This window comes from Brassica napus, chromosome A9 (genome assembly GCF_020379485.1).
Source record: "Brassica napus cultivar Da-Ae chromosome A9, Da-Ae, whole genome shotgun sequence".
NCBI classification, from domain to species: domain Eukaryota; kingdom Viridiplantae; phylum Streptophyta; class Magnoliopsida; order Brassicales; family Brassicaceae; genus Brassica; species Brassica napus.
The window spans coordinates 28478685-28549835 of record NC_063442.1 but is presented as its reverse complement, the minus strand read 5'-3'; the positions used below and the strand labels follow the sequence as shown (position 1 = coordinate 28549835).

The following is a 71151-nucleotide window of genomic DNA, read 5'->3' as shown; positions in this document are numbered from 1 at the left end:
TACAAAAAGAAGTTGTAATGCTTCTCAAATAATATATAGGGGATATGCAACATATTTTATTGGTAAGTTATAGTAATAAGCATTAATTTTGTTTATATATGGTAATATATACGTATTATAAGACCAAAACGTGGAAGCTAATTTTTAAATTGTTTTTCATAGTTTATGTTGTTTCAATAGTTTGTTAATATTTGTTTCAATAGTTTGTTAATATAGGTGTATTTTAAAGTTGATTTAATTACATTTAAATCAAATTTATTTAAGGAAAACACATTAATCTAACTAAAAAGAACAATCATTAAAATAGAAAATTCAATTTAATTCTTAGTGGCACGAAAGTATAAATAACTTTAAAAGCTAAGGAGTATTTTTAATAGATACTTCTCTTTTAATAATATAGATTGCAGAGCATTCCACATAGGTGAGGAGCCTATTAGCACACAAGAAAATGAAAAATAAGAAAGATCTCAGAACCATCTTCAATCGATGGACGGTGGAAAAAAAGTCGATATAAGTTAGCACCAGATACCATCACCAAACAACGATCGATGTGATACTGGTCTAGTAACAAATAATTTTAAAATTTTAAATAATTTGAGTTAAAGATATCTTAGTATATTTTATCATGTAATCAAGTGGATACAGTTCCATTATTATGATCCATTTAAATATTTAGAAAGAAATCTATTTGTAAATTACAATTCTATTTAGAAATTAGTCTAGACTCTTTTATTAGTTCGGGGTATAACAAGTTAACACCAAGGCATCACCTTAGTGCACTATTGTTGTAATGGTATACTAGATTTTGACCCGCGTTTAAAAGTGCAGGTTATTTTTTGGTTGATAAAAATATTTGATATGAATTAGTATTTTTGTCTTTTGTTCATTATTATGTTACAAAGTCATATTATATCAAAAATAATTTTTTTTAATTTGGTTATTTAATGTAATTATATTTTCAATTGCTTTTATTAACTATTTTTTTTTTAAAAAATTATGGTGTGATCAAATTCAGCATGCCTATTATTTTAAAATTAGATAAGAAAATTTTTTTATATCAAGTTCGGACCTGCGGTCAAACCGGTAAACAATGACTTGTACATAAGCTGGTTGGGATTTAATGAAAACTCTTTAATTTAAAGCATGTGAACTTCAAAAACTCGCAATCAAGTGTGACCCGCGCTTATAAACAAAAAAAACTTGTTAATTTAAGCTGGTAAACCAATTTTTGAATTGCATATAGTGAAACTAACAATAAACTCAATAATAGTCTTATTTAAATACTATCATCAATTTTCATTAAACATAACTAGAGTCGGTATCCGCGCTTCGCGCGGATTATATGTTTAATAAAAGTCCAGTTCAATTAAAATTGGGAGTTTTGAAGTTTCTGAAAGGGTAAGTTATATTTTGTTTATTTTATAATGCGAAGACGTTGGAAGCGGTGATCATTTTTTTTAAAAAAACAACAGTAAGTTTGAATAATAAATTGTTTTAAGGAATTCAATATTCGTAAGAGAAAATAGTATTTGAGTGTGCCTATTTAATTGACGTAGGAAGCGGTAATGTAAATTTTTTAAAAGTTGGCTGGTGTCGTTTGCTATGAGGCTTAGGATAGCAGTTTATTCCTCTTTTGGAAGCGTTGTATGATACTAATATCGTTGTCAAAGTAGAAGCACGATCCATGTGTGGTTGTGAGTGATAGTTGTCCTGAAAAAGTCAAATATTTGTAAGCATTTATTTTGACATAAACTTTATGTTTAGTTTATTACCTTCATGTAACCGTGGAATGATACTTGTGATGATTACAATTTGGTTTTTCCTGGTATATATGTGATTTAACTCCCTGAAATTAGACGCCTCCTTGTCCCATAAAGTTAGACGTACCAATTTCAATCTACAAATAATTATTGTATTATATTTTGTTTAGTTGTAAACCAATTGTTATTTAATAAAAAGTTAGTACCTGTCTAAACGCAATCCAATGATGATTTTTGAATCTGTGTAGTGGTTATATAAATCACTTCCTTGGATGAGGCATATGCGGCCAACAACATCTGTAGGAATAATTTGGTTTTAGGGACAAAAATGTAGTATTTATTTGTATGTGAGAGAGTTATTGGTTTTTTTTTTACTTGGGAGGAAGTTGGTTGCATTTGCTAAGCTGATCAACTGGTGGTAGTGTTGGGGCCGGAATATGTATGAAGGGATCGGTGGAATGTTTTCTTGAATCAGTGTAGTAATTGTTGTCTCATTGATATTGATTATGTATGGTTGAACGGTAAGCATGTACTGTTGGTTATTGAGAAGAAGATTAAAATATCTAATGTGATAAATTTTCCCTTCCTCGAAGCGTTGGTAGATTGTGTCAGACGTAGAAATAGACACCCTCCCTTCCATTATTTGTTCATGTTTAGTGGTTAAAGGCCATCATTTGAAATGTAGTTGGAATAATTAAAAGTAAGTATTTTTAAGACAAACCTGGATGTCAAGACAAATAAAAGTTATTCCTAGAAAAGCATTTTTATTTTTGTGATTTGTGATGAGCCACATCCTAATGATCCTAACGATTATTGGATGCGGTCCGAGGGTGTCGCCCCAATTGTTTTGATCTTCTGCTGCATGTTATGCACAGATAAGAATGAGAATTATTTTGTATTGCCCATTTTTTATTAATTTCATATTTCTTTTGAAGTGAACATAGTTATGGTTTGTTTGTTTTTTTTTAAATTATTGACATGGTTATTTAAAAATTAAAGTAGGCCGGCCCATAATTATTTGAATGAGGTCGAAGCATGAGTAATTGGAACTGGTAGTTGTAAATTTGTTGGGTGGGTTTGATAGTAGAATTTAGGTTTTTTTTAGAAATTTATAGTGACTGTGTGTAAAATGAGGGGGTTGTGTTATCTTGGGCGGACAATTTTAAGATGAAAGGAAACTTAGCCGGTTCACACATTGTTAAAGAAAACAGCAGAAATAATAAATTGTCTAAAAAAAAATAGAAAATTCAAAAGAAAATAGTTTGACAGTTGAAATAAGTAATTGTCCGAAAGAAATAGTTTTACCAAGACGGCGATTTGGGTTAATGGGCTGGGCTGCGAGATTTTTCTTTACTTGGCCCACCGGCAAATCGTAGACAAACCGAGATTTTTGTAAGCGACAACGAAGCCCAAATCTTTTATTGCAATTTTAATTTGAAGTCCAATCCGCTAGTGACATGGCAGTTTGATAGGTGGAGATTATTTTGCCCATGTGGCACCTCTAGAAAAGCTAGGATTTAGCTCCTTTTATATAGTAGGATTGGTTTTACATGATATTAATTTGTAGCTGGTAAAACAAATTATGGACAACCGTTCGTTAGTAACCGTTATCGTAAGAAGTTGATGAACACAAATTTATTGATGAAATATTTGTATGCATGTATGATAATAGTGTAGTTTGAAGGCATTTAATTTTGACCTCCAATTTTTTTTTAAAAAAATCGTATGGTGTAATAGATATCAAAATATATGTAAAGATAATAAATGATGAAATGCATTTATATAAGAACTAATCGTCGGAGAGCTTAGCAAATAATAAAATATATGTAAAGATAATAAATGATGAAATGTATATATATAGGAACTAATCGTTGGAAGGCTTAGCAAATAATAAGAGAACCTAATAACAAATTTTATATATATATATACATATATATAAATTATATAATGAATAGGTCCAACAAATTTTTGTAAGTAGATTTTTTTTAATACTTCTTCTCTTTTAATAATATTAATTGACGTTATTTATTCTTAAAACTCACCTAATCAATTTCTTCACTAGAACTACTATTTGGTGGTATCATTTATTTATGTAAAGTCACGCCACCAGTTTAACCTCTTAAAGGTTCTTTACGACCAGAAAAGCCTTTCCAGTTGCATCGTTCCACCAAATCCTAATATGGAAATGTCCATCATCTACCTAAAACGTTTTTTTAAATAAGAGTGTTGGGGACTGACAAATGCATGTCCGCTAATAATTATACAAAAAAATATTGAGCAAAATAATATAATTTTTTTTAAAAGAGTTCAACTAAAAGTATGCTGAAATGTTGATAGTAAATCCAAAATGTGTTCTTAACTAAAATATGGTAAAATATAGGGTGAATCTTGGGATAAATAATGTTTAATAAGGATGAAGGAAGGGTGAAATTTAAAAATCTCATGGATTTTAATTCAGCAATGTTTGGAAAACAATTTTGGCGTTTGATTGAAAAGTCAAACACATTGTCCTCGGAAATGTTCAAAGGTAGATATTTCAGGCATGGCCGTCTCAAACTCTATAAAAACCCTGTTCAGAAAAAAAAAGACTCTTTACAATAATCTAAAATAATTTACGTTCTTCTGATAAAATATTGTTATAATATATAATAAATACACTAATCTGATTTGAGTGAAACATCTTTGGTTTTATATTTAAAAACTTATAAAATACCTTTTTGAGACTATGAATTTTCTGGTTTCTTTTTTTTTTCAATTTTTTGTATCCACAATCAAGAGTCACATCTATAAAAAAAATTAATAAAGCAATAGAATCTGAATAGTGCTTAGACAAAAACCTGTAGATTTTTGATTTGATTAAATAAGAAGTTGGACTCTTCATTTTTTTTCTCGACATAAGCTTAGACTAGTTTTTATTCTTTATGTTTACTATTTTGTAAGAGAGGCTGAAAAATTATATATTTCTCTCTTTATTATTATCATTAATTAATAGTAGTTTCTTAAACATAATCAAATTATAATATTAACTTTCTAAATTTACATTGAATAATAAAACAAACACCAACAACTATTTTTTACTTTCCAAAATATATAATTGATATAAATTTTAATTACTTCCTGACAATTGCATTTTTGTTGGTTATGTAAACAAAATCAAAATTTTAATTTATATTTATTGGTTAATATATACTAAAATTAAATTTAAATATAGTTATCTGATTTTTTTTTATAAATATATAATTTTGAATTTATAACTACTACTAAAACAAAAAAAAATTATGGACCCTCTAAAATTTTGAACCCTGTTCGACCGCTCCACTTGAACTTGCTAAAAGACGGTCCTGATTTCAGGAATGCATCATTTATGAAGCCGATCAAATCATACTCACCATCATATGGCTGGCGTAGTATCGTATTTGGTAGATTTATGTTTAGCAAATAATTATTCAAAAAGATGGGAGCAGAATCATCTATCTCAGTATGTAATGATTCTTGGCTCCCAACCACTCGCCCGAAACCAGCAAATAAAAATCAACACAACTCTCTCATCAACACAACAGCACGAACATGGAATACTCACATAATTTGGGCTTTAGCAGATCCTCATGATGCAAAGAACATTGAGAGTATACCTTTGGACCGATCGTAGTTAGCAGAGGGTGATGGTTGGCACTATACTAATGCCACCAGTGTTTGGTCCAACGGTTAATGATCTAGAGGCCCAATATTGGAAAGTTTGATATCCACAAAAAATAAAGCATTTTTTTTCTGGCAACTCGTATCAGACGGTTTATGTTGATGACAAAAAAAATATGGCAAATCTTCAAAAAAGGTATTATGACAACTACATTCTTACTTTATAGATGTAAAAATATAGATAAATATTTGAATAAATACAATGAAAAAAAAAATTTCAAAAAACATTATTCAATATTCAAACCTTTTTCAAAAAATGTTTTTTTCTTTCTGAAATTTTGAAATCCAATAATTCTTTTCTGAAAATATTTTTGAAAATGATTAATATAAATTTTCAATCTTAATTTTAAATTCTTAAACTCCACCCCAAAACCACACCCCTCAAATATAAAATCTAAGATCAAATTAGTTAATTTATATGGATATTAATATTTTTACCTCTTTAATGAAATATATTTTAGTCATGTTGATCTTTAAGAGCTATTTTGTGATTTTTTTAATTTAATACTATCCTATGGTATTTATATATAAAATATACTCAGTTTTGTGTTTATAAAATAAATTCTAGTTTTCAACAACACTAAACTATGTGTACATAATTCCTTAGTAAGATAAACACCAACTAATTTTGCAAATATTTTCTCTCAAAAAAAGAAGAAGCAAATATCCGTGAGAATATAGAAAGTTTTATTTTCCTCAAAATGAAACTGCGTTTGGATTATATTAAAAACAATATATCAGATGTAATATTAAAGCAAAAAAGAATCGTCGAAAATTCCGACACACACTGAAAATCTCAGCACCCACGCTCAAAACACCAAAAACATCATCATCTCATGTTCTCGAAAACAAAGTGTGAAACAAATAAAAAGGCCGAGTTTTCAGTTAGTGGGCTTTGTAAGCTTCTCCAATAGGCCCAAAGTTGAAAGTCTCGAAGCCGAGAACCGCGGGTGATGCGTTTCAGAGAGACAAATCTCACGCCGGAACTCGTTTACTTCACCGCCGTTCGCTCTTCTTCCTCTCTCTTCACCGCAACGCCTTCCGCCTGGTAAACGATAGCTTCTTCCAATTTTCCCTCTATATCAATTGCGCTTTCGCACTAATCCCCGTCGTCGTCATCTTTCTGCCTTTATTCCGTTTTGGTATAGATCTTAAAAAGTAGAGAGATTCATAAAGCTCTAAACTTTCTTACCGTAGAATTTAATCGAAACCTTATTGTGCAGCTGTTGAATTTGCAGAATTAGTGATTTGAAATTCGAATTTCTCTGTCATTTAATTAAATTCTTCTTCCTTTTAATTGTATTTTGTTTCAATTTAAAGTAGGGATTTTGTGGGGATGTCTTCAGCGCAAGATCCATTCTACATTGTTAAAGAAGAGATCCAAGATTCTGTAAGTCTTGTGTGTTTGGTTTTGGGCAGAGGTTTGTCAGGACAGTGCCTAAATGTTGGATGCTTTTGTTGTTAGATTGATAAGTTGCAGTCAGCATTCCACAAATGGGAGCGTATCTCTCCAGGCATGGGGGATCAAGTGCATGCCACCAAAGAGCTTCTTGCTAACTGTGGAAGCATCGAGTGGCAGGTAGCTACACCCCTGTTTACTCTTCTATTGATACTTATAAATTTTATAGGATGTATAGATTTGGTTTATAAATTTAGCTCCTGTAGAATATGCTTTCTGTTGGTCAATATGGGATGATAGATCCTTGTTTTTCTGCTAATGTAATGTCAAAACTCAGTTATCCATTAGAATAAGTAAGTGAACCATTCAAAGTAGATTCCTTTTCATGGCTATTGAAGCTGTCCTTACTGATAGGAAGGTAGATGAGCTGGAAAAAGCGATTACCGTTGCAGCAAAAGATCCTGCCTTGTATGGCATTGATGAGGCTGAGCTTGAACGACGCAGGAGATGGACTAGTAATGCTAGGACACAGGTATGAATAAATACTGCTTTTTTTTTTACAGCTTTAGAGAGTGGCATAAGCTTGGCTGTTAGTTGACTTGTGCAAGAAAATTACAATACTTTTTTTTTTATATAAATAGGTGCGGAATGTGAAGACTGGTGTTCTAGCTGGTAAGGGTAATGCTGGAGTTGGTAATGCAAGTGAAGTGCGCCTAGAACTTATGAGAATGCCAAACTCGAGTGAAGCAAATAGATACGATCAGTATGGAGGGAGAGACGATGATGGTTTTGTACAATCAGAATCAGATAGGCAGATGCTGTTGATAAAGTAAAGCTCTTTACATTATTTTGCAATCTCTTTTTTTCTTTTTGCTTTATGAGGTTACAATGCTTTGTTGAAACAGAGCTGTGCCGTAACTTGACATTAACTCTTTCTCCACTTCAGGCAACAAGACGAGGAATTGGATGAGCTGAGTAAAAGTGTAGAGAGAATTGGAGGGGTGGGACTTACTATACATGATGAACTTGTTGCACAGGTTAGTAAGATAGATATAGCAATTTCAGTATCTGCAGAGATGAGAAACATCAAGTTTTGTTTTGTTTTGGGTGGGTTTTGCAGGAGAGAATAATAGATGAATTGGGTACAGAGATGGACAGTACAAAGAACAGGCTCGACTTTGTTCAGGTAAAGACACTCTAATGGTCTTTCTTTGCTGTAGTATTAACGTAAAGTGTGGTAAAGAAAAAAGGAAAGTTGAAAGGATGAAAATGGTTTTCTTTGTGAACAGAAAAAAGTGGGAATGGTAATGAAGAAAGCAGGAGCGAAAGGGCAGATGATGATGATATGTTTCTTGCTCGTCTTGTTCATCATCCTATTCGTTCTTGTCTTCTTGACCTAAAAAAGAGCCGGATTCTTACTTAGAGACTATCTCTTGATGTTACTCGGTTATGTTTTGTGGTGAAACAGAAAGGAACATGTATATTACATAGAAAGTTGTCTGGTTTGTCATTGTATCCTATCCACGCCAACTCTGGTAAATCTTTGAGATTTAATTCAATTTTTTTTGTGGCTGTGTCGTCTCACTAACACAAGTCTCAAATCTAAAGAGCACATTTTCCTTGCAAATCCAAACTCAGAAAACATTTTTAAAAGGAAACTACTTGATTTGTTATTGTTATTGTTTTTGTTCACCATTGCTGTTTAAACCCTAGTCAAGTTAAATACAAGATGAGCTGAACTTTCATTCACATAAACAAACATTAAACATATTCATTCCATTTCTTTTCGTATGATGTTTTAGAGTATATTGTATGTTTCAATTTGTATGGAGTTTTGAAACTATTTATGTTACACTATTAAAATAATTAATTAAAATATTAAAAGCAAATTAGTAAATGTTTGTTGTTTTCAAAACTTAAATAATCTCTTATATACTAAAGCACAAGTCAATCAACCAATAATATTTTGCCACATAATTTAAAAAAAAAATTTAGCAAAATCAAATAAAATCAAAAAGCAAAAGACCAAACCTCATGCATTACGTTTGATTTTAAATATTTACCAAAAGTAAATATTTTCTTAGTCCACTTCTCCATCGGTTGTTTTTTCAACAACCCACAATCACCATAAAGAGCACTTTAAAAATAACTAACCTCTATTCAACTATTTATATTTGTCTGAGATAATTCTATGAATATTTAATATCTTTTTCTTTATAAAAAAATACATTCTCTCTTTCCTAATCCAAAAACCTGATAAAAGCATGCAGTGCTTCTTTTCCGATATAATGGTTAACTATACTATGGCCAACCTGACTATGGCTATTATTTATCAAACCTCTTCAAGGCATCAACAGTCTAAAGGTTATAGTTCTTTTCAAAATTTTATAATCTGAGATGAGGCAAAATCGATATATCTAAATTTTTCTGTCTCTTAATATACTGTTCAAATATCTCTATTTATCTTTTTGTAGTCTTTGCATAATTGAAGAAATAGTATCCAGGAGCTAAAAAAATAATGATTTGACTGATGCAATTCTTAAAAACGTGAAAAGAGCAACAAAACTCACACGCTGAAAAACTATCATAAAAAAAAGAAATTATATGTATAAGTATTCTAGTTTACTTAACCTTTTTAGTGAAGTTTTAAGTACCGTATTTTTGCATGGTTTATTTCTAATTGATATTTATTTATTTATTGGCACTAATAAAATAAAAGTTATGAAGATACCACATATATAATATCATTATTTTTTGTGAATTCTGTTAAAAGGCTACTTGAATAACAAATGCATATTTCTTTGTTTATTTGCCAAATCAACATGTTTTTAAAATATGTATAAATAGGGAAACTAGAGTCAGATTCCTTTTTTATAAATAGAAAATAAAATATCTTAATAAACAAATCGTAATTGATATTTTACACCAGTGTTCTATAATGAAATTGGAACATTTATCATTTTTTATCCGTACGCAGCAGTACGGGAAGTATACTAGTTTACAATAAAGTTAAAACATCATTTAGTTATCTAAATTTTACTACCTCTTTTATTTGCATCCAATTTATATCTTCTAAAACCATATCCAATGCAATCAGAAAAAAATCACATTCAATGTATTTGCTATTTTTTTTTTGAATAGAAAAACTCTATAATAGACATGAAATAGATTTCAATGTAATTCTGTATAACAGTTCTCTCCAAATATGTAGTAAATATAGAAAAATGTTATTATAAATTGAGGAAAATAGGAATACGTATTTTAGATGAAGAAATAGAGATGAATTATAATAATTTTGCCTTTAAATGTTATTATACCAGCAAATATAGAAGTGAGTCGGAGATGTTTCAAAACTTGTTTTTGTTACCTCTCAACGATTTATCATCAAACCATTTTTTAATAAATGAATCCAAAAGAAAAAAATAAAAGAAGAACAAATCACAAACAAAGAAAGTAACTCAAGAAATGTGAAAAAAAATCTATGGAACACATTCAGTTCAAAAATTGGATTTCAACAAGTTACCTATGAAAGAAAAGGTGTTTTATCCCAATAAAGAAGTTGATGAAATTATATTGGTTATTCTGAAAATAAATTTTCCTAAAACTTTTTAGCTTTGATATTTATTTTTCTATCTCTGTAAGTTTCCAATTTAAGTTTTATGGTCACCTTTACTAAGGCTCCGAATTGTAACATCCGTCCCGCACCGCACCGCAGTTAACAGTAACAAAAATCTCTACATATACCATATATCTATACGTTTTTATAACTGTTAAAACCGCACCGCAATCAAACCGCTTGTCCCGCATCGCTCAATCCGCTGTTACCATTCGGAGCCTAAGTGTAAAGAAGATGACAATAAATATGTATTAAAATATTAAATTTAAACAAATATATTTTCTGTTTCTCTTTTGTTGCTTTCTATAATATTTTCCATTAATTTGGTCTGTTTTTCTTTTGCTTTGTTTCTACTTTGTCTCTGCTTTGTTGGTATATTTTAATATATACTATCCCTCGGAATACATGTTTAGTCAACGAAATTATGTAGTAATGTCATAGGTTGTCACAAGTTATTGAATATCTAAGTAAACAAAATTTAAAGTTATAAATAACATGACCAGATATATATTACCACAAACTAAATTATACAAAATATAAACAAATCTACCTAACAGACAACAATAGAAAAACATAACAATACAAAGTTCAAAATCAACCCACTAATCTGACAAGCCTAATACCTTCAACACATTTTGGACAATTACAAGATCACAATTAATTTGTATGGGAAAAAATCATCTTTTTCAAAACAAATTTCCCATATGTGGTAACTTGTATTTGTTTGATCCTCCAACTTACAAAATATTTTGCATGCATGATTGAACAGTTATCAAAATATTGTTTACTTTATTGTGGAATATTAATCAAAAGATCTTTTTACCGCAATAACAAGATTTTCAATCTTTTTGGGCATTCCTTATGTTGTAGTGTCAGAATGACATTGAAAAACCAAAAATCTAATATATTTAGATCTAGTGAGTTTGGTGGTTAGCACATCAATTGAATTTTAAAACCATTTTTCTGTAGCTTCCTAAAATTTTTTATCCCCACATTCAATATATGTTTCTTGCATTATCTTGTTGGATAAAAATGGGTTTTCTTCGATATTCCATTGGTCACTTTTCATGAATAGCTGGAATAATCTTGTGAATTAGAAATATTTTTTTTGTTGACAAAAAAATTAATGTTTTTATATATTGTCTCTTGGTAAATATTGCTGCTTTGAATTCTAAAGTTTCAGCATCTCTATTTTTACTCCTCTTCTTAGATGGTTACATAGTAACAAATGGAAATATTCTAAAATTTCTAGAAAATATCTTTCTTTTCCTTCTTTAAAGCTTGAATGAGAAATATCAGCTAAAAACATAACTTTTTCAATATAGTTCCTTCATTGACATGTACACAATATCTCTTCTTCACTCGGAAGTAGATAATATTTCTCTGGCTTCTTTGTCATATAAAACTATTTTTCATCGATATGCACAATATTGTATATATCAATAATGTTTGGATCATAAGATAAATCATTCTTATCCAGTATACATATACAAAATTGTAGTCTACCTCACATATTGTCATACTTTAAATAAAGCTTTAAGCTATTGATATGTCATCGAATAAACTCTTCTTTCTTATGCCTGAATAACATTGTAAGACTCACATTCATACCCATGTTACCTTACACAAACGAACAACTTTGTGGTCGTTGTCCATGGCTATGAATGTTAATCTTACAACATTATTAAGGCATAAGAAAGAAGGGTTTATTCGACGACATATCAATAACATCAAGCCTCATCTAAAGGAAGACAATATGTGAGCTAGACTACAATTTTGTATATTTATGCTGGATAAGAATATTTTGTCTTATGATCCAAACATTGTTGATATATACAATATTGTGCATATCGATGAAAAATGGTTTTATATGACAAAGAAGCCAGAGAAATATTATCTACTTCCGAGTGAAGAAGAGACATCATGTATATGTCAAATCAAGAACTATATTGGAAAGATTATGTTTCTAGCTGCTATAGCTCGTTCAAAATTTTGATAAAGAAGGAAAATCAATATTTTATGGAAAACAAGAATCTTTTCGTTTGTTACTAAGCAACCATCTAAAAGGACACATAAAATAGAGATGTTTGAATTTTAGAACTCAAAGCAGCAACATCTATCAAGAGAGAATACATAAAAAATGTCTAGTTGACAAGGTTATTCCAGCAATTCATGAAAAGTGTCCAATGAAATATCAAAGGAAACCCATTTTATCCAACAAGCTAATGCAAGAACACATATTGAATGTAGGGATGAAGATTTCCAAAAATCAACATCAAAAATAGTTTTAATATTCAGTTGACTTACCAATCACCAAATTCATAAGATCGTCTTGGATTTTTCAATGTCATTCAGTCACTGCAATATAAGGAATGCCCAAAAATGATTGAAGACGTTGTTCATGCGGTAGAAAGGTCTTTTGATCAATAATCCACAAAAAGGTAAACAATATTTTTCTGACTCTTCAATCATGCATGCAAGAAATTTTAAAAGTTAGAAGATTAAACAAATACAAAATACCATGTGAAAACCTGTTTTGGAAAATGATGATCTTCTTCCTGTACAAATTAATTGTGATCTTGTATTAGTCCAGAAATTGTTGAGGGCATTAGACTCGTCAGATTAGTGGGGTTGATTTTAAATTTTGTATTGTTATGGTTTTCTATTGTTGCATGTTATGTGGATTTGTTTATGGTAATATATTTCTTGTCATGTGATTTATAACTAAATTTTGTTTACTTAGATATTCAATAGCATGTGACTACCTACGACGTTACTACATAGTTTTGTTGACTAAACGTATATTCCAATGGATAGTAACAGATGAAGGATATTAAAGCAGAACAACAAAGGTGAGACAAAGTAGAAACAAAGCAAAGAAAAACAGAACAAATTAATGAAAAATAAAGTAGAAACATAGCAAGAAAGAGAATTTGGATTTAACTTTTTAGTTCATTTATTATCTTCTTCTCCTTACACTTAGTAATAGTGGCCATAAAAAAATTAAGAAAGAAACTTATAGAGATTGAAGGATAAATATCAAAGTTAAATAGCTATATGAAAATTTATTTTCAGGGTAGCCAATATAATTTCATCTACTTCTTTACTGGTCTGATACTCTTCTTTTTCCACATGTAATTTGTTTCATTCTAATTTCTAAACTGAATGTGTTTCATAGATTCTTTTCACATATCTTGAGTTACTTTTTTCTTTTTTAACTCAACTTCGTACTTTTCATTTACCAAGTCATGATACAAGAAACTTGACGACAAGAGACTTAAACCCCCAAAAAGTAATCTAAACCCTATCAACTTGATTGGAAAAAAACTAAACCAACCAAAAACAGAATGAAACACAAAAAATAACCAATCAACACCAAAAAAAATGAGAATAAACCCAATACACATCTTCACTTTCTAACCCATCTCATGTCCCATCGAACAATCCAACACCCAGATCACGTTCCGAGTCCTGAACAAAATATGGTCTCTCTCCTAGCCTCACCTTCCACATTTCGTTTCACCCCGGTTTTCTACACAAACAATACAAAAATTTAATAAAAAACAAAGATCTTACAAAACACAAACAAATTAACCAAACCAATCTTAATCTCCAAAGAAACATCTGAGTAATAAACAACAAATAAAGCTCGAGACAATAGTTTAACTCCATAACACTTTGCAAACAAAACCCACAAGAATAACACTCCACTTCTTAGACACATAAACAGACCACTAATACAAAAACATCTAAAAGTGCGTGTCACTTCAATCAAAAATAACCAAACTTAACTTACACCATTGCCCAGTTCATTCTTCACTTTCTTTCTTTCTAACCAACATTTTACATTTTTTCAATTTCCACTTCTCAAAAAAAAATATCATTGACAATCTCAAAAAAACCATAGAAGACAAAATAATAATAAAAAGACAAAACATTTCTAAATGACAAAAACTTTTTAATTTTTGTAACCATGTAAATTTTAACAACTATAGAAACTTTACAAATTTCAACTCAAAATAAAATAATCAATAAATTTAATAATAACTAATAAATTTAAAACACATTATAAATTAAAATATTTACATAAAATTCATTTTTTCCAAAAGCTTAAAAGAAAAATTACAAACAAAATAAAACTTTACAAGTAAGAAAGAAATCACAATACTTTGATACATCCAATACAATAACACCTTTTCTATTCAAAAACAAACAAAAATTATTAAAAACCCTTCACATTTAAAATCCATTCTCTAAGATCAATCACTCTCATTAACCTACATATAACACAATAATATAACATTCATTCTATAAAATGTCAATTTGACATTTTAAATATATAACTTAAACATTTATATAATTTAAATTTAGAAACAACAATAATAATACAATTAAGAAATTAAATAATAACAAATTAAATAAGTATTATTAAATTAATTAAAGTAAATATAATTAAGAATAATATATAAATATATATATAAATATTATTAAATAAACAATAATATCGATAAGATAATATTAATATACAGTATACAGAAACAAACACAAAAAATAAGTATATACACATTAATAATAATAAAAAATCAAAATTAAACATAAATAAAAATAAATAAAGATAAAACAAATAGTAAATAATATAAATAATACATATAAGAAATGAAATAGAAATATTACATTAAACATCTTTCGTAATATTACCACTTAATATTAAAGCAAAACAATTGAATATATAAATATAAAATATAAGAAAACCTAAATACTAAATAAATATACAATATAAGAAATAGAAAACTATATTAAAAATCTATCTGAAAAATGTATAGTTTTTTCCGGGTTTTTGCTAAGAAAATATGTGTAAATATACAATATATGTGTTTTGCTATATGTTATTTTTTGCCATTATTTTCTATTTCTAAAAGAAAATGGTTAAGCACCATTATCACTTAGGCTAAGCACACGAACAAAATAAAATTCAAACATCGCTAGAAATCTTATAGAAAATTCATCAATACAATAAATTTAACTTACTTTATATTGAGAAAATAAAGAAATAGCTGAATACAACAAAGACTTCTAAGGGACTGGACTAAACACGTACCACTTAAACCAAACACCGATGATAATTCCAGATAATAACAACCCAAAGAAACCAACACAACCAAAAAACTCAAAACCAAATTACCAAAGCAAATCACATCCGGTTTCTATTCTTTCTTATACGAGGCGTTTTAGATTCTTTCAATTCACATTCTTGTAGATCGACCATCAACAGATGGTCATCACTATCATCATTCATCATGAAGAATCTGCCTAATAACAAACTAATCTAGTAACAAGGGTGAAAAAAAAAAGTTGTGATTTTGAGGTTTGGTATGCAGTATTTCATTGGTGCTTGCCATACTGTCTTTGGTCCTAATCCTTTGTCTTTTAATTTCTTTTGAGTTCTTTTGTAAATGACCTTGAGGCAGTATTGGAAACAATCCCCTTGGGCGTCTTGTTTTACGAGTTTCAATCCCATTGTTTGTCTTGTTTTCTATCCTCTCCATCTTTTCTCTATTTATCTCCTTGTGCTCATATTCTCTGTCTATCTTGCAACTTTGTAAGTCAAACTCCGCCCGTGCCAAAAAAAAAAAGTGATAAGTGCACTTCTGCGACGTACTTTCTCGTTTGTTGTTTACAGTAAAGGCGATCTGAGGTTAATGAACAAAAAAAAAAAAAAATTTTAAAAAAAAAAACATAGGCAAATAAAACAAAATTCCACTAGAGAGGTACAGTACACACTATTTTATTTATCTGATACAATAAGAATAGAAAAAAATAACATACAGTTTTATTTAGCGTACATCTAAAGAAAAGAAAATAAATATAAAATTTCGAAATTTAACATTGAACTTTTATTAAAAAAAAATAAAAATGTCTTTTTTTTTTAAATGACGATCAAAAAGGGAAAAACAAGATTCAAAAACGCAAATCAACACATGTTACTGATATTAGCTACAATTCCTATTAAGCAAAGTGTACATGTTGTTTAATATGAAAACAAGATGTCTGCCACTATATTAAATCTTTTCTTTTTCTAGGCGAACATCCTTCTAAACGCCTTGCCTATTCCCTTACCGTCAAATGCAAAAAAGAAGATCTATCGAGCAACGAGTTAGAATGTATAGGGGGAGCTAAGGGTGGGGATTACTCTTACACAATGAGTAGCTATCAACGAAACTTTTGAATGTAGATAAGAAAGCAAATGCTTAGAACATCATGGAGAACCTACAAACATAATCAAACACGACAAATGCTAACGTAATACCAAAGAACATCACCAAAACCTAACATCAATGGATTCATATTTAACATACATTACTCTTTTGTTAACGCTAATGACATGTGATGTTTAAATATGCTAGAAGCAAATGTTTAGCCTTAATCTAAAAGAAAATAATGTATGTTCATGGATGGATATTTATTAGCTAGAGTGTGATAATTCAATAAACATGGTTTGCAAAACAGAAAGTTACGCTTCGTTTTGAAAAGAAAATCAGGACCCCATGATTAAGCATGAGCTAGTGGAACCACTCTTTTCTTTCTTTTGTATCTGAGGTGGACATTTTAGGCATGTGTTATAGATATCTTATTATGGTGAATAATTAAAGAAAATAGAAGCTAAGAGGAATTAAACAACAACTTTCTCCACTGCATTAGTTTGGTACGGGTCTAAGTTAAAGTGAAGGGGTGGATCGATCCATTCAAAACCGATGAGCTATGATGTAAGGAGCAAAACATTTTTCATATCTATAAAAACTTTTAAGGAAAAATATTAGAAATGTGGCTACCGAACAAGCAAACGGGAGTCGTTAAAAGAACGAAAACAATTTGATTGTGACTAAAATGTAAACGTATAAGGTTAAGACGAAGATCAACGTGTACAGGACAAGGAGAAAAACAAGCAAATACATAAAGAATAAAGAAGATAGAATATGACCACTGATTAAATCGAAAGTAAATGGTGTGACGAAATGAAATGAGCATCACAAAATAGGAATATGGAAGAGAACATATATAGTGGAAACAAAGCTACTTATTCCTTCCTTGCCACTATCTCCATTCGTTACACCTCTTTTCGCTTTTACATCTAATTTTGTTATCACTTACCCCAAAAATGAAGAGAATAAAAATTAAAAAATTCAGTATTCACGACACTTGTCCAATTTGTGATTTTACGATTCTTTTATCAAGATCCCTTTGATTTTTCTTATTTCTTTCCCAAAGAGTCGTTGCAAATTTACTTTTCTGTTTGACCTTTTCAAAATTACCAAATATTTTAATTTTGCAAAATGTGATATTTTATATAAAGAATTACATAATACATGCTCTTGAAAAATACAACATTGTATTTAGTCACAATCAAATTTTATTCATTTATTTAAATTAGATTCTAATAAATCTAACCTCAAGAATGAAAAACCACATCACAACAGTAAGACAAGTAGACAACCTACAAAAGAAAAAAACTTTACATATGTGTATTACCACTACACGCCACAACACCGACCATAACCTTCTCCTAAAGTTTAATGGGATAAAACAAACCTACTAGAAACAAGAAATTTTACATTTTAAATAAAAAAACTAGAAACAAAGTAAAAATGCTCTTAACATTTAACTTTTTCTTAAAAAAGTGCGAAAACTATCAAGAATTACCACCCAGACATAGTAGATACTAGTTGGTTTAAACGCAGCTCCTTATTCAAATCCGGTAAATAGAATGTTTTACGCCCATAAATGATATCAACAAAAACTACTCCAAACCATAAAAAAACCTAGAGCCAATCAGCCAAATGCCCAAACTTCTCCTAGTTAACCATAAGAAAAAAGAAAAAAAAAACTATCATGAGCATAAAAAATAAGAAACATCTAGTTTAGAATATGTAATTCAGAAGTTAACGACAATCCACTTGATGCTCTAACATACTTGCTTCTTTTATTTAATAACCGTTAAAATTCTTCATTTATGCATCCAATCTTTTACATGTCTAAACTCAGTTTTTGAAAAGTTAGGAGTTACCAACATTTAAGTTATTTATCATATTCGTAACACGATATATTTAGACATGTATACCGATTAGTTTTGATTACAACATATGTGTCATCATAAATTACTTTGAGATAATTACAAAAATCGTCTTTGTTAACTTTCTTAGATTTTCAAAAAATGAAAAGAATTAGTTGCTTCAGAAGTAGAAAAAGTAACTAGAGTCCATAAACTACATACTTAAAAATTGTATATTCCGAAAATGATGGTTAAAAATCAAATAAACTTTTATACCCATAAAAAACATTTAATGGAAGAATAAAGAGTCCTGTTCTCCAAGTGTACACAATACATGGTGGTCGTCTCTTTTGCTCATAAAAGGAAAAAGAAAAGTGGAGAAGAAGAGAACCAAGCAACGTTTCTTCCTTCTCCGATTCCTTTGTGGGTTTTCTCCTCCGATTGAGAATTGAGATCTTTCTCCGACAGTAAGGTCATTTCCTTGGTTCCTTAGCTCGAAAAAGCTCTCGCCTTTTTGCTTCAACATGATTGAGTTGTGCTTGATATGTTGTTACTTTTAACTCTATGCATGATTGATTCCTTGTTCCTAAGCTGTTTCCGCTCCAGGGTTTGATCAAAAGCTACGATCTTTCCTCCGTATGTGATTGTTTTTCTCTGTGTGTGTTTTGCAGAATCTGTGTTTGTGTTTCTTATGACGGGGAAGAGATCTAAGATAACTTGCAGATCTACTTCGCACAAGCTGTTCAAGGACAAGGCCAAGAACCGCGTTGATGATTTGCAAGGGATGCTTTTGGATCTCCAGTTTGCGAGGAAAGAGAGCAGGGGTGTTGATGTCACTCTTCTTGAGGAGCAGGTGAACCAGATGCTCCGTGAGTGGAAGTCTGAGCTCAACGAGCCTTCTCCAGCTTCATCCTTGCAACAAGTAATGGAATCTACTAGTATTGATTGTTTGTTTGTAACTTGCATGCTTTTGGTCATTGTGGGTTTTGTTTTGGTTAGGAACAGGGAGGTACTCTGGGGTCTTTCTCAACAGACATTTGTCGGCTTCTGCAGCTCTGTGATGAGGAAGATGATGCAACCAGCAAGTTAGCTCCACCCAAGCCTGAGCCTACTACTGATCAGAATCTTGAAGCTGGAAAAGCTGCTGTCTTCCAAAGGGTCAGTTACTCATTTTACTGGTGCTTTAGAGCATCTCCAACCCCACTCTATTCTATTTTAGAGTAAAAAATATTCTAATGGTACTCTATTTCTCATTCTATTAAGTAAAAAATAGTTTTACTCCAAATATAGAGTAATTTGTTTTTTTTGTTCATCACTTTATTTTCTACTCTAAAATAAAGTACCATTGGAGCAAACTCAAACTCTATTATAGAGTTACTCTATTTTAGAGTAAAAAATAGAGTAAGCCATTGGAGATGGTCTTAGTTGTCCGTGCAGTCCGTTATTGTGTGTCTAATGCTGAATATTGACAGGGATACAATTTGGTCCAGGAGAAATCAGAAAATGAGTTTCCATTGGCTGACCATGGCAACAACTTCGATGGAACCGCTCATTTGGATTACAATCAGTACGATCTGCAACAAGAGTTTGAACCAAACTTCAACGGTGGTTTTAACGAGTGTCCCACTTATGGTCCTCTACACATCTCTGCTTTCATCCCAACGATCTGTCCTCCACCATCTGCCTTCTTGGGTCCAAAATGTGCTCTTTGGGATTGCCCTCGGCCTGCTCAAGGCTTCGACTGGTTCCAGGATTACTGCAGCAGCTTCCACGCTGCACTTGCTTTCAACGAAGGCCCACCAGGGATGAACCCCGTCGTGCGTCCTGGTGGCATTGGCTTGAAAGACGGTCTGCTTTTTGCAGCTCTAAGCGCCAAAGCTGGAGGGAAAGATGTCGGTATCCCCGAGTGTGAAGGAGCTGCAACTGCTAAATCTCCATGGAATGCTCCTGGTAAGCTTTGGTCTCTTTGATTTCATGAAGTTTACGTTCTTGATCTGGTTAGACTCAAACCTTGATTTTTTTTGGTGTTACTGTAGAGCTCTTTGATCTCACGGTTCTGGAGAGTGAGACACTAAGGGAGTGGCTGTTCTTCGACAAGCCGAGGAGAGCCTTTGAGAGCGGGAACAGAAAGCAAAGATCCTTACCAGATTACAACGGTCGCGGCTGGCACGAGTCGCGCAAACAGATCATGAACGAGTTCGGAGGGCTGAAGAGGTCTTACTACATGGATCCACAGCCTCTGCACCATTTCGAGTGGCATCTATACGAGTACGAGATCAACAAGTGCGACGCTTGTGCCTTGTACAGGCTCGAGCTCAAGCTCGTAGTTGATGGGAAGAAGAACTCAAAGGGAAAAGTGTCGACAGACTCGGTTGCTGATCTGCAGAAACAGATGGGAAGACTCACAGCTGAGTTCCCTCAAGAGAATGTCAACAACAAACGTTGCATCAAAGGAAGGCCAAAAGTGAACACAAAAGTGGCAGCCACTACCACAGGGAATGTTCAGAACACAGTAGTAGAGCAGGGGAATGAGTATGGAGTAGGTGAAGAGTTTAACTATCTTGTCGGAAATCTAACCGACTATTATCTTCCCTGAGAAGGAACAAACAAAACACTGTTGCTTACTATTAACCAGGCAACAGAAGAAGAAGAAGCTTCTACATCTTGTAGGGCAAGTTATGGATTTTTCTTTTCTTTTTATCTTATGACTATAATCATCTCTATATCCATGGAGATTACTATGTGTATATATAACAAGAAAGGGGATGCAGAAGAAGACTGTCATGGAGTTTGAGAGAGCTTGTTTCTTCTAACCACAAGTAAAAGTTGAGAAGGAGACTGCTTTTTTTTAAAGATTCAGTCTATGGGAGGTGACATTCCGGTTTATATGTATTTTGATGCATTTTCGAATGCAGATGACGAGTTATGTAACCGTTTTGGTTATCGTTTTATTGTGTTCTTATACAGTCTGAAACTTGAATGATAACACCGTTCTTGCTCTTAGTCTATCATATGCCTGGGCGTATTTACCCACAGATAGAGCTGGGAATTTTAATTAATGCCCGCGGGCCCTGCCCCATTTGACCCGCTGCGGGGCGGGTGCGGGTCGAAGAATTTGAAAATTTGCAATGGCGGGTGCGGGTGCGGGTCAAGATTATTTTAAGCGGGGCGGGTGCGGGTCAGTCGAATTTGAGTCGCGGGTACTCGTTAACCCGCAAATTTAAGAAAAAAAGATTTTTTTTTTTTAAAAAATGTTTTTTTATAAAAAATATATTAAATCTCGTAAATATTTATATAATTTTAATTATTAATATATTATTTTAATATAATTTTTTAAAAATAATATTTTTTAACTATATAATAATTATTTTTAATTAAAATAATTATTTTTAATATAATTAATATTACCCGCGGGTTAAGCGGGTTACCCGCGGGTTTTTGCGGGGCGGGTGCGGATAGAAATTTTTTTGTTTGTGAGTTATGCGGGTCGATTTTTTGAATCAAAAAAATGATTCAACCCGCAGCGGGTCGGGGCGGGTTGACCCGCAAACCCAGCACTACCCACAGACCGAACTCCCTTGCCTTAATCCGAACAAAAAAAAAATAAAAAATCGATCTTAACCGTTTTACAAAAACAAAACTTGATCTTAACCGTTTTACAAAAACAAAACTTCAGAGCTTGGTACCGTAGAGTACTTTAGAGTTTGGGTATAACCAAAACCAAATTTAAGAATTTGGTACTTTACGGTTTGGATATAACCAGAGCCAAATCGCAAATATCTGAAATTAGTTATATATGTTAATGTTTATATATATATTAAGGTAGTTTGGATGTTTTAGAATATTTTAAAAGATTTTTGTAGTTTGTTTTATTTGTTATTTTGACTATTTTTAATTAGTTTAGATAGTTTAGCTAATTTTTAATTAGGTTTGTGAATAATTAATATATTTTGAGTATTTGTTTGTCAATTTTTTTAGTTTTTGAAAAATGTTTTAAGGTTATTTCAGACATTGGTTCTAATCGATCCGAACCAAATCTGGAAGGAACCGAATCAAACTCGAACCAATAATTAGTAAAACCCGAATGGAACCTATAAACATTATACCAAAAATTCAAAAATCTGAATCAAACCAAACCGAACCCAACTGGCCTAGGCCTAGTCTATCACGTCCTCACTGAGTATGAACTTTGTTTCTCTGATAATTACAAGAATGTATACAAATTTGCATGATAATTAGTTAAAATGAAAATACAAGAAAGACAGAGAGAGAGACAAGTGTGTGTGTCTAAGCAGAGCAGCAACCAGGTTTTTTAACAGCTGAGATATCATCTCTGCCTCCGACATTAATCGTCTGTCCTTTAGGCAAAGCCGTGGTTGGATCATCTCCAGCTTCAAGAGCCTTCTTGCTAACAACTCTGTAAATCTGAGTCAAAACTTCGGTGAAAGCATTCTCAACGTTCAGAGCTTCAAGTGCAGACGTCTCCATGAAAAAAGTGTTCTCCCTCTCCGCAAAGGCCTTTGCGTCTTCCGTTGAGATAGCTCTAAGATGACGAAGATCAGCTTTGTTGCCAACGAGCATTATCACAATGTTTGCGTCTGTGTGGTCCCTTAGCTCCTTTAGCCACCTCTCAACGTTCTCGAACGTTACGTGACGCGTCACGTCGTAAACTAGTAACGCACCGACGGCTCCTCGGTAGTAAGCGCTCGTGATGGCTCGGTACCTAATCATTGCCATTAAAGTTTCGTGAAAAGATGAGTTAAGAACACGTTCTTGAATGTTCTTTTGTACCTTTCTTGGCCGGCTGTGTCCCAGATTTGAGCTTTGACGATCTTGTCATCGCATTTTATGCTACGTGTGGCGAACTCCACACCGATGGTTGCACGTGAGTCGTGGCTGAAGTCATTTCTGGTGAAACGAGATAACAGGTTTGATTTTCCGACCCCGGAGTCTCCGGTTAAGACCACCTTGAAGAGGTAGTCGTAATCGTCTTCTGCTCTATATGCTCCCATCTTCTTTTGTCCACCTACTTAAACCTCTTTTGTTTTTATGAGTTTGTTGTCGGGAGACGAGTTATATTCAAGAATAAAAATGTTATTTGGCTGTTCCAAGAACATGGGATGATGCTACTCAATGTGTTTTTTTTTGTTTGGTTCTAAAAATATTTGTTTTGGTTTCTGTTGGTTTTAACGTTTTCTAAATTGGAGAGATCACCAATTTGAGTTTTGAATTTGGGAAGACAATGAGAGGTACCACTCAGAACTCGCAAATCTCGCTCGGCCAAGACATTTAGTTTCTTGTTTTGGTTTAGTTAGAATCTCAAAACCGGTTTTTTCTGGTTTGAGAAATTTCAGTTCAATTTGGTTCGGTCAAGTTTTTCTTCCTGTACATTTTTGCTGATACTACTTAATTTCAAATAAATGTTTCAGTTTGTGACCTTTTATAAGTTTGATCCACAAGTGCAAAACAGTTCATTTTTTCACCTTAAGTAGAAACAAACACATTAGGGATACAATTCTTATTCCTTACCAACTTAATTCTCTCACAAAGCCTTTGTGAAGTAGTAAATCTCCATCACCTACTGCTAAAAGAATACTGTCTACCTGATGATGTTCTGTTCTTAATATCAAAGCCGGGGCATGACCAGTCGAAAGCAGGAAGCGTGTAGGGTCCCTCCAGTAATCCCATGGCGACCCATCTATACGCAGACTCGGTCAAATGAAAACCGTCCCAATGCACATACTTAGAAGGATCAGTACAACAATCAACTCCTTTAGTTCCACACTGACTACCATTGTTGAAGTTGTATGGACCTCCTGTTCCACAGCAAGCTGACAAAGGTCGATTCACGAACCCTGATGATCACACACAATGATGGGTTTATTAAGAAACTTGGTTAGTTTATTGGTTAACCGAAGAAAAATGGGTATGTAGAAATAAACCGAATCTGGCCGGTTCTTGGAAAATATGTAACAAGGCGTTGTAGTAATCAGCATATAGGATTGTAACATGAGGGTAGAGTTTCTGGAGTCTGTTGAGTTCTTCTTGAAGCTCTTTGTTGTGATGTTCTACAAACTCGTTTAGCCAGTTCAAGCATCCTGTTAAAGGATTGTATTCTTCTTGGTTTGATGTTTGATACTGCGTTAAAAACGATGTCCAGCATCCGATTGGGAGGTCCGTAGGCACCATGATCGTTCTGCCTCCCATGTGAACCAACTCCTACATCGCGTTCAAGATCCTGTCTCATAACTCAAACCATGCAGAACATCAAAAACTGGACTTTCCAAGAGAGAATGTTTACCGTAATCACAGAAGATATAGTACTGATCACTAGCGGAACCAGTTCTTTGATCTCCTCGATGCTTTTTCCAACCAAGAGTCCGTAGTTATAATCATTCCCTCCGATCTCTCCAACGATAATCAAAGCATCTCCAATCATCTCTCTACAATCTATAAGAAGCCATTACAACTATGCTTGTTTTATTTTATTTTTGGATAAAAAGTATGCTTGTTTCATTGAACTTTTCTACTTGTTATAATTCACAAAAAAAGAAAAAGAGAGTTGATCTTCATTAACCTGAAGGTGAACCACATATATTTGGCAAACTCTTCTTGAAGCTCTTAAGCTGAACTCCTAAACTAACGTTGGTGTAAGCATAATGGATTCCTCTGCTCTCAAGAAAACTCCGTTCCAATGCGGTTGCACCCGCTACAGCGAAATTAACTCCTTTCTGGAAGCTCTCATTTGGGGATCCAAAGTAAGGAGGCACATAAGGAAGCCTTAAAAATTCAGCTGTAAAAAGATCCCAAGAAAGACCAATAAGACACATGAGTGTCACTTTAGGTATCTTTTTGCTTAACTTGTAGTTCAAGACAATAAAAAAAAACAGAGAAAGAGCATACGACTAGACCATGTTAGAAAAACATCTTACAAGAACATAATGTTAATAACATTCATTTGCTTCCAAACATAAAGTGACTTCAGCATTAGGACACAACAGAGAAGAAGCTCCAAGTTGTTGGAGATTTGCTATGCATTGTTTCAAGTGTAGTCACAAGTAGACTATTAGACCATCTCTAATTCACTTTAATTTTTTCTTTAAAATATAACAACTCTATAATAGAGTTAGAATTATATTCCAATGACATTTTATTTAAAAAAGAAAAATAAAGCGTCTAACAAAAAGATAAGTGAATTATTCTACTTATATAAAAGTAAACTCAGGCTAGTACTCCACTATTTTGGATGTTAATAAAAGAAATAAGTGGAATTAAAGGAATGATCAATTGATCATTAGTGGAATCAAATGGAATGTAATTAGTATTCCATTTGTTTTATAATTATTTTCACGTGGAATGATTTTTCAAAAAAATATTATTATTTTTTTTAGAACGACAATGAATGAAATGGAATACTCATTTTTTTTTATTCATTGCAACTGGTGAATATTTTATGAAATAAAAATGAATTAAGAATTCAGTTCTATTCTAAAACATGCATTCCAATTATATCTCGTTTTACTCTATTTTTGAGTGAAAGAGTAATACTAAAATATTTTGACTTTGTTTTAAAGCTAAAGAATAGAATAGGATTCGAGAGAGTTCAAAAAAAAAAAAAATTAGGATTCCAGATATTCTTGGAGAGGTCAGGTCGTAAGAGAGAATATATCATCTACCTATGAAGTCGATAATGAGACGGCCGTTGGAGAAACGACCTGTGGGGACGTGGAAAAAGGTTTCACCGTACGGAGGAAACGCAGACTGAGGAAGGTTGTTAAGGTCGGAGAGGTGGAGCAAGTTTCCGGTGTCGGTGATGGAATCACCGAAGATTATGATAGACTTGAAATTCCGACACTGTTGTTCTGAAGTTACTGCGGCAGTGGTTAGCAAAGTAATTAGAAAGAAGTTTTTGAGTTTCTTGGAGAGATGAGAGGCTAAAGACGCCATGAAGAAGAGTAGAAAAGAGAAGCACTGTCTTCAGCAATGGGGTTTTGCGATTTTAAGTTTGAGGACAAAATCCCCTGTCTTCTGTCTCTGTCTCGCTCAATTCAGAAACTAATTCTAATAAATATTTTTTTTTTCCTTTTCAGAAAAAACAGCACCATTCATCCCAACAACTCCTTTAAAAATGGATTTCTTTTTTATTTTCAATTTTTTTTAAATCTCCACCAAACGTAATTTTTTTTTTTTTGAAACACAACTAACTTTCATTCATCAACTTTCTTGAATACAAATACTAGAGGAAATTATCCATTAAACGTAGTTAAAATGAGTAATTTGTATTAAATTGTTACACAACTGATGATGTTTGAAAGAAAGAAAAATGATATAAAAACGAATATTGTTAGAATACAAATGTGATTGTAAACATGTTTTATTTTCTGTGGTATATACGAGCGTACAGTCCTACTCCTACCATACTTGACTTCTTGTTAATCACTTCTTTTTCATATAGTACACTATGTAAAATCAATAAAATCAGTTGATAAGCTTCATCATGTCTTAAACTTGCTCTGATACTTTTCTTCATCTCACTTGCTAATAGCATGTTAACAAGTTTTCATTTTACAAAATAATATTTTTGGTAAGGTCCTTAGGATCAGAGAGGCTGTAGGCAATCAAAAAGCTGAAACTTATGATCGGGGTTTGAAGTTCTGGCACTTAGAGCACCAGCATTGACGGTTTGTGAGTGGAGTTCACACGCTTCTCCAGAAAAAACAAATATTATAATATGCTACAGTAATGACCCTGTCTCGCCACGCTCCTTCCGCATGAACCCGGATCGTCACTGTTCAGCGAACCCCACGCCACGTAGCAGTCCGCTATTGGTCAATTTATTTATTTATTTATTTTTTTTAAATCAAACGAAAAATAAAAAAAATAATAAGAAATTCAAATTATGAACCCCAACCGGGGGTTCATTAATGCTGGTGCTCTTAGTTTCCGAGCTGGCGGTATTGAAACTAATCATCTCCTTTTGATTATATTCTTGCTCATACCATGAAAACTGGTTTCTGAGTGCATTGTAATGTTATAAACCTCAAGAATTTATAGCTAGTAATAGCTGCTTGGTTCAATTATCCGCAAATACAAAATATTTCTGCTTAAAAAAAGAAAGAAGAATTTATAGCTACGACAAGAGCGTAACCGAACCCGTAACATCCACCAGGACGGTGAGAATATCTAGACATCTTAATAAATACACACTGCATTAGAAGAGAGTTAAATGAAAGACTAATCATCTAGTTTTTTTCCTCGTTTGCAGAGTATCACACACTGCTACGATTTTCAATAGTGGCAAGTCTCGACATATTTTGATCATATCGTTGCTTTTCTAAGTCGCTCTGTCGTTTCCTTTCACCTCCTCCTCCTGCAGCAGATTGCTTGATTTGCACTAGACTTGGAACATATGAGCACCCGTTTGACTTACAGTAGCCTACGTCTGTGCCTGCACGTTCTACGAGCTCCAGCTTTTTCAAGTATCCAACTTCTCCAACAATGTTAAATGTATTGTGGTAACCCATTGCGACTTTCTTCTCCTCGTCAATGAAGAAACTATCACAATTAACCAGAGCAAAAAATCCCGTTTCCGTTTCCACTCTCAAGAACTTGCTCCACGATACCTTGTCGGCCTCAATCTTAGTGGTAATCCATATATCAAACTCCATTGGACCTGCTTCGTTGTGAGTAAGTAAAACCGCAAGCTTCTCTTCTCTAACACATGATAAAGTCACATAGTCATCCTCACCAGCGTCAAACGGGAGACGCAGAAGAGGACCGAAACTCTCACTTGTATAATCGAAACAGATGATGTGATCGTCAAGCACATCGTTTGTGTTTCTTTGTGAAGCAGGCCGGTAAGTGTTACCTTTGAGAGACGCGCCACGCTGACTAAATAGTATACGCCAGTGTGGAGTGACATCAAGAGTCTTCCATGTACTAGACTCGAAATCGTAAATCTCATACCATAAAAACTGGTCTATGGGTGCATTGTAGTACTTATCTATAAACCTCAAGAATTTGTAGCTACGACAAGAGCCCTTGTCCTCGTATCCGAGAGCATAAGTAAACCTGTCCCATCTGTATGGGCGGTGAGAGTATCTACAATCTATGGACCTTGTTTGACCCCAATAAGGATTCCAAACAATAACTTTGGTAGCATCTTCTTCCAAGACGCATAACAATAGACCGTCACAATGGAAAACTTGAGATATCTTACTTTGTATGTCTTGGCAAGTAAGCTTACCTTTACGCTCTAGGTGTGGATCTTCATTAACAAAGAAAACGACCCTCATGAGATAAAGATTGTAATCTATCATTGCGATCATCATCATAGACTCATCTGATCTTATTTTATCAGCGTGCATTTTTGAAAAGATTGGACTCTTGGATAAAGTGTCCCACTCTTTGCAAGTTAACCGCACTGCTCTCATATATTTCAAGGGAACCCTAGAGAGAATCTCCTCTACCAAATTTACCGGAAGATCGGAGATCTTCGTCGTTGTTTCAATAGGGATTGACTTGTTTGGCAGCGAAGTTACGATCATGTTGGTGACCATATCAGTGGGGGCGCACACTGTGCCTTTCAAGACGAGCTCTTCGGCCATGCTGTAAGGGTTGTTGAGGAATGAATTTAGGGTTTTTAACAAGATACAGAGGCTACATACTCTAAAAGTAGAAGATGTAATTAACGGTTTCGGCTTCACTAGTTATTAGGCACATTATAAGGCCATATTATACCCAACGAGTTTTTATGGGCTTCAAAAGAAAAAGCACTTCTAATTTTTTTTTATATATTCCATAAGTATAATTAAGTTTCTTAATTAATAATAAAATAGTTAAATAAACTAGTAAATTATAAAATTATTTTTGTAACATGAACATCTATCTATATTATTATACGAGAACTGATTTTGCTTATTTAAATTTTTTTCCATAATTTTAGATAATTTAGTTATTTGTCATGTTCTTATGATTTTAACTGAGAGTTATCAATTTAAATTTATCATGTTATTTCAACTTAATAAAAATAATAATTAGGATAGAAATCTAAATATTTTTCTCGACCAAATATTTAAAATCATATTTGTTATATGATATGTAACATAATATATATAAATCAATCAATTTGTAAGAGGTTTTAATTAGTGGAAATTATATATATTTAGAAATATTATATAGAGTTCGTATATTTAATTATTGTGTTTCAATCTTTTCTCAAAGAAAAAAATATATATATATATAAACATAATGAATTAGACGTCAGTATATTGATCAAAATTTTAAGATATACTCATAATTCTCAAACAAATAATACCAATGAATTAAATTCCATGCGGTTAGGTTAATTTCACACACTATAATTATATAAATAATTAAATACGTAGAAGTAAGATTAGAACATAATTCTAAGAATATATATTTTCAAGAAAAATTATGTGTTTTATATTAAATATTCTGCTTGAGGCTTTAAAATAATATTTTATAGAATATGTGGCATAATATTTTAATATGTATTAGTTTATTTCAAATAGCTAATTTATAGTTTGTTATAATGAATAGTATTATATTAGTTTATGTCTCTGACCTCTTCAATGGTTTTGCCCACAAAGAAAACGTAATTATAGTCGTTCCCTCCAATTTCTCCCATGAGGATCAAAGCATTTTTGATCATATCTCTGCAGTCTAAAACAATGATTTAACAAAGTAAACTATTACTACAAGTTAGCTGGAATGGTTGTGCATCTTGGCGGTTAACATAAACAAGTTGGAACTCTAAGCACAAACCAAGTACATAAAAGAAAGGTGTTGAACTTACACACCTGATGGGGAGCCACATAGCTTAGGCCAGTGGCGGAGCCAGAAATTTTTTGTAACCGGGTCAAATTTTTTTTTCCAAATACATAATTTATAACCACAAAAAACTATAAATATATTCTATGATCATTCATATTTTAAAACTTGTTTATCATAATTATTTACTACAATTTAAAATATTTTCGATAAAACAAATCAGAACAATTTTAGGTACTCATTACTACTGCGATATTGTAATACTATTTTTTGACAATTTTCACTTGCTGATATTTTTTCGCCGATTCAGAAACTGATCCATTAGTTAACTGGTAAATTTTAAAGATTAATCTACTTGTAAAAACAAAATTAGTTTTAAAAAATACTCAGATCATGAATATAAACCTTAAACATTTTTATTGAATTAGTTAATCATAATCATTTCTAGTTTGGTAAAATAAAGAGGAGAGTGTATAACAAAAAAAAATAGAAAACTTTGGGTAACATGAGAGTTCTTTCTTTTTGCGTTTGTCCAAAAAAGAAGCACAAATCACTTTTTTTCAAATTCACTCATTAATTTCAAAAAAAATAATAATTATTGGACCTAAAACAATTTGGGTTTTATTGAAATATGTAACTAACATTTAATATAAAAAACATGTTTATTGAAATTTAAGCTAAAATTAATATAAATCAAATGTTTCACAAATAAAATAAACATATTATTTATATAGTTTTAAATTATTTTCAATCTTTAATGTTTTGTGATTATTTTTGTGAAGTTATATTTTTAGTGGGGTCAAATTTTCTTTTTTTTATGAAGTCAGTACAGATTTTCTTAAATAAAAAAGAAATATTTTTTAAAAAAGTAGTGGGGTCAGTTGACCCCACACCTCCTTCACTACCTCCGCCCCTGTTAGGCAAAGCATCCTTGAAGCTCTTAAGCTGAACTCCTAAACTGACGTTGGTGTAAACTCCTAAACTGACGTTGGTGTAAGCAAAATGAATCCCTCTCTCCTCGAGAAAAGAACGTTCCAGTGCTGTTGCTTCCCCTACCGCGAAATTGACTACCTTTTCAAAGTTTGCGTTTGGAGGTCCATAAAAAGGAGGCACAATCGGAAACCCCTAAGAATCAGCTGTGAACAGAGCCATATAAGCTGTAAGTTAAAGAACCAATAAGGTTTAACCACACTTTGGTGGTTTTACTTTTAGATGTTTTCATGTGTTAGACATGAACGTTACCATTCATAAAAGAATAATCATGAAAAGAAGTTATACATATTTAGACCATTTCCAATGTATTATAATAGAGGTAAGATATACTTCAATGTATTACTCTAAAATAGCAATCTCAAAATATAAAGTAAAAGAAAAAAAAAGATATTGCTTCCTTTATAAATAAAGGAAAATATAGCAATCTATATTATAGAATATAATAAATAAACGTGGGTTGGAGCAATTTTACTTTATTTTAGAAATAAAAATAGCAATAAGTTGAAAATACTCTTAAAGGTATGAAGAAAATATCAGTAAAATTTGATTTAATATGTTATCTGTTTGATTTGAACCAAAAAAATTGGATATTCGTAATTCCACGAAACAAAACAAATACTAATATGCAATATCCGTAAAAAAAACAAAGTAAATCAGATATACTATTTTCTTTAGAAAAATGAATGTTCATTTTGATCCAATATATGCAAATATATACATATATTTATAAAACTATATATATATATATATATGTATATAATTATATTTTATATAAGTTATGATATTTTATTAAAAAAATTAATTATTTTAGTTATTAGAGCTTTAAATAAATATTTTAGAAATAAAAGATAATTATTTTATATTAATTTTGATTTAATTTTATATAATTTATTTGAACGGATTGAATCTAATATCCGTTTAAAGACATATATTTTCTGGACTATGGGTCAAATCAAATCTTACGAAATAGATCGGATCACGAATACTTTTTAAAAAATTGGATATTCGATTATGCCTACCCATAATACGGAAGAGTGGTATATACATAAACAATATAACAAGGAAAGAGCAGAAGATAACTATCAGTAATTCTTCTGTTGGTTTCATCTCAAGATTCCAACCAGGAGTACAAAAGAAAACTATCATCTGTTCTGTTTCTTTATACTACAAGATAAAGATAGCGGTTTGGTAACCAAAATATTACATAATTTTCGTTGTGATTTTTTGTTGTCATTTCAAGAAGGGTGAAAACCAGAAACAATTACAAGTCCATGATTCGGTTATGCTCCTGTTGTTCGGAAGATCGATGTACATTCACATTCACTCACACTGTAAAGACAAAAAGATACATGATTAGACACGTATCGTGAGGGAGATGGTTAGGATCAGAGAGGGAGATGGTTAGGATCAGAGAGGCCGAGCAAGTTTCCTGTAAGCAAAATTTGAGAAACGGCCAGTGGGATGGTGAAAGAAGGTCTCCCCATACGGCGAAAACGCCACGTGAGGGAGATGGTTAGGATCAGAGAGGCCGAGCAAGTTTCCTGTGTCGGCAATGGAATCACCAAAACTGATGATCGACTTGAAACGCCGACACTGCGTTTCCGAGTTTACAATAGTAGTGTGAAGTAGAGAAGATAAAAAGAAGATCATGAGCTTCTTCATCAACAGAGGACAATAGGGAGACGCCATGTGAGAGGCTCGAAGCTTTGGTCTCCTGCAGGGGCGGACCCACCCTTAGAGAAGGTGTGGCACGTGCCACATACTAAAGTTAAAATAGCGTCTTGTACAAAGTTAAGTATAAATGTTGCCAGCTCTGATGGTTTTAAAGGCTCAGAAGTGCCCCATGCAACCCATGTTCGAATCCCTTGAGCTCTTTTAAAAAAAATTGTGTACAGTTTATCTTATTTTAGTCACATTTTTGTAAGACAAGTTTTCCTTTCTCCTTCGTGTTTTTGCAATCAAATAGAAATAATTTATTTTCTTCCTTTACTTTAATATTAGTTTTCACCTTTTCAATAAAATAAATTATTTTATTTAAAAATAAATTATTTTATTTAAGTTTTAGTTTAAAAATCATTTTATCAATTTTATCTTTAGTACTTATATTAATATAACTAATAAAAAGTGTTTAACATAACCTATTTATCTTATTAATTGACTCAAGTTTTTTTCAAGTAACTTTTTTAAAATATAATTTAAAGAAGAATTCAATCTATTAATATATAATTAAAGTTTTAATAAATATATATCATGGTAATTCTCTTAAATAGTACATTTATGTTTTTGTCACAAAAATAGTCTTTAAATAGAAAAATGACCAAAATAATTTTTTATCTTTTTATTTTTTAAAATTTGAACTCCTATCTTAGAATTTCACTCTTAACTCTAAATCTTAAGTCCAGATTAGTTAACCATAAGGTATAAATATAATTTTTATATTTAATAAAAAAATTGGTCATTTTCGTCCCTGAAAACTATTTTTATGAATTAATGTAAAAAAAACTTATCTTAGATAATTTTTTTATATATTATGTTAAAAAATTATATATATTGTACCCACATTAAATTATTTTCTGGATCCGCCCCTGGTCTCCTGACTCGGACGTCCCTTTCAATTTGAAATCCCTTCTCTTTCTATCTAGCTACTCTTTTCCTCACTTTCGTGAGCTCAAAATGAACAAAAAACAAATAATAAATATAATTTATTCTATACTAAAAGCCAAATATAAAGGGATTATAGGATGTCCACGTCGACAATTATATTTGGCCAATGAAAACATTTCATTAATACACGTAGGATCTGCTCTTTGAACTGATGATTTCGTACGGGCTCTGATCTGTTCTCATGGGCTTCACCGGTTAGCAATGGGCTGAGCTATCCGGTTCAATTAAAAAAAAAAATAACGAGACGGATATCACGACGAACTACGCCTCTCTCCTCTATCTCTTCGTCTTACGGGTTCTTCTCTATCGTTTCAGTTCTCTCCATTCTCATCTCCACAATCAATACTCCATTACTTCTCGATCCATCAATCTCTTCTTTATGATTTCAATTCCGTTTACTCTTTCCCTGCTACTTTATATACAGATTTACTCTCCAGATTGCAAACCAAACCCTAAAATTCTCTAACCTCAATTCGCGATGAAACCGCATGGAAAATCCCCTATCACCTCCGATTATGATGAAAAGGTGATGTTCTTCTACGATGTCATGGGGATGACATGCCTGCATCCCACTGCAATGTCGATGAGTTTGACTTGAAAAAAATTATCATTATTTTTTATATCTCTGTTCAGGGGAAGAGAAAGATTTGGCTCAACAGATGCCGCCAACATATTTTTTTATCCTTCTTTTCGCGTCGGTACTTCCACAACACATATTCTATAATTGCTAGTTTGTTTTTATCTCCTCAGGTCTCATTCATCTTCTGTCTATTTGGCAATTAAACTTACTGAAGAAGTTGCAAGGGATAAGCAAAGTTGCTTCTTCTTCAGGAAACAAGTAAGCATCACCTCCTCTCTGAGAAATGTTCCATTGTTTCTTCGACTTTGGATCAATTTTCCGGAGGTATTAACACTTTCACTGAAAATTTTAAGGTTAGGTTGCAAGAAACACTGACACCAAAGAAGTTGCTTATTCTAGCTCTTCAGGAAGCTGAGAGAAATTGAAATAGCATATATATTATCTGCCTTATCCGTGAGTACACTTATGGCTTCCACTCACACTTTAATTAGTGTTCCAGAATTAGTTTGGGGCTTTATGTTAACTGCTATTGGTTACAGGTCTGGAGGATTCAGAGGATGATGACCATACTTCACAGGTAAGTTCTTACATTACTACTTAACAATTTTTTTACCTTAGAGCTGAGAACCTTTTTTTAACAATATGAACCTTTGTGCCCACATATGTGAAAATAAATACTGTCCAACCCCTTCTTTTGTTTAGTCATGTGTTCTCCAAAGTACAAAGTTGTGAAATAGACGTTCCCATTATCGAGGAGATACGTCATACATGTTCCATCTATCTATTATGCTTCCCTCTGGTATTAGTTGTTTTGTTTCCATGATCAGGTGGCTAAGCGTTGATGCTTTTTGATCAGGTGGCTAAGCATTGATGCTCACTGCAGGTTTCAACTGAATCACTTTGGTTTACTCCAAAAGAGTGGTATTAGCTTATAACTACTATACACTGTGCTCTTTGGTGTCTGAAGGAAAGAAATCTGCTCTCAGGTATATAGGATTCATATAGTTTTAAGCACACAACACATATGCTAATTTGAAGGTTCATCGCAATGGAACTCTATAATGTCTGAGAGGTCCTCTACAGTTCCATCGTCAGGCTTCCCAAGTTTAATCTTTCTCCAAGGTATAAGTATTTTCACTATTATATTTTTAAATTCCACTCTCTTTTTATCTATGTAGTAGCATATTGAAAACCCAATGTGATAAGAATCTCTCATTCAAAAAAGTTTCCATATGGCGGAAGGGATGTAACACTTCTGAAGTCATTTGAGTTCCAAGACCTATAATCATGTGGTCAGTTTTTACCGTTTCAAGTTTCAACAGTGGTCACTCCACTTTGGGTCAGCTTGCATTCAATTACATGCCAGTTAAGTTCAAGTTTCTTCGTGCAAGAGCGTGCACCCGAACATCACCTCTCAATTTAGCTATAGAGATTCTGAAATGGAGTGAGGAGAGAACAAACATTTGCGTGATGTATACTCTATGTCCAGTACTTATCAAGTTCTTCTCAAATCAGTGTATGCACATTAAAAACAAGTCTAATATAAATAGTCACCACTATCTCGAGTAGAGATTCTTACACATTGATCTTAATTGATTGAGATTCAGTTCAGCGCATTTATTTCTTTTTTGAACTTGACCATTGAAGCTCTTGGCAACTAAACCATGACTTGAACCCCTCTAACCATCGACTGTTCTCTTTTTTTTTTGTGACTAATCGACTGTTCTATAATGAACGCTGACATTAACACTTTAACAATCTGTGAAACAAAACAACTCATCCTTCGTAAGTAATCCTGTTGAGCAGCATGCATCATGAACTAATAAAATGTTTTTTTTGGTGCAACATTAGTTATCTACTTAATTAACTTCATTTGGTAACTAAATGTCTTTTTAAAAAAAAAATTCTCTCGCAAGTTATCATGTAAATACCATATGTTTTGAACCAAGTGTTGTCCAAGGTTGAGTCCTCACAAAAAGAGTACGAAATATAAGGAAACCATAAGAGAAGACAAACTAATACCACATTAAACAACAACATGTCAACGTTTTTCATTTATGTTCACAAAAAATTAAAAAAAGTTTAAAAATCACAAAAATGTATGAAGTTTAACAAAAACAATAAAAACTAAAGTTAATTAGAAGTAAGAAAAAAAACTATGACAGAAATTTTTCGGAAATAAAAATCAATGAAGTTGTATCGAATTAGAATGTGATATTAATTCAAAACAGAAAATGTTTTTACTAAAAATGAAAATATGAAAACAATGGTTTTGGATCATAGTTTTGGACCAAAAATATATTCTAAATTCCCCTAAACAATTAAATAGATGCATTAATCCTTAATATTGTAATCAAGCATATAAGAAAAAACATTACGTTAGAACGTATATAAACATTACAAAAGATAAAAGATAGTAACTGTAAAATTAATAGTATTTAGTGGTAAAAGTAAAATAAAGTGTGAATATCTAGATTATATTTTTACACTTGTTTTAATCAATGAATAATATTTTAACTATAGTTAGATTGTCAAATATTATTCTGTTTATGATAAAAAATAGTATATTAAATAATAATAATTTTGTAGAAGTTTTAGTGTATTTAACTCATACAACATTGTTTTTACAAAAATTGTTTTAATTTTTTTGTATGAAAATTGTTTTTAAGTTAAAAAATACCATTTAGTTTATTTAAAAAAATGAATATATAAATTAGGTACACTTATTATCAAACAAGTAATAAAAAGATGATATAAGCTTTTGATAGAGTGTCCATGTAGGCGAACATAATCGGCCAATGAGAAACTACATTTTTGCCATGTCACCTCCTCTATTTGTTTTTACAAAATGATCCTTTAATTTTTTATTTAAACAATTATAACCGAAAATATTTATTTAGTGAAAATATATTATTTATAGAAATATAATTGTATTTTTTATTTACATAATAGTTTGTAAAGAAATATTTAGTGTAAATAATATCATAATTTTATAAAATATTAAAATAAATTTGGTTGGTTTTCAACTTTCACAAATAAAAAGTATTATTTGTACACTTAGAAAAGAATATATCAAAAATATTCTTTTTCAGGAGAGAAAATAGAAAAATACACCGGAGAAAAATTCATCTCTATTATGAAATTCCTCTATTTTAAAGAAAAAAAAAATAGAAGAATACATTGGAAATGGTCTAAGGCATGGCTGACGTAAATGATCGACGTAGAGATTTTAGCTTTTCTCATTCTTACTATTCTAATGTTTCAATATAATTTGAATATTCCCTTTGCTTTATAATATAATGGCTTAAAAGTATTTTTTGTTTCACTATATAAATTATTTTTATATTTCAATGTAACTTTATATTTATTGGATATTGTGTTGCCAATTAAATTATGTAAACTACTGTGTAATTGATTAAATTTATATATTAAATGACAGTTTTCTAAAGTAATAGTTTTTGAATATTTGTTCAAAAAAACTTTAAATATTACAGATTTTAATTAAACTGGAGGATATAAGCCTAAGATAGAGTATCCACGTAGGCAAAAATAATCGGCCAATGAGAAACTATATTTTTGCCATGTCACCTCCTCTATTTGTTTTTACAAAATGATACTTTAAATTTTTACTTAAACAATTATAACCGGAAAATTTTTTTTAGTGAAATATATTATTTATATAAATATAATTATATTTTTTTTACATAATAGTTTGTAAAGAAATATTTAGTGTAAATAATATCGTAATTTTATAAAATGCTAAAATAAATTAGGCTGGTTTTCACCTTTCCATTTGTAAACTTCGAAAAGAATATATCAATAGTATTCTTTTTAGGAGAGAAAATATAAAAATATATCGGAGACAAATCCATCTCTATTATGAAATTCCTCTATTTTAGAAAAAAAAAATAGAGGAATACATTAGAGATTGTCTAAGGCATGGCCGACGTAAATGATCGACGTTGAGATTTCAGCTTTTCTCATTCTTACTATTCTAATGTTTCAATATAATTTTAATATTCTCTTTGTTTTATAATATAATGGTTTAAAAATATTTTTTGTTTCACTATATAAATGTTTTTTATATTTCAATGTAACTTTATATTTATTGGATATTGTGTGGCCAATTAAATTATGTAAATTGTTGTGTAGTTGATTAAATTTATATATTAAATGACAGTTTTCAAAAGTAATTACTTTTAAATATTACAGATTTTAATTAAAACTGATTACATTTTGAAACAAATAGAGTAATCTATAAACTAACTTTATATAGTTATGAAAACAAAATTGTAAAGTGGTCTCACCTTGAATTTTTCTTATTCTGTGCATTCTTAATTGGAATGAGATAATCAACATCTAATATTATATTACTCTGAGTATATTAGAAATGGTCGAAGAGAATACCAATTAAGGATTGTAATGAAGACATAAAGATGTATTTCCAGTTATCACAAATATAGAATCAATTGACAACAACTTAATTATGTACAGCGTAAGACAACCGAAAAAAGTTTACATATATTCTAATATTATAATATCTCACTATATTAGTGGCTAAATCAGTTTTCTCTAGCACAAATACTTACTTCATTCTTGGAGTTTAAATTTTTCTATATGATGATATTAGTAGTTTGATCTAAAAAAAATGATCGAACGGTACATTGTAATTAGAGAAAGAAAACAATTAAAAATCAACCGAAGACTTTTAAGTTATATGAAACAAAAATTAGAAATCGCAATTCTCTGCAGTTAAAGAATAAGGTAATAAAATTGTAAAAATACAAAATAAAACAAAAAATATACACAGAAAGAAAGATTTAGTAAAATAAAATATGCTCAACGCAAACATACATAAAAATGAGGCATCATATTTGGATATATTTAAAATTATTAAATATATTATATTATTGATAATTTTAAAATTACTTAAGAAGAAACTACATTATTAAAAAATTAATATACAAATAAAACTAAAGCAATTTTAGTAACGTCAAAATAAAAAATGAATAAAAAATATATTATGTTAATAAAATAGATTTTAGATTTTAAAGCCTTATAATTCATGTAATATTACAAAATTCAAAATTTTTTTATTACAATTAATATTTTACCATTAGATATATTAAAATAATATTATAGATCGATATTCAGTTGTCAGTTTTCAACTATTACACGTAAAAATATATTATTGCGTACGCTTTTTTTGAAAATGGGGTTATATATTTTAAGTTAGTTATTGAAGTATTTTTTATTTTTGTGAATTTATTCGATATGAGATTCCGATCTTTTAAAATAAGATAATTTATGTTCTATACATAAATATTTTGTTTTACATAACTCTAATATCTCGGACTTGATTCTTCATATTTTATTAGTTAATTGTATTACATATAATAGAAATACTTACTTCGAACTAAAAATAGAAAAAAAATGAAATTTAAAAATTAGTTATATATAATTTAATATAAAAATTTACATATAAATAAAAATGATAAATGTAACAAATTTAAATATATTATCCGCGCGTAGCGCGGAAAAAGAATCTAGTAATTATAATGAATCACTTATTGGACGCAGTGGGTAGAGAATCAATTATTTTGTTTGTTCGCTGTTAGTTGATGCATGGCTTGCAGACTTTGAAAGAGATGTTATTAACTATACCTTAAATGCACTATTATTATTACTATTTTTGAAAATAAGTATAAATTAAAATCGTTTAGAGATTTTAACGTACTGTGTTATGAAAATATTTTTATTAACTGCATTTTGGTTCGGAACTTCTAGGGTTTAAAGAAAACATATGATATGAAATTTTCTAAAATAAATATTATTAGCAATATAACATGATTTTCAGTACTATTACTTGAGAACCACGTCTCTCAAACAGCAACACAATATGTAATTCAAATACAGGCTACAGCAACAACACGCGTATAATACAAATATAGGATCCAACACAAGCACTTTTAAGTTGTACATGATATAGTTTTTCTTATTATCTCTCGTTGTCTCTTAAATTTTCGGACCAGCTTGTTTCAGTTGTTCATCGAATAATTCTATGTGTCTAATGACTCCTTGTCCTTGATCTCGGAGCTGAGGCAAGACCAATCGAAAGGAGGAGTAGCATACGGTCCTTTGAGTAAACCCTCAGCTATCCATTTGTATGCAGCCTCAGTCATATGGATGCCATCCCAATTCACATACTTGGAAGGATCATTACAACATTCAACTCCTTTTAAACCACATTTTACGCCAAAGGTGTAGTTGTACCGTCCTCCTAAACCGCAACAAACGGGCAAGGGGTTGTTCATGAGCCCTGAAAGTATCATTAATTGAAAACTTGGTGAAAAAACTGAGTCAGTGATTTGGTTGTTTAGATTCAATGAAGGAGTCAAAGAAGTCTAACCGAATTTGGCTGGTTCTTGGATAAGGCGTAACAAAGCGTTGTAATAGTCACCGTAAATGATGTTGACATAAGGATAAAGCTTCCTGAGTCTATTGAGTTCAGCCTGAAGCTGCTCATTGTGGTATTCTGAAAACTCGTTCAACCATGTCAAACATCCGGTTTGGGGATCGTACGCTTCCTTGTTTGATGTTTGATATAGTGTCAAATAGATTACTGAGCATCCGAGCGGGAAATCTCCGGGAACTAGAAATGTTTTTCCTCCCATATCGACTAACTCCTGGACTCAAACATGAATCGGTCCCAAAAAGAACGTAACGTGTATATCATTTTTAAAGAAGTAATCAAAAAGATAGATCAAGAATGTTTACCGTGATTGTTGAAGAAATAGTAGAGATCACAAGGGGAACGAGTTCTTTGACTTCCTCAATGTTTTTGTGGCCGAAGAAGGGATAATTATAATCATTCCCTCCAATCTCTCCAATAAGAATCAAAGCATTTCCAATCATATCTATACAATCTAACAGCAAAACGAAACCACTACAAGTGTTATAACCCAATCATAATAATCATCACTCTATTGGAAAAACTAAAAAACAAAAGAAGATGAAGATGATGATCTTCACTACCTGATGGCGAGCCACATAGGCTTCGTAAACTCTCTTTGAAGTTCGTAAGCTGAACTCCTAAACTTTTGTTTTTAGGAGGACAACTAATCCCTCTCTCCTCAAGAACGGAGCATTCCAGTGCCGTTGCTCCTCCCACAGCGAAGTTAACTCCTTTCTCAAAGTTTCCATTTTTAGATCCATAAAAAGGAGGCACATGTGGAAGCCCTAAGACCTCAGCTACATAAACAGAACCAAGGAATTAAAATGTTTTTTTTTGGGTCTGTCTTCAGGTTTTAATAGTAAAAAAATCTCTATATATACCTATATACCTATATGTTTTTATTACTATTAGTATCGCACACGCAATTGTTCTGCTTGTTTCCTATGTTGTCATTCAGACCCTCAGTATTTGTTATTGGGTTCTTCTCAAAGACTAAAACAGAGTGAACTACATAGAAAGGAAAGAGAATAAGTACCAATGAAGTCGATGATGAGGCGGCCGTCGGAGTAACGGCCGGTTGGATGGTGGAAGAAGGTTTCTCCGTAAGGCAGAAACGCGGATTCAGGAAGTTCATTTGGAGTAGAGAGAGCAATCAAGTTTCCTGTATCGGTAATTGAATCTCCGAAACTGATGATTGACTGGAAGTTCAGGCACTTCGTTTCCGAGCTAACGGAAGTGACTAAAAGAGTATATAAAAAGAAGCTCACGATCTTCATCAACACATGAGAATCTAGGGAAGCCATGCAAGAGAGCTCGAAAATGCCTTTCTACTTATCTTTCTGTTGTTTTTGGAAAAGTTATATCAGAGACAAATGTTTTCGCACTGACGTAGACGAAAACAAGGACAAGAAGAAAAGACAGTTAGCGACAATTGGAAGGGGATGGGCCAATGAGTAGTCGTGAGTCATGAGCCTTCGCTGTTTGTATTATTAATAAGAGTGGGCAACGTGATTTACTTCTTGGCTTGTTTATTAATAAGAGTGGGGCAACGTGATTTACTTCTTGGCTTGTTTATGTATTTCATATTGTTTTTTATTCATACGAGAAAGTTTCTTTGGACGGTAAATCTCTCAAACCCAATTTCTTAATCTTTCTATATTAATATTTTCACATATGTTTAGCTATATGATTTAATTTAAACATTAAAAATATGACTGACCACTAGGAATAAGGCAAGCGAAGAGATCATTTCTCAACAAAAATTTCAAATTTCTAACCAAATAAATGATTATCACTTTTATGTCATTCTTTCCCCTACCTTGTTTAGAAACTATCTTAATAAACTATCCTAATGATGCTCTCTCTATATATACAGGGCCGGTCATGGACCAAGCCTAATGAAACATTCGCTTCAGGCTTCTAAAATTTTTGAAAACTTTTATATGTAAATAGATCCCCAAATTTATATATAAAAAAAATATATATATATATATATATGTATATATAACAACATAATAATTTGAAATTTTTATGTGTAAATATGCTCCCAAATATCAAGACCGGCCCTGAATAAATATATATACATATAGGTTATCTTAAGCTAGAAAAACAAACTCAAATTAATCTCAAACTTGTGCCCATTTATTCGCTACAAAAGCTAGGAATTGTGTTCATTATTTTGAAAACTAACTAAACAGAACGCAAAGACTAATAATGAACCAAAAGTAATAGAAATACCTTTCAATAATACAAAATCAAGTTTTTGTTCAAAAATTAGCACATAAAGAAGAAAAATATATATATATATATATATTAGAATTTATTAAAGAAAATAAATAAATATATTTATCGATTCAGTTTAGGATTAGCGATTAGAGTTTAAGGGTTAATATCTAGGGAGTAAGATATAGAGTAATTTACAGTTTTAATTGATTAATAAATGTTATTTTAGTATTTTTTTTTTAAATGTGATTTTTGTAACAAAAACTAAAAATGCTATTTGTGAGATTTGGCCAAAAAACAACCATTTTGAGGATTAAGTTTGCTATCAGCAACTGTTGTAAGTGCTCAAGAGACTGATCATATCACTTATGAGAGGAAATGCAGGCCCGACTATATATCATGGTTGCTATGGATTTTTAACCATGAAATAAGTTTTGTATTAGAGTTACTGTAGGTTTAAGTACGTTTTGGACCAGGATGAAGTATTCTGGAACATAAAGAAAACTGGAACTGGAAACTTTAAGTCGGAATCGATCTAAGAACATGGCGTCGATCAAGACCGGCACTTGGTGTTGGTCGACACCCATCGTGAACAAAGCACTCGACGAGTTTTTACAAATTTTAAAAAATTGCAGAATGGATCAAAGTTTATACTTAATTGCAAACAAGTCCAAATCGTACTTTAGACTATAATTAGGTTTCTAGAAATTTTTGTAATATTATTCCATCGTACTTTGCGATTTGGAGCAAGAGATTTTTGTCAGAAATCATACTTTGTTGAGAGAATATTATGAACTCCTTTGTGTTTTTACTTTTATCTTTATGCAATTTATTCAAACTATAATTTGTGTTTCTGATAAAATAATTCACTTGTTAGATTTAGGATTTCCAAGGGTTGATTATGAATTGTTACATTTGACTAAATTGTTTAGGTAGTCTATTACTTCTTCATCTAAGACTAATCGTCTGTTAGATCTTAGGATAATTGATAGATGCGGAAGTATTATTGATTTTTTTGAACTAATCTTAGATGAGCAATATACATACCTGCAAGGATATTTGGTTTAAGGATTTTTTGAACTTATCAAACTTGTTCTTCATCCTTGTCTGGATTGATTGAATTTGCAAAAAAAAAAAATTAAAATTCTAGGACTTAAGACATAGATAGTTTGTGCAACGAAATTTGATTGACTTGAACATTGTGTTTTGCATTCTAGAGTAGTTCTTAATTAAATCCCTGGCAATTTATCTGTTTACAATTAAACCACTAGTACATGTAGAAGACTGAAATGTTTTTGGACATGAGTAGGATAGACAGGAATCATAACTGAAAGTTCAAAGCTTATTTCTACCCTTCATTGAAATGCTTACTTTCCAAAAATCAGAATTAGTTCTTATAACAACACACATATATATACATATGATTATTGTAAAAGATGGAAGGGAAGTAAACCAATTGATATTTATTTACATTCATAATTATTTTTATATGCTGATAGTTTTGCTTATAGTGATCTAATCTTATAATCATATAGATAATAGATTTTCCAGTGGGACAATTTCAATTTGAATATTCACTAGCTAGCCTATATAATAGGGGGTAGGGGGGGGGATAATAAATGATGACAATAAGCTTGGAAATCACATATGGGGCTCCATAGCTACAACATAGAAGACAAGTCTTCCAACGACTCACTGAGTTGGGATTAACCCGAACCAACCTTGGTTCCTCACCGGCGATTTTAATAAAATCATCAACAACAGTGAGAAAGAAGGAGGTACCGTAAGAACAGAAGGATCCTTTATAGACTTCCAAACTTTCATGTCTCAATGCGATCTCTTCGACTTGCGGCACTCCGGTAACTTCCTATCGTGGTGTGGTACCAGACATACCCATACGGTTCACTGCAGGCACGACCGCGCAATCTCGAACAGCACATGGGCAGAGGAGTTCCCTACATGCAGATGCTCATACCTGGCCTCCGAAGGCTCAGATCATCGGCCCCTCATATCCTACTTCGAACCTGACTCAAAGAAGCGAAAAGGTCTGTTCCGGTATGATCGGAAACTATGTAAAGGTGAGGAGGTTAAACAGCTCATTGGAGAAGCTTGGAACCAACACTACCGAGATTCAGTTGAGAACAAAATCGCAGCATACATACAAGCAATCTTGAGATGGAATAAGAAGCATCATGAAAACAGTCAAGTCAAAATCAAGGAGCAGAAACTTAAGCTAGAACAAGCCATGTCTAGTAGTGTAGCAAGCGAAGCGCTGATTGCAGAGATTAACAAAGAACTGAAAAAAGATTACAAAGAGGAGGAAGACTATCTGAGGCAGCGCAGTAGAACTTTATGGCTAGCACTTGGAGACATGAACTCTGGGTTCTTCCATGCCACAACCAGAGTAAGGCGTGGTCTAAACAAGTTCTCCGTAATCGAAAATGCCGAGGGTGATAATGTTTATGAAGAACCTGAGATCCTAGAGGCAATCACGACATACTTCTCCGGTCTCTTCACTTCAAGTTCACGTTCACCAATGGCAGCAATTGAGGAAGCTCTCACTTAACGCATCTCGGATGCTCTGTTCTCCACACACGAGGACAAGGCCCCAGGGCCAGATGGGTTCTCATCCAGGTTTTTCCGAACAAATTAGACAGCAGTAGGTCTAGATATCATAGCTGAGATAACTGAATTTTTCAGAGATGGAGTCTGGCCGCAAGGCATCAACCTCACTCATATCAGGCTGATTCCCAAAACAGTAGCGGAATATAGACTCATCGCTCTGTGCAACGTCTACTACAAAATCATATCCAAGATCCTAACGAGACGGTTACAACCAATGCTAGACTCGATCATCTCAGAGAATCAATCAACATTCATTGCCGGTAGAGTTATCACGGACAACATCATGATAACGCATGAAACATTGCACTACCGAAAGATATCGGGAGTAACAAAACATTGTGCCATGTCTGTGAAAACCAACATGAACCAAGCCTATGACCGGCTTGAATGGAACTTTATCGAGGCAATACTGCACAAATTCGGCTTTCGAGACTTTCTGTGGATGGATCATGGGCTGCTTGACCACAGTCCGATACTCAATCTTGCTAAACGGCAACGCCCAATGACTGGTTGTACCTACCCGCAGGATAAGACAGAGCGACCTCTTCTCACTGTTCATGTTCATCCTTTGTAGCGAGGTCTTTTCGGGACTTTGTGCAGCTACACAACGTCGCGGAACACTCTCAGGATTACAGGTAGCGAGAGGTAGCCCCAAGATCAACCACCTCCTCTTCGCAGACGATGCCATGTTCTTTACGAGGACAAACGAGAGGAGTCTAGCAGCACTGAAGGCAGTGATCCAAAAATACGAAGAAACTTCAGGTCAAACCATCAACCCCAACAAGTCCACTATCACCTTCTCAGATAATGCCAAGGGTGAAAATGTTTATGAAGAACCTGAGATTCTAGAGGCAATCACGACATACTTCTCCGGCTTTTCACTTCAAGTTCACGTTCACCAATGGCAGCAATTGAGGAAGCTCTCACTTGACGCATCTCGGTGACAGACAATATAGCACTCACGACTATCCTTAGTGCAAGAAAAATCCGAGATGCTTTGTTCTCCATACACGAGGACAAGGCCCCAGGGCCAGATGGGTTCTCATCCGGGTTTTTCCGAACAAATTTGAGAACAGTAGGTCTAGCTATCATAGCTGAGATAACTGAATTTTTCAAAGATGAAGTCTGGCTGCAAGGCATCAACCTCACTCATATCAGGCTGATTCCAAAGATTAGCTCTCCCAAAACAGTAGCGGAATATAGTCCCATCGCTCTGTGCAACGTCTACTACAAAATCATATCCAAGATCCTAACGAGACGGCTACAACCAATGCTAGCTCGATCATCTCAGAGAATCAATCAGCATTCATTACCAGTAGAGTTATCACAGACAACATCATGATAACGCATGAAACGTTGCACTACCTGAAGATATCGGGAGCAACAAAACATTGCGCCATGGCTGTGAAAACCGACATGAGCTAAGCCTATGACCGGCTTGAATGAAACTTTATCGAGGCAATACTGCACAAATTCGGCTTTCACGAGACTTTTTGTGGATGGATCATGGGCTGCTTGACCACAGTCCGATACTCAATCTTGCTAAACGGCAACGCCCAATGACTGGTTGTACCGATCCGCGGGATAAGACAGGGCGACCCCTTCTCACCGTTCCTGTTCATCCTTTGTAACAAGGTCTTATCGGGACTTTGTGCAGCTACACAACGTCGCGGAACACTCTCAGGATTACAGGTAGCGAGAGGTAGCCCCAAGATCAACCACCTCCTCTTCGCAGACGATACCATTTTCTTTACGAGGACAAACGAGAGGAGTGTAGCAGCACTGAAGGCAGTGATCCAAAAATACGAAGAAACTTCAGGTCACCCCTACAAGTCCACTATCACCTTCTCACATAATTCCGAGGGTGAAAATGTTTATGAAGAACTTGAGATCCTAGAGGCAATCACGACATACTTCTCCGGTCTCTTCACTTCAAGTTCATGTTCACCAATGGCAGCAATTGAGGAAGCTCTCACTTGACGCATCTCGGTAACAGCCAATATAGCACTCACGACAATCCCTAGTCCAAGAGAAATCCGAGATGCTATGTTCTCCATACACGAGGACAAGGCCCCAGGGCCAGACGGGTTCTCATCCGGGTTTTTCCGAACAAATTGGACAGCAGTAGGTCTAGCTATCATAGCTGAGATAACTGAATTTTTCAGAGATGGAGTTTGGCCGCAAGGTATCAACCTCACTCATATCAGGCTGATTCTAAAGATTAGCTCTCCCAAAACAGTAGCGGTATATAGACCCATCGCTCTGTGCAACGTCTACTACAAAATTATATCCAAAATCCTAACGAGACAGCTACAACCAATGCTAGGCTCGATCATCTCAGAGAATCAATCAGCATTCATTGCCGATAGAGTTATCACGGACAACATCATGATAACGCATGAAACGTTGCACTACCTGAAGATATCGGGAGCAACAAAACATTGCGCCATAGCTGTGAAAACCGACATGGGCTAAGCCTATGACTGGCTTGAATGGAATTTTATCGAGGCAATACTGCACAAATTCGGCTTTCACGAGACTTTCTGTGGATGGATCATGGGCTGTTTGACCACAGTCCCATACTCAATCTTGCTAAACGGCAACGCCCAATGACTGGTTGTACCTACCTGTGAGATAAGATAGGGCGACCCCTTCTCACCGTTCATGTTCATCCTTTGTAGCGAGGTTTTATCGGGACTTTGTGCAGCTACACAACGTCGCAGAACACTCTCAGGATTACAGGTAGCGAGAGGTAGCCCCAAGATCAACCACCTCCTCTTCGCAGACGATACCATGTTCTTTACGAGGACAAACGAGAGGAGTGTAGCAGCACTGAAGGCAATGATCCAAAAATACGAAGAAACTTCAGGTCAAACCATCAACCCCAACAAGTCCACTATCACCTTCTCACATAATTTTGAGGGTGAAAATGTTTATGAAGAACCTGAGATCCTAGAGGCAATCACGACATACTTCTCCGGTCTCTTCACTTCAAGTTCATGTTCACCAATGGCAGCAATTGAGGAAGCTCTCACTTGACGCATCTCGGTGACAAACAATATATCACTCACGACTATCCCTAGTGCAAAAGAGAAATTCGAGATGCTCTGTTCTCCATACACGAGGACAAGGCCTCAGGGCCAGATGGGTTCTCAGCCGGGTTTTTCCGAACAAATTGGACAGCAGTAGGTCTAGCTATCATAGCTGAGATAACTGAATTTTTCAGAGATGGAGTTTGGCCGCAAGGCATCAACCTCACTCATATCAGGCTGATTCCAAAGATTAGCTCTCCCAAAACAGTAGCGGAATATAGACCCATTGCTCTGTGCAACGTCTACTACAAAATCATATCCAAGATCCTAACGAGACGGCTACAACCAATGCTAAACTCGATCATCTCAGAGAATCAATCAGCATTCATTGCCGTTAGAGTTATCACGGACAACATCATGATAACGCATGAAACGTTGCACTACCTCAAGATATCGGGAGTAACAAAATATTGCGCCATGGCTGTGAAAACTGACATGAACTAAGCCTATGACCGGTGTGGGAACCGAAATTCGCACTGTCGATTTCCGTTTAAATAAGGAAACTAAGAAAACCCTAGTTTCCCAGAGGACCCGGATATCTGTTAATTACCACACGTCAAGCAATCAGAACACGAGAATAACAACGATAAAAATAAGAAATCGAAAAGAGAGCAAAATAGATCTTATTCCGAATCTGCGTATGAGCGTTACAACAAGGTATAAGCCTGGGCTCGAGAGCTGTCGGCGAGATTCCTAGTTCTAGCAACCCTAAGACGGCTAAACCTAATTGAGTCGCAGCTCGAAATAACAAAAACGGAAAGTTGCCTAAATCGCTCTAAGTGCTAAGTTTGCTCTGAAAAAGTTCCCCCCTGTGCTCCTCGCCTAGGACTCCTTATATACTAGCTCCAAGGTCGGTTTACGCTTTTACTCTTCTGCCCTTAAGCCGTCATAGCATAAAAACGGAGATATTCCATTTTTCCCGATCTTCACAATTATCTTCAAAACTTCCGTATTTATCCGCGGAAACTTAACATTTATCCTTCTTCGCGGGCCAAGCGCGAACCATGCTGTGGTTCACGGGCTTTTGGTTAGGAAAAATCGTAGGATGGGCCTCGAGTCGTGTTTTAGGTCTCTTTGGGCCGTCTTCCGACTCGACGCGTTTACTACGAGTTTTCCGCGGTTTCTAATCCGCGAAGTTTGATCGATGAATTAGAATAGCGGGAAACATAGACTGAGCTTGCTACGGTCTTCGGGAGATAGCATTCGAAGGTTTGACGAGAATGCAAGGACTGGTGTCGTATCGATGTTCGGAAAGGTTCAATCGCTACACAGCGACCGAACTTTGGCTCGAGCCCGGTCGCTATGTAGCGACCGAGCGAAACGAGTGCTCGGTCGCTACGTAGCGACCGAGCTTGGCTTGAGCTCGGTCGCTACGTAGCGACCGAGCGGGACGATCGCTCGGTCGCTACGTAGCGACCGAGCTTGGCTGAGCTCGGTCGCTACGTAGCGACCGAGCTTTGGCTCGAGCTCGGTCGCTACGTAGCGACCGAGCGGGACGATCGCTCGGTCGCTACGTAGCGACCGAGCGGGACGATCGCTCGGTCGCTACGTAGCGACCGAGCTTTGGCTTGAGCTCGGTCGCTACGTAGCGACCGAGCGGGACGATCGCCCGGTCGCTACGTAGCGACCGAGCTTGGCTGAGCTCGGTCGCTACGTAGCGACCGAGCGGGACGATTGCTCGGTCGCTACGTAGCGACCGAGCTTTGGCCCGAGCTTGGTTGCTACGTAGTGACCGAGCGGGACGATCGTTTGGTTTGAATCCCAAAGAATACTTCTTCGTAGAAATAACCTCGTATAGTTTATTTTTACGAAAATTACATCCCTTCTTTAACTCTTTCGGAAATACGATCTCTGAGGATTTTCGGATGGTAATTCCGTCGTAACCGTTTTTGACCCCAACAGTTAGCCCCCCAGCCCGTTAGGATCATGCATGGGGGGATCCTAGCGTGCGGTTAGGCATGTTTGGCAAGTTAGGCGTGATGGATGGAATTTATATGCGAAAGTCCGAGCTTGAATAGTAAATCCTCATGTCTTATAAGAAGAGAGGTAGGTAACTTGTTCCATAATTTTTTCACTTTCTTGTTTTTCTCTAAGATCTATCAAAAACTTTCTATCTTTCTCTCCACCCTTTTCCTCTATTCTCTTAAGAGAAGTGTAAAGATGTCGAGCAAGAAAAAGATTGCGAAAAAAGGGTCTTCGTCCGCGAGTCCTTACGAAGAGCTCGTCGTTCCGAAGACGGAGTTCGTGCCTCACTCGGTGCATCCTGCCGAGAACGAGGCATGGTGGGTTGCTCATTACGGCTCGTTGATCCCTCCCAAGGAGAAGCCATTCCCGGTCCTCGTCCATCGTGGAGTCGAGGGAAAGGACGCAAGTAGGACCACTGACGAGTTTCTCGCGACGATGCGGTCGTTCTACCGCATCCCGGATGTTGTGGAGTTCCGGGTTCCCTGCCGCGGGGAGTGTGCTAACAACCCCCCGGAGGGTTACTTTACTTGTTATGAGGTGTTCATAGTGCGTTGTCGCCTCTGGTTCCCCATACCCGAAATTCTCGTCCGAGTGTTGGACCGTTTTGAAGTCGCGATAAGTCAGTTGACACCCCTTGCCATTCAGCACCTTATTGGGATCTTGATCCTAAGCTATGAGCATGGCCTTTCCCTTTCCGTCGATCATTATGAAGCGCTTTTGAGGCTTCAACTTGTCAAGGATACGGATAAGCATAGGTTTGTCCCTCGGAAATTTATGTCGGTGGTTAAGAAGTTCATTTCGAACTTCAACTCGTGGAAGAAGTTCTTTTTCTTTGTTCGTTTGGACGCTGCGTCCGTCGAAGAGAGTTGCATTCCACTGTTCCGGAGGTTGCCGAACAATCGTCCCTTCATCAATCCTCTTGCTCCGTTCCCTGAGGATATTATCGCGGTGAGGGATCTTCTCAGGAATGGTCCCTTCTTCTGGACTTCTTTCACGCCGAGAAGGGTTCGGAAGGCGCTGAAATTTGTGCAACCTGGTCCAGCTTTGGACGCGGATACGGGAAGCGACTCCGAACCCGACGGCCAGAGTCCCGTTGAAGCTCCGACAGCCGCGCCGGAGTCGAGCTCTTGGAAGGGAAAAGACGTCGATCTCGGCGACATAGAGTTTTCGATGGATGACTCTATGCTTCCAGGATGGGATCCGAACCTTGCTTACGGCGACGGAAGCGGTTCGAGCGAAGCCCCCATTCCGGACTTCGATGATTTCTTTGCTGGGCTGCCATCGGGTTTCGATGCTCCTCCTCCTACGAAAGAATCGGCGAGGCCGAGAGTCGTTGCGGAAGGATCTCGCATCATCAATGGGGTTAGTTTTTTTTGGGAATTTTTAAGTGATTGTCCTATGTATGGATTTGTAACACGCCTATTGATTTTGCAGGGCCTGAGCTTGCTGGGCTCGGCCATCGAGGCGGGTCATAGAGAAGCCATGGTCTACCGCTTCAAGGCGGAGAAAGCGGAGCGGGATCTCGCCCGTGTGCAAGGCGAGATGCTGGAGCGAGAGGCACAGCTTACTCGTGATCATGCGCGGGCTGTTCGCAGATCGGAGAGGAAAGGCAAAAGAGAGATCGTCGAGGTGATGAAGACTCGCGCATCTCAGTTCCAGGTTGAGTACGGGAATCTTAAGAATGCCTTTACCTCGGTGGGCGACTTTCGCGAGTGCCGTGGTTCGGTCGGAAGTCTTTGGAGGACGCAAGCCGACGACTATGTGTTTGAAGAAGAAATGAGCTTGATGAAGAGTGGGATGAGTGACCGTGCCCACGCTGAGGCGCTTATCCCTCCGATCGACGAGAGGATTCAAGGGTTCTGGGATTCCATCCCGGTTTCTCCTGATACCGAGGAGGTCCCGATCGATTTTCACGGCGGTGGCGAGGAAGTGGATCGTCCTGCGGATGCGTTTGGTGCTTCGTTGTCCGGGGACTTCGACTTTGGATTATGAGGGATGGATCAGTTATCCTTGTTTTCGGTCGAATGTGGCCCTTTGAATTTGGATTTCGTTTAGGCCACGATGGCCGTATTTGTATTTCCGGGACTGGCCGTTGGTGGCTTTGAATCCCTTGCCGCTTTACGCGGTTTATTTATATGATAAATGTTTCGTTTCGAGTTTTTCCTGAGTAGGGTTGAAGTAAATACGAGTTGTCGTCTCGTATGTAGTTCTAATTAGACGTTCGATCTGTTGGTTCGTTCGTGATTTTCGTAAAAATTTATCTGTCTTTACGATTTTCGAGAACATTGAGATACGAACGGAGAGGCATGGTTTATGATCTCGTATCTTTTAGATATCATGCCTTGAGATGTTTGAGACCAGAGCGTTGGGTTTAGGGCAAGACCTAGGTTTACTTTCGGTTAAGGTTTGTGCGGTGACTAGCCGGCTATCGTTTTTCCTGTTGCGATTTCTTCCTGACTCGCACCGGTTTAAAGTCCGCGATATGTTCTCGGCTTATATGACTTGTATGGTACGAATCGAGCATCTTCTCAGAATCTGGAAGTGCTAAACCAAAATTTCGGATTTTTGTTGTAGCGCGCTTTTGTCCTTGTGCTGGACGTTTTTAAAGATCAAAAGAGTGATCGGATTGCGTTTGTTTAAGACGGCTGGCGTGTTCGTCGGGGCCAATCGACGAACGGGGTGTAAGGTTTTTAGTGGTCGCGTTCGGACAATTTGTTTAGCATTGTCCTCGAATTTTAACTTTTTGCGACGTCTCGCAGTTATTTTCGAGGATTATGCGTGTTTGAAAGGTGATAATCTTTACGATTTTTGGGCCGGATGAGGCCGCAGACGAGCGTAAACTGAAGCGTAAGCGTTTTCGATAAAAAGACAGTGTATATTGTAAAAATTTTTATGTTTCTAAAAACTCGATTACAATAATGGCGATTGTGGGAGTATACGAGTATACGCACCCACTCCCCCCCCCTTTTTAGAGAGGGGGATAGCTGAACTCGTCTTTTGACAAGCTGCCTACGTACCCCTTTCGAGGATCAAGCCATCTCGTAGTTCTGTTTCATGCCGCGAGTGTTCTTACTCGGCGGTTGGTGTCGCGATGTCCGCCTTGACCGTGTCGATCGTGGCTGGGTCGACGCTATTTTCCGGATGTTCCGGTTGAGTTGTCGCGTGGGCTTCGGATTTATGTCGAGCTTCGACGTCCGATGCGTTTGCGTTGACAGACGATTTTACTTCGTCCTTGTGCGGGGTGCTTTTGGCCGAAGATCGATCTATCTTCGCGCGTTTGCCGTTTGCAGAAGCCGTGATTTGCCTTAACTTATGCTCCGCGAGGAAGCATAGTCGCGACTGTTTTTGGCATCCCCAGATGGCCGCGACTCCGCTCGGCGTTGGGAACTTGAGACCCAGGTGGTAAGTTGACGGAACTGCCTGCATGGCGTTGAGCCATGGGGTTCCCATGATCACGTTGTAGATAGCGGGATGGTCGACTACCGCGAATTCGACGATTTTCGTGATCTCCTTGGCCATGACTGGCAATTGGATTGACCCGAGAGTCATCGACACTTCGCCTGAAAAACCCGTGAGTGGTTTTGGCGTCGGAATTACCTCTCCGAGTTCGATACTCATCCGATTGAGAGTGTCGCGGAAGATTACGTTGACCGTGCTTCCCGTATCGACGAGTACCCTTCCGACTTCTAAATCTCGTATGACGAGATCTATGACGAGAGGGTCGCAGTGAGGTTGGTCGATACCGCCGGCTTCTTCCTCCGTGAAGGTGATCGAGCAATTTTGGCCGTCTCGAGGAGGAGACCATGTAGGCCATTTTGCGCTTGATTCTGCCTTCCGTTGGTAAGCCTTGATGGCTGACACGGTATCGCCGCAGTATTGAGATCCTCCGATGATCATATTGACTCTGCGACGATTGTTATCGTTCCCTTTGTCATCCGGCCTCCTACCGCGTTTATCCCCAGGTTGGTTTCGTTGAGGAGATTTTTCGGCGGGCGGATTTCTGTCCGTCTTTGGAGGCCGATCAGAATCGAGGATGAGATCCTTGACGCTAGTTACTTCCGAAAGCTCTCCAGCGAGCAGCTTCGCGGCCAGTCTTGCTCCTAAGACTTTGCAATTAGTCGTGGAGTGTCCTCGGGATTGGTGGAACTCGCAGAAGGTGTTCTCGTCATACCCTTGATTGCGAGTCCATGTGTTGCCCGTGGTCCGGCCTTGATCCGAACTGATCGCATAGTTATGCGCCCCTTGGAGATCTTCCCCCTCGTGATGGACGTACTTGTCGTTACGAGAGTTCTTCTTTTTCCCCTTCGGATCTGCGTCTTTCGAGGATGGTCTTGCCGGCTTATGTTTTTGCGATAAGACTTTAGTTTCTTCCTCCACTATGATATAGTCTGTTGCTTTGTGGAGGGCGTCCTGGATCGTTCGCGGTTTGTCGAGAGTTATCCATTTTCTGAATTTCGACTTGTACCAGAGCGTCTTTCTCAGCGCGTCGATGGCCACTTTGTCGCTTATCCCGCTGACCCTGGACATTATCAATTTGAATCGGCTGATAAACTCGCGGAGGGGTTCGTCTTCCCTCTGGGAGAGACTCCAGAGATCAACATCGGAGGTTTCCCTGTCTATGAATACAGAGTACTGTTTGAGGAATTCCGATGCGAGCTGTCGAAAACTCCCGATGGTGTTGCGACGAAGGCGTGCGAACCATTCGAGCGCTGCTCCTTCAAGATTTTCGACGAACAGGCGGCAATAGCCGGCATCCTTTTCGCCGTCCTTCAGTCTTGCTCTTCCCATCGCGATGTGGAAAGCCTGAAGGTGCGCTTTCGGATCGGCCGTACCATCGTACTTCGGTACTTTGATCTTTCCCGGATCGGACACCCTCATGTCCGAAATGCGATTGGTAAAGGGGGTCTTTCGAGCTCCTTCCAGCAGTCGATCGATCTCGGGGGCGGCACTAGTAGCATGATGGATTTGAGACTTTACGGCTCTCACTTCTGCCGCAGTCTTGGTGATGTAGTCGCGAAGATCGCGGATATCCGATGTCTCGTCAGAGGATTTCCGAGCCTGTCGGCGCTTACTGCGAGTGAGCTCGGTTTGCCTTTCGGCCAGCTCCTCTTGTTCGTTCCAATAGGCGACTTCTTCTTCTTCCGTCATTGGTTTTTCGAACGGGGAGCCTTCCCGAGCGGATCGGCTTCTGGTCCTTCTTGGATGTCTGTCGCCATCCTCGTCGCTGTCGTTGGAGACATCGCTAGGGTCCAGGTCAATGTGTTCGGCTTCGTTATCCTCCGAGTCCTTTGCAGGGAGCGGAAGACTTTCAGAGTTCCCCTTCTCGATGGGAGACTTCTCGCTGGGGTTTTGACCGGAAGGTCGTTCCCGCGCGACTCCTGCTCTATCGAGTGGGGTGGCGAAATCGAGCCTCTTCCCGCGGATTTTGGTGGTTCCGCGGGGACGGATAGCTTGGGTCCTTGCCGTTAAGGTTTCAACCTGTTTGGTCAAGGTATTCACGAGCTTATCCTGTTCTTCCGACCTTTTTTCATAGGTGGCGAACATCTTTTTAAACTCCTCGAGAGTCGCGGCGTTGGCTTGCGCGTTGGCCGCAGATACGTCCGCTACCGGAGTGTGGAGATCGGTGCCGCTGCCTCCGTTAAGGGGAGTTTGCACGTTATCCGCGTCGTTGGTTGACATGTCTGACTGTGTGTGGCTTTTGCGGGTTAGATTGATCCGTAAGTCCCCCTCCTTCTAGCGCCAAACTGTGGGAACCGAAATTCGCACTGTCGATTTCCGTTTAAATAAGGAAACTAAGAAAACCCTAGTTTCCCAGAGGACCCGGATATCTGTTAATTACCACACGTCAAGCAATCAGAACACGAGAATAACAACGATAAAAATAAGAAATCGAAAAGAGAGCAAAATAGATCTTATTCCGAATCTGCGTATGAGCGTTACAACAAGGTATAAGCCTGGGCTCGAGAGCTGTCGGCGAGATTCCTAGTTCTAGCAACCCTAAGACGGCTAAACCTAATTGAGTCGCAGCTCGAAATAACAAAAACGGAAAGTTGCCTAAATCGCTCTAAGTGCTAAGTTTGCTCTGAAAAAGTTCCCCCTGTGCTCCTCGCCTAGGACTCCTTATATACTAGCTCCAAGGTCGGTTTACGCTTTTACTCTTCTGCCCTTAAGCCGTCATAGCATAAAAACGGAGATATTCCATTTTTCCCGATCTTCACAATTATCTTCAAAACTTCCGTATTTATCCGCGGAAACTTGACATTTATCCTTCTTCGCGGGCCAAGCGCGAACCATGCTGTGGTTCACGGGCTTTTGGTTAGGAAAAATCGTAGGATGGGCCTCGAGTCGTGTTTTAGGTCCCTTTGGGCCGTCTTCCGACTCGACACGTTTACTACGAGTTTTCCGCGGTTTCTAATCCGCGAAGTTTGATCGATGAATTAGAATAGCGGGAAACATAGACTGAGCTTGCTACGGTCTTCGGGAGATAGCATTCGAAGGTTTGACGAGAATGCAAGGACTGGTGTCGTATCGATGTTCGGAAAGGTTCAATCGCTACACAGCGACCGAACTTTGGCTCGAGCCCGGTCGCTATGTAGCGACCGAGCGAAACGAGTGCTCGGTCGCTACGTAGCGACCGAGCTTCGGCTTGAGCTCGGTCGCTACGTAGCGACCGAGCGGGACGATCGCTCGGTCGCTACGTAGCGACCGAGCTTGGCTGAGCTCGGTCGCTACGTAGCGACCGAGCTTTGGCTCGAGCTCGGTCGCTACGTAGCGACCGAGCGGGACTATCGCTCGGTCGCTACGTAGCGACCGAGCTTGGCTGAGCTCGGTCGCTACGTAGCGACCGAGCGGGACGATCGCTCGGTCGCTACGTAGCGACCGAGCGGGACGATCGCTCGGTCGCTACGTAGCGACCGAGCGGGACGATCGCTCGGTCGCTACGTAGCGACCGAGCTTTGGCTTGAGCTCGGTCGCTACGTAGCGACCGAGCGGGACGATCGCCCGGTCGCTACGTAGCGACCGAGCTTGGCTGAGCTCGGTCGCTACGTAGCGACCGAGCGGGACGATTGCTCGGTCGCTACGTAGCGACCGAGCTTTGGCCCGAGCTTGGTTGCTACGTAGTGACCGAGCGGGACGATCGTTTGGTTTGAATCCCAAAGAATACTTCTTCGTAGAAATAACCTCGTATAGTTTATTTTTACGAAAATTACATCCCTTCTTTAACTCTTTCGGAAATACGATCTCTGAGGATTTTCGGATGGTAATTCCGTCGTAACCGTTTTTGACCCCAACAACCGGCTTGAATGAAATTTTATCGAGGCAATACTGTACAAATTCGGCTTTCACGAGACTTTCTGTGGACTGATCATGGGCTGTTTGACCACAGTCCGATACTCAATCTTTCTAATCGGCAACGCCCAATGACTGGTTGTACCTACCTGTGGGATAAGACAGGGCGAGCCCTTCTCACCGTTCCTGTTCATCCTTTGTAGCGAGGTCTTATCGGGACTTTGTGCAGCTACACAACGTCTCGGAACACTCTCAGGATTACAGGTAGCGAGAGGTAGCCCCAAGATCAACCACCTCCTCTTCGCAGACAATACCATGTTCTTTACGAGGACAAACGAGAGGAGTGTAGCAGCACTGAAGTTAATGATCCAAACATACGAAGAAACTTCAGGTCAAACCATCAACCCCAATAAGTCTACTATCACCTTCTCACATAAACCCCCCCCCCTCCCCCCCCCCCCCCGAGATGGAGTTTGGCCGCAAGGCATCAACCTCACTCATATCAGGCTGATTCCAAAGATTAGCTCTCCCAAAACAGTAGCGGAATATAGAACCATTGCTCTGTGCAACGTCTACTACAAAATCATATCCAAGATCCTAACGAGACGGCTACAACCAATGCTAAACTTGATCATCTCAGAGAATCAATCAGCATTCATTGCCGGTAGAGTTATCACGGACAACATCATGATAACGCATGAAACGTTGCACTACCTGAAGATATCGGGAGCAACAAAATATTGCACCATGGCTGTGAAAACTGACATGAACTAAGCCTATGACCGGCTTGAATGGAATTTTATCGAGGCAATACTGTACAAATTCGGCTTTGAGGCAATACTGTACACATAAACCCCCCCCCCCCCCCCCCCCCCCCTCCCCCAAAGATAAGAGAAAGAGTAAAGAACAGCCTTGGAATCTCGAAAGAAGGGGGTGTGGGCAAATACTTAGGCTTACCCGAGCACTTTGACCGGAGGAAACGAGATATGATTACATCGATTGTGGATCGCATTAATCAGAAAGCAGCTAGTTGGAGCACACACCAACTCTCGGCTGGAGGGAAGATGGTGATGTTACAGTCAGTGCTATCCGCGACTCCATCCCACTCCATGATGTGCTTCAAACTTCCGAAAAGCTAAACCAACCGAATCCAAACTGCACTGACCCGCTTCTGGTGGGATGACAGCCCTGAGAAGAGGAAAATGTGTTGGATCGCATGGACAAAACTAGCAAAGCCAAAGACCGAAGGAGGCCTGGGTTTTCGCGATATCGAAACCTTCAATGATGCACTCTTAAGAAAGCAAGGATGGCGTATCTTAAAGAACCCGGAATGTCTGTTAGCTAGAGTATTGCTTGGGAAATATTGCAAATATGAGTCCTTCCTGCAGGTTCAACCATCGAACGCGTGCTCGCATGGATGGTGAAGCATCTTGTGTGGCCGAAACCTGCTACTTGAGAATACAACCAGGACTATCGGGGATGGACAAAACACTAGCGTCTGGTACGATGCAGGGTGCTCAACTGAGAAGATGCTCCAACTGATAGGACCACCAGAAGCGTCATCGATTAACCTCAAAGTTGCAGACTTGATGATGCCAGATACGACATAATGGAACAAGGAGCTCGTTGATATTACGTGTATACGCACACCAATTAACCTAATGTGCACACTACCATAATCGAATGGTATGTCGATGTAGCACTTTAGGATCGAATCCACAAAGACCAACGATTACACTTTATCTTTAGGGGATCAGAATTAAGCTAAAACAAAGTGGAGGTTTTTAAATAAGTAAATAACTTAAAGAAAAAGTAACAAGATGAGGTTGTTTTGAATTGATTTAAAGGCGCTAGTCTGGACTTTCTTCTTCAGGTATGGAAATCGCATGCCAAGCAATTATTCAAGTCCAGTGTATAACAAGTCTAAACTCGGATCACTCAGGTTGAATCAACCCACTCTCGTGGTATTGATTCCTTTGCAAATTGGTCTTGATGCCTAAACTCTCATTTGAATCAAGATGCGATAGCAAGCTTAAAAGATCAAGTCGATATGTTCACAATACATCCTAATATCTACTATCACTGACTAGGGATGCAAAGCTTATTCAAATCATATCAAGTAATCAATTAAAGGCTAGCTATATTGATTAACCCTAATTCATGCACTAAGTGATCGGTTCAATGCAAGCAATATGAACATATGTGAATGTAGACAATCTTAAGATGACTTATTTATGCTTCAGCTCACGAATCCAAAATCCTAGAACCCTAAACTAACTCGGTGACTACTCAGCCATGAACAGAGAAAACACAGAGATAACAGATGAAGAAAACATTTCTGAATAAATAATAGAAAGCAAAAAGGGTTTAGAAATCTTCTCCAAAGGGTATAGAGATTATTCTCCCTTAACAAGAGTACAAGTTTTCTCCCTCTCAAATCTCTCTAAAAAGTAACGTAGTATGTATAAAATAATAAGAAAAGATAGATATGCAGGTCTGTGGCGGCCAAGGAGAAAAAGGGGAAAGCCCTAGGTAAAATCCCGAAACATTTGGAAACTTTCTTAAAAATCTCTGCCGCTGGAACAGGTACTCAGGTCGCTCCGCTCGACTGTTTTGCGTGAAAATCACCAAATTGCATTGTTTTCTGCCTCTTTTGTTCCAGTTGGTCCATCTCCTATCCAATGCAACTCCAGACCTGTAATGACTCGAAAAGGACTGGGAATACTCGATAAAGATTTGAAAACCAATTAGAAAACATATATACAAAATGCCAAAAACACTATATATCACTCGTCTACAAACTACTTCCGACAGAAGCAAATGACATCTTCTGCATCAAGCCTAGCAAACCTGGAACCGCAGATTCTTTCAACTGGCTCCTCACAATGAATGGGGAATACTCCACTAAAACTGGATACTATTCTGGATTGAAGAACTTGGAAGATGCAGATCCCAACCGACCTATCTAACAACCATGCGACTGGATGAAAGATGTATGGCTCTTGCCACTGCCGCCTAAACTGCGAGTTTTCATATGGAAGATAATGAGAGGAGCCCTGCTGTTGGGGGATAATTTGGAAACTAGGGGCCTTATGGACTCCTCGAAATGTACCTTCTGCAGCTTGAGAGAGACTGCAAATCACCTGTTCTTGACCTGCAACTATGCAAAGACAATATGGTCTCTCGCACCTATAGCACACCGGGCTTCCTTAACAAATGCAACAAGCTTCACAACGGAGCTGCAAGCATCTAAAAAACTATCAAACCTACCAACAACTGGAGTAACAAATGGCTCTCTGTTCCCATGGATTGTTTGGTTAATCTAGCTAGAAAGGAATCAAAGAATCTATGAGAACAGACGCTTCACTGAAACAGAGACACTATCCAAAGCTATAGCTGACGCCCGTGAATGGACGGAAGCCCAGACGGGAAGCACAAACCAGATGACTGTACCGATCCCACGGCTCCTTCGGCAAGACCAACACCAGTGTGCTGTTACGGTCCACACTGATGCAGCCTGAAAAGAAGAAACAAAAACTGCAGGCATCGGTTGAATATTCACGGACACTAACGGACAAAGACTACATCAAGGCAGCAAAACAGAGGAATGGGTATCTTCCCCACTAGTCGCAGAAGGGCTAGCAGTCAGAGAAGCCTTGTATCAAGCACGAGAACACGGCTTCAACTCCCTAATCCTCAAGTTGGACGCTCAGATCCTCATCCGAGCCATCAACGGGAGAGATTCTATCAAGGGACTTTTTGAAATTCTTCAGGACGTCCAGAGCTTAACTTGTTATCTCTCTGATTTTTCCTTTTCGCATGTTCCACGTTCAAACAACACCGCAGCTGACCTTCTCGCAAATAGGGCTCTGTCGGACTTGTACTCTGCTTAAAAACCTCTAGTATTAATCAATCAGTTGTTCGAAAAAAAAAGGTATACCAGAAGAACAGTAGTGTTCAATTCATCACCAACGTTGTATTTCGTTCTTTCTTGTTCGAAATCACAAAAAATTAATATATATATATATATATATAATGGCATAATAAGTTGAGAAATTCTCTATGATAGTCATTTTAAGTTTTTGTCATAAAAATAGCTTTCAATGAGAAAAATGATCAAAAGAATTTTTATTAAAAGGTAAAAGTACATTTTTATCTTAGGGTTAACTAATCTAGATTTAGAGTTTAGAGTTAAGGAGTGAAATTTTGGGATAGAGTTTCAAATTAAAAAAATATATATATTAAAATTTTCAAAATAAAAGGAGCTATTTTGGTCGTTTTTTTAAAGGTTATTTTTGTGACAAAAATTTAAAAATGATTATTTGAGAAAAATGCCCTAAGAAGTTTAAGTTGATAAATAGATTAAACATCAACGTTGTATTTCGTTCTTTCTTGTTCGAAATCACAAAATATAAGTTGAGAAATTCTCTATGGTAGTCATTTTACGTTTTTGTCATAAAAATAGACTTCAATGAGAAAAATGACCAAAAGAAGTTTTATTAAAGGGTAAAAATACTTTTTTACTCTAAGGTTAACTAATATACACTTAGAGTTTAGAGTTAAGGGGTGAAATTTTGAAGATAGGATTTCAAATTTAAAAAATAAAAATTAAAAATTAAAAATTTCAAAATAAAAAGAGGCTATTTTGGTCAATTTTTTAAATGTTATTTTTGTGATAAAAACTTAAAAATTATTATTTGAGAGAATTGTCTTAATAAGTTTAAGTTAATAAATAGATTAAACACCAACGTTGTATTTCGTTCTTTCTTGTTCGAAATCACAAAAAAAAAATATAAAACAGCATAATAAGTTTAAGTTAATAAATAGATTAAAAGGACATAAAATTATTTGCTCTTTTTCTTAGGCAATGGAGCAAAATTCCTCAAGTGGGGATCAATTTTTAAACCGAGAGTCGCATACAATTGACTATACAATGTATTTTGCAACCTGAAATAGAAAAATAAATATGTTGATTAGTTACATTCGTAAAATTGCGTATGTACGTGACTGTATTTTAAAATTATTATTTTTCATTCATCCTTTTTAAAAACATATTACTACTTTTTTTGTAATTACACATGACTATCATAGCTTCCATCGAAGTGGGTTTAGACTAGCCACGCTTTAGCAATCTACGTTTTCGGTTCATGTGTTGATCCCTTATCTCTGGCGATGCCAAAATTTTAATTTTTCAATAGTAAAATTTCAAACAAATTATTTTTAGAAAAAATGGAAAGGAGTACCTAATTCTAAACTGATTCGTAGTCTGGATTAAATATTTTCAATGAAATAAATGACTGATGAATAAACCACTTCAGATAAATATTAAATTAATTATAAAAATAGATGAAACATGTAACAATAAATGAAAAGGTAATGGAAGTGTACCTTTCTTGAACGAGGTTAGCTGCAGTTAAATTATCATTTCGGTTTGGCATGAAGATTCTCTGCATTATTTAATTAAAGCATATGAATCCTCTTTCCCAGTTGATCTTTGTAGCATAACTTTCATATGTATATATTTTGAAAAAAATACCCTTCGTTGAGCAGCAGATGAAGATTCTTCATGCTCAAATCGACTTTGGTCATTTCTTTGTCGACGCCCCAAAACGTTAAACTGTTGTGAATAAATATATAATAAATAAAAATTTATAAGAAAAATAAACACAAAACAGTTTCGTTCATCGAACTAAAAATATGGTACATCGATGGGAGCAAATGCTTTCGTGCATGGAAGTCCTTGTGCACGAGCATAGGTTTCGAGGGTAGGGTATCTACTTCCTGGCGTAGGCTGATTTACTCGCTCTTGTACATTTCCTTGATTCCTATGAAAATGAGGACTGTAAATTATAATGTTCTACGTTTTTAAATTTAATAACTGAAGATTTCGAGCACACAAATTTATTATTTCCCTTCTATTATATTAAGTGATCGACTAAGTTCGGATTGGATACCTTGTAGAGTTCGATGTCATTTGAGGCAGAGGAAGGGTCACAGAGATCTGATTCGGTGCAGAGTTTGTCCTGCATGCATGGAAACACAAATGATTTGGTAAGTAAATCTAAGTAACAAATTAAAGTAAAATAAAAGCATGAAAGATTTGTCTGTTTAAAGTAAAGATTTAATCTTACCTAGCCAAATTTTTATCCATACTTGGGACCAGAGCCCCATCTTCCCTGTTAGGTAAGACTAACGTAGGCGGTTGCTGGTCATACTTGTTGAAATGTGAAGCAACTAGGCCGTGCTCGTACATCGGTTCTGACAGGTAACTTTGTGATCTGTTTTCGTGAAAATAATATCCATATTAAAACCTGTAGAACAACATGTTACAAATTATATACAAAAAATGAATTAATTAGTTTACATACGAAGGCAATGATAAAAACTGCTCTTGAAGATGATTTGGTAACTCAAAAGATTGAGTCATCATTGGATGTGCATATCCACTGTTTCCTTCTTCGATTGGTCGACCATTTTCTATCTGGCTCATGAATACATTTTTATCAAAACTAATTTAAAATAATTGATGATAAGAAAAATGTTTTACTTACCATTGTAGAGTCATTTGTTTCCTGGAAGGGATTCATTGTGATTCGATTGAACAAAGATTGCTGATCCAATTGTCCGTTTGTTAAGTTTCCTTGTAAACACCCCTTTGGATTGCATACTAATGATTGCTGTGGCTGCTTAGAGGAAATGAAAACGAATTTAATTATTTGTATATGACCCTTGATGGTTTATGTCGAAGAAAATCATTGATGGTTTACTTTTGCTGTCATATAGTAGAAACTCTATCTAGCTAAAATTACTGATGATCAAGAAAAGAAAAAGAAAAAAAAGGACAAAATCAAGAAAAATAAATAAAATGTAATGTTCACTTTACCATTGCAAAAACACCTGGCTCTTGCTCAAAAGAATCCAACATGTTTTGATTGAGAAAAAAATGATGATCTGATTGATTTTGCACTAGTGTTAATGTCTCTGGAAATGGGACTAGATTTGGGGATGGTATACCCATTGAGGGATTAGCTTCGGTTATAGCAGAACTATTGATAAATCCAACAGCCTCTCCATCCACATTTTCAGTTTCTTCCAGAAGAGGGTCTTGCAGAAACTCCTTTATATTGCACAAGGCCAACAATTTAACTTTATCAGCATCATCTATACCACAAATAGAGTTTTCATAAAGAAATTAAAATGCGATAAATAAATAGTTGAAAAGTATACCGTCAACGAAGCAAATGGTTCTGGTGACGAGGAGAAGCGCAAAGGACTCAATTGGAATAGTTGATCGTTGAAGATATCGTCATACAAATCCATATTGACTGATTTTCCTGACTAAACGATCGAGAATAAAATGTATGGGCTTGATTAACTTGATATTTACAACAAAAAGATGTATGGTTATGTATTTTGAAATGGGAAATTGCACTCTATATACATGAAAAAAACTTAAATACACTAACTAACCAAAATTCCCTCCTCTCTCCTATTTTCTCTTCTTATCTCTCTCTACTCTCTCTCCAAAAATCTAATTTTCATTTTTTTTTGGTTATTTGACAAATAAACCCTTTTGAAATACCGTCAATCTATAAAACAAACAGCAACTGCAATGTTTAAGGAACAACTTAAATTATCGAGTGAAAAAGTTCGACTGAGAATATATTTGCAAAAGCATGTTTGCTATAGAAGGTCTGTATATTTTTGTATCAAATGGCTCAGTTTTGATATTAACTTATTCGAAAACAACAAATTGTTAAAAAACAAAGAAAACAATTATCAAAAAAACAACAACAACAATTTGTATGTTTCTGGAAGAATATGTGTAAGTAAATTATAAATAAATCGACATATATATACAAGAAAAACTTGTGAACACTTTCAAATCCAAAATAAAATCATAGAAGTGAATCGATCAAAATAACAGCATAAGAAATTCATATAAATTTTCACGTTGATATAAATAACGAGATACCAAACAAAGTAAATTTTTTTCAAAAGATACCAAAACTCAAATTCAAGAAATATCAACAACATATAATGATATAACTGAAATCAAAGAAGCCAAAAACTCTTTGGATAAACAATGAAGAGAGATTTCGGATGTGATGAAATAGAACTTATATATATATATATATATATATATATATATATATTAATCAAATATACAGGAGGTCATATATTGAAATTCAGTATGGTATACACTCTTTATCTAGAAAAAAAGACTAAGTCTGTTGTTTCTTACAAAAAAAAGCACGTACATAATTTTGTGAAGAACTGAAATGCAAAGAAAAAGAAATAAACAATACCTCAAGACGAACAGAAAGGAACACGTACAGGCTATGGAAAACAAAATTGAGATATAGTCATTGGAAGAGAGGAAGACATATACGAGAAGAATACCATATATATATCACCCAATGTAAGAAGGTATCATGCCATTATCATTAGAAATCATAAAAAAAAATCTTTCATCAAAACAAGAATATTATAATAAAAAAAAATTTTAAAAAGCTTTGAAAGATCTAGCCATTTAAGTAAATTCTTTTAAGGAAAATCGCTCAAAATCTAAAATATTTATATTATAATATTTTTATTTTTGATGACAGATTCTTTTTAGAGATCTTCACTGTGTTTTTTACTTACTTTATTTTTATAATGACACGTGGTTTATATTTTGCATCTTTTAATTTATTTATTATCAACATTAGCAATATACTTGATATCATACATAACAAAGTTTTTTAAAAAAAAAAATAAAATAAAATATCTATTTTATCATATATAACAAAATATACTGTACTAGTTGCAATATAAATTTCTTTTATAGACATGCAAGTATACTAGTATTTTTGAACCTTTTAAGGTATACTATTTTCACAGAAAATATTTATTTATTAATATTTTCCTTTTTTTCTTAAATTTTGTTATGTGTTTTGGTCAATATTTTAAAATTATATTTTGTTAATGTTTTTAATATTAAGCTATTCTACAACATGTAATACAAAGTAATATGGCAATGAAATAAGCTCTAAACTGATTATCATTATTCTTATTATTTTTTTGACTAAAAACTTTATACTGATTATCATTTATCAAATACTCCCTCTGTTTCTTAATGTTACATATTCTAGCTTTTTACACACATTTTAATAAAACACATTAAATTTGTATAATTTTTGGTGTTTATCTTTGTTCCATAATTTTAAGCCAATAAAAATTCAGTAAGTGCAATTAAGTTTTTTGAAATTTGCATTTAGTTAATAAAACATGTCTTGAAAAGAGGGGTGAGCACTTTATCCGATATCCGAAGTGGCACCCGAACCCGATCCGAAAAATTCGAACCGAAATCCGAACCGAAGTAACAAAATACCCGAACAGGTATTGAATTAGGAGAGATTGGATACCCGAACCCGAATGGATAATATCTGAAACCGAATGGATATCCGAAGATAACCGAACATATGTATAATTAACCTTATATTTCTAGTTTACATATCTCATTTTATATAAAATAATTATATTAATAATACACATACTTTAAGTTCATATGATATACATACAATTCCGGAAAAAATGATTTGCTACTCACTTAAAAAGCATGTCAAGTTTTTTTATTTCAAAAATTAACAAAAAGTTACATCCAAAATTTTAAAACAATAATTAAATTAATGCATTTTTAGTTTTAAAATGTTATGTCCAAATCTATTAACCATTTAATCTATTAAAAATAAAAATAAGTTAAGTAAAATTTATATTCTTAAATACAAGAAATTTAAGAAATGAAAATTTTAATTTTTTTTTCAAAATCTAAATATCCGAACCCGATCCGAAATAACTGAATCCGAACTAAAAATACCCGAACCCGACCCGAAGTATAGAAATACCCTAACGGGTTCTACACCTCTATACCGAAATACCCGAAAATCCGAAATACCCGATCCGAACCCGAACGGGTACCCGAACGCCCACCCCTACTTGAAAATGTAAAAAATAAATTTTTTTAAAACAATTTTTTCCAGAATATGTAATATTAAGGAACAGCGGGAGTAGAAACTAATTAATTGCAACGAGGAAAATCTATGGAATTAATGACATAATGTATATTTAGTTCTTTTTAACACTCAGAAAAGTCCCAGTTGAAAAAGATGATGAGTGAGACTAACTAGTTGATACACTCATTGATATTTTGACATAAAATCTAAAAAAAATTTTGTTGTTGTTAAAAAAAAAAAAGAAACGTTTGTTTTGTTTGTTTTTTCTTCCCAAAAACTAATGTTATTAAAGGTAATTTAATTTTTAAAGAGTAAAATAAGGTATGTTACGGAAAAGCATGGGAAGTTATGCAAGGAGATAATGATTGTTACACGTGTTATTACCACTGTATTCTACTACCCAATGGTCCCAATCAGTCGTCTTTTGTATCTTATGATAGCAATTTGTGATCTGACACAAGTCACACAATAATATCTAGCTTGACCTCTTTATTTAATAAATGTTTGCAACCGTTACTGTCTGATTTTCTTCTACGGCAGCCGTTACTCTTTAACTTTTTCTGGGATTATGCCATTTTACCATATTTATGTCATTATGTGTGTGTCAAAACACAGTATAAACCTTTTAAAATATTGTCCTTAGATAAAAAGATAAAAGTAACAAGATTTTTTTCGCTATTTTTTATTTCTCGTAACTTCCCCTTTTGAATGTGAAACAATTATACTTTTTTTTTTTGCCATCTGATTTTATTAACAGGCCGAAGCCCCAAACAGAAGCCTATACAAAAGATATAAAAAAACATAAAATAAAGACAAAAGCCCAAACAAAGGACAAACCCAACCACGTGTGGAGATCAGAAAGAAACGGAACAAGTGTCTGAAACTCACACCACGAGGGACCACGCGTCCTTTCTCCTTCACCGCTTTCGTCAATTCGAGATTCTACGCCGGAGACCAAACGGCGATGCACCGGAACCACCGAATCACACCGGCGTCACACCAGGAACACCACCCTCCATCATCTTCTCCGACATAATAGCCATCACCAACCAAACAAAGCAGTTAAACACCGGATTCCACCGGGACTTCACCCACAACCACCGAAAAGCCACCTCCAACAACTGTATTGGAGGTTTAGGAAATTCAGCAGTAAGCCAGACAATCTGAATTTCAGAGAGAATCAATCGATTAAAATCGAGATCTCATCCAAAAAACTCAGACCAAAACCCGTAATTGATCAGTTAGCGCCATCGCTAACCAAACTTGAGACAGAACACGCCAATCCTAAGACCATACCCCATGATCTTCTTATCACAACTTCAACACCAACCGAGATCAAACTACTACGCCGGATGGTTCCACCAGAGACAAGCGCGAACCACTAGAATCCAGAGCCGGCTACACAGCATCACGGGGACTACCGTATACCAGAGTCAAAGCATACTTGTCAATAGACTACACCAGCCAGAAGGTTCTCACCGGTAGGGAACCACCGCGACTCACTCTCTCTCACTAGGTTTAGAGAGAAGAGAGAGTCTACCAGTCCCCCTGTTTTGTTATGTGAAATAATTATACTTAGCTGGACTTCAAAATAAAAATTATTAATTCGGTGTAATTTAAATTAGAGCATTTTTTTCACTAGAAGCAGTTTTAAATTATTTTTATACTATATAATTTTAGCTTTTTGACATAAAGAAAAAATTAGCCTACAGAAATTCAGTAAGTCCCATTAATGACTGACTTTTCAACAATTTCTACAAAGTATTTGAACTTATTGAGTTTCCAGAAAAATTCCCAAACTATTTTGTACTGTACATAAAAATACACAAAAAGAATTAAAGAGTTTTTAGTTATATCAGTTTTTGAATACACAAATTAAGTAACCATCGCCATGCATCTATATTAGTCTCGCGAGTAACAAACATTGGCAAAAGTTTTGTTTCAAGCCTAATAGCTGAGTTAAAAACTAATCCACGTACCAAATTTATATATAATAAATAAAGAACCGAAAATACTTAAACTAAAATTAAACCAACCCGTAATTAAAATTGAACCATAACCCCAAAAATTGCATAACAAAAACATTAAAATCTTCGAATTAGGGCAGAAACACATTTTTCGCTGGGGAAAAGAGCTTCTCTTCGGACACTTTATAATGTCTTTGATGCAGGATATTGATACATAAAAACTGTATTTGATGAAATGATAATCCGAATGGATGTTCCTAAAATACTTAAACGTAGCTCGCTTGCAAAAGATCGTGAAGTAGAAAAATTTTTCCCAACAATGAACTCGAGATTTACACAGAGAAGTACTCAAGATTTTAAGAGTTTTACACAAATTTCTAAATGAATTGAAAAGAATCTAAAACTCTGTTTTTAAACATTGATCCGCAACAGACGAGCAGACCCAATCACGCAACGCCATGTGTTTTATTTCGATTGTCCCTGACTTTTTGTTGCTAACAAACTCCAACGATTTCAACGACCTCCTTGCCATGTCACCACTTTTGTTTTCCTGTAACAAAGCTTTCTTCCTTTCACAACCCTGGCCACAAGTTTAGCATTGGAACGCCAATTTTTTTTTCTGTAAATCAAACAAATACTCTCATGTTGCTTCATCCACAGTCTGATTCTTCCACTGGATCAAAACCATTGTTGCAGCACGTCCTTGACGTTTAGCCATCTTCCGATCTAAGAAAAACTCCGGTTCCTTAATCACCACGTTAGAGAGAACCAAAGGAAATTGATTCGACGTGTGCACATTCCCTATTAATTTCTTCAGCTGCGACACACGGAACATTAGATGGACTGGAGATGTACCAGAAGTTGGAGCTTGTAAACAACAGATCCATGCTTATCAATGAACTTGTAAGGGTCATAATACTTCGGAGAAATCTTCTAAGAAGAACGTATAGTCACATTCTGTTGGCGCACGGCTGTAGCTTGATGAAAACACA

At 35.4% G+C, this 71151-nt stretch overlaps 7 protein-coding genes across 20 annotated transcripts; 2 read left to right on the top strand and 5 right to left on the bottom strand.

Moving 5' to 3' along the window:
- The first annotated feature begins 6352 nt into the window (after positions 1–6352).
- Positions 6353–8427, top strand: LOC106439199 (syntaxin-61-like). 8 transcript variants are annotated; one of them, XM_013880598.3, is made up of 8 exons: positions 6353–6504; positions 6780–6846; positions 6922–7035; positions 7274–7387; positions 7497–7684; positions 7802–7892; positions 7976–8041; positions 8145–8427. In XM_013880598.3, exons 1-8 carry the CDS (start codon positions 6410–6412, stop codon positions 8253–8255), a joined length of 846 nt encoding a protein of 281 aa, XP_013736052.1. In that variant the 5' UTR covers positions 6353–6409; the 3' UTR covers positions 8256–8427. The 8 variants fall into 8 exon arrangements, with proteins under 8 accessions (XP_013736052.1, XP_013736051.1, XP_013736053.1 ...); XM_013880597.3 differs by having other exon boundaries at positions 6356–6504; positions 6777–6846; XM_013880599.3 differs by having other exon boundaries at positions 6371–6504; positions 7270–7387.
- Positions 8428–18738: 10311 nt separating this feature from the next.
- Positions 18739–21517, top strand: LOC106422073 (transcription factor VOZ1-like). 7 transcript variants are annotated; one of them, XM_048740105.1, is made up of 5 exons: positions 18739–18990; positions 19190–19440; positions 19524–19676; positions 20009–20468; positions 20555–21517. In XM_048740105.1, the coding sequence occupies exons 2-5, from the start codon at positions 19210–19212 to the stop codon at positions 21112–21114; spliced, it is 1404 nt and encodes a 467-aa protein (XP_048596062.1). In that variant the 5' UTR covers positions 18739–18990; positions 19190–19209; the 3' UTR covers positions 21115–21517. The 7 variants fall into 7 exon arrangements, with proteins under 7 accessions (XP_048596062.1, XP_013718349.1, XP_013718350.1 ...); XM_013862895.3 differs by having other exon boundaries at positions 19991–20468; XM_013862896.3 differs by having other exon boundaries at positions 19518–19676.
- Positions 21518–21753: 236 nt separating this feature from the next.
- LOC106422049 (ras-related protein RABA1i) lies at positions 21754–23749 on the bottom strand. Its single transcript, XM_013862872.3, has 2 exons — positions 23310–23749; positions 21754–23241 (listed from the first exon to the last, which is right to left on the bottom strand). Exons 1-2 carry the CDS (start codon positions 23528–23530, stop codon positions 22806–22808), a joined length of 657 nt encoding a protein of 218 aa, XP_013718326.1. The 5' UTR covers positions 23531–23749; the 3' UTR covers positions 21754–22805.
- Positions 23750–23939: 190 nt separating this feature from the next.
- Positions 23940–26500, bottom strand: LOC106421972 (GDSL esterase/lipase At1g28580). The gene is made up of 5 exons (XM_013862809.3): positions 26195–26500; positions 25096–25311; positions 24820–24968; positions 24461–24737; positions 23940–24373 (listed from the first exon to the last, which is right to left on the bottom strand). The coding sequence occupies exons 1-5, from the start codon at positions 26463–26465 to the stop codon at positions 24093–24095; spliced, it is 1194 nt and encodes a 397-aa protein (XP_013718263.1). The 5' UTR covers positions 26466–26500; the 3' UTR covers positions 23940–24092.
- Positions 26501–26843: 343 nt separating this feature from the next.
- On the bottom strand, positions 26844–38556 carry LOC106421971 (F-box protein At2g38590). Its single transcript, XM_048740107.1, has one exon. It carries the CDS (start codon positions 29123–29125, stop codon positions 27788–27790), a length of 1338 nt encoding a protein of 445 aa, XP_048596064.1. The 5' UTR covers positions 29126–38556; the 3' UTR covers positions 26844–27787.
- A 1801-nt stretch (positions 38557–40357) lies between these two features.
- LOC106421974 (GDSL esterase/lipase At2g27360) lies at positions 40358–42449 on the bottom strand. Its single transcript, XM_013862810.3, is given in 6 exon segments — positions 40358–40608; positions 40611–40867; positions 40958–41234; positions 41326–41474; positions 41584–41799; positions 42039–42449. Coding segments are annotated over 6 exon segments (1212 nt in total). The 5' UTR covers positions 42307–42449; the 3' UTR covers positions 40358–40563.
- Positions 42450–62898: 20449 nt separating this feature from the next.
- Positions 62899–65583, bottom strand: LOC111206152. The gene is made up of 10 exons (XM_048740102.1): positions 65425–65583; positions 65081–65314; positions 64749–64880; positions 64566–64678; positions 64329–64475; positions 64152–64220; positions 63902–64022; positions 63734–63814; positions 63586–63644; positions 62899–63144 (listed from the first exon to the last, which is right to left on the bottom strand). Exons 1-10 carry the CDS (start codon positions 65515–65517, stop codon positions 63042–63044), a joined length of 1152 nt encoding a protein of 383 aa, XP_048596059.1. The 5' UTR covers positions 65518–65583; the 3' UTR covers positions 62899–63041.
- Between the last annotated feature and the right edge of the window lie 5568 nt (positions 65584–71151).

What these genes read in the sequence shown, in the direction of transcription:
- LOC106439199 (XM_013880597.3), top strand. Translation starts at nt 6,410, where the DNA reads ATGCGTTTCAGAGAGACAAATCTCACGCCGGAACTCGTTTACTTCACC. An exon ending in ATGATGAACTTGTTGCACAG is followed by an intron (nt 7,893 to 7,975) that starts GTTAGTAAGATA and finishes TGGGTTTTGCAG; the next exon opens with GAGAGAATAATAGATGAATT. An exon ending in ACAGGCTCGACTTTGTTCAG is followed by an intron (nt 8,042 to 8,144) that starts GTAAAGACACTC and finishes CTTTGTGAACAG; the next exon opens with AAAAAAGTGGGAATGGTAAT.
- LOC106422073 (XM_013862893.3), top strand. Translation starts at nt 19,210, where the DNA reads ATGACGGGGAAGAGATCTAAGATAACTTGCAGATCTACTTCGCACAAG. An exon ending in CAGCTTCATCCTTGCAACAA is followed by an intron (nt 19,441 to 19,517) that starts GTAATGGAATCT and finishes TGTTTTGGTTAG; the next exon opens with GAACAGGGAGGTACTCTGGG. An exon ending in ATCTCCATGGAATGCTCCTG is followed by an intron (nt 20,469 to 20,554) that starts GTAAGCTTTGGT and finishes GTGTTACTGTAG; the next exon opens with AGCTCTTTGATCTCACGGTT.
- LOC106422049 (XM_013862872.3), bottom strand. Translation starts at nt 23,530, where the DNA reads ATGGGAGCATATAGAGCAGAAGACGATTACGACTACCTCTTCAAGGTG. An exon ending in GACACAGCCGGCCAAGAAAG is followed by an intron (nt 23,242 to 23,309) that starts GTACAAAAGAAC and finishes GGCAATGATTAG; the next exon opens with GTACCGAGCCATCACGAGCG.
- LOC106421972 (XM_013862809.3), bottom strand. Translation starts at nt 26,465, where the DNA reads ATGGCGTCTTTAGCCTCTCATCTCTCCAAGAAACTCAAAAACTTCTTT. An exon ending in TATATGTGGTTCACCTTCAG is followed by an intron (nt 24,969 to 25,095) that starts GTTAATGAAGAT and finishes GGCTTCTTATAG; the next exon opens with ATTGTAGAGAGATGATTGGA. An exon ending in CTATATCTTCTGTGATTACG is followed by an intron (nt 24,738 to 24,819) that starts GTAAACATTCTC and finishes AACGCGATGTAG; the next exon opens with GAGTTGGTTCACATGGGAGG.
- LOC106421971 (XM_048740107.1), bottom strand. Translation starts at nt 29,125, where the DNA reads ATGGCCGAAGAGCTCGTCTTGAAAGGCACAGTGTGCGCCCCCACTGAT.
- LOC111206152 (XM_048740102.1), bottom strand. Translation starts at nt 65,517, where the DNA reads ATGGATTTGTATGACGATATCTTCAACGATCAACTATTCCAATTGAGT. An exon ending in AAGCATTTGCTCCCATCGAT is followed by an intron (nt 63,815 to 63,901) that starts GTACCATATTTT and finishes TATTCACAACAG; the next exon opens with TTTAACGTTTTGGGGCGTCG. An exon ending in CATCTGCTGCTCAACGAAGG is followed by an intron (nt 63,645 to 63,733) that starts GTATTTTTTTCA and finishes TAAATAATGCAG; the next exon opens with AGAATCTTCATGCCAAACCG.